The sequence below is a fragment of the Marmota flaviventris genome, chromosome 6, assembly GCF_047511675.1.
Source record: "Marmota flaviventris isolate mMarFla1 chromosome 6, mMarFla1.hap1, whole genome shotgun sequence".
Taxonomy (NCBI): Eukaryota; Metazoa; Chordata; class Mammalia; order Rodentia; family Sciuridae; genus Marmota; species Marmota flaviventris.
Genome location: NC_092503.1, coordinates 2,757,308 through 2,827,755, shown reverse-complemented (window position 1 = coordinate 2,827,755; position 70,448 = coordinate 2,757,308). Strand labels below are relative to the sequence as shown.

The 70,448-nt window shown below is 50.8% G+C and overlaps 2 protein-coding genes across 4 annotated transcripts; both read right to left on the bottom strand.

Moving 5' to 3' along the window:
* Positions 1–6,954: 6,954 nt before the first annotated feature.
* On the bottom strand, positions 6,955–15,181 carry Tbxt (T-box transcription factor T). 3 transcript variants are annotated; one of them, XM_027939544.2, is made up of 8 exons: positions 14,976–15,181; positions 14,308–14,572; positions 13,529–13,663; positions 12,657–12,718; positions 12,485–12,546; positions 10,706–10,882; positions 9,483–9,612; positions 6,955–7,683 (listed from the first exon to the last, which is right to left on the bottom strand). In XM_027939544.2, the coding sequence occupies exons 1-8, from the start codon at positions 15,179–15,181 to the stop codon at positions 7,410–7,412; spliced, it is 1,311 nt and encodes a 436-aa protein (XP_027795345.2). In that variant the 3' UTR covers positions 6,955–7,409. The 3 variants fall into 3 exon arrangements, with proteins under 3 accessions (XP_027795345.2, XP_027795346.2, XP_027795348.2); XM_027939545.2 differs by having other exon boundaries at positions 10,706–10,879; XM_027939547.2 differs by lacking the exon at positions 10,706–10,882.
* Positions 15,182–26,926: 11,745 nt separating this feature from the next.
* On the bottom strand, positions 26,927–68,749 carry LOC139706103 (uncharacterized). Its single transcript, XM_071613782.1, has 13 exons — positions 68,672–68,749; positions 62,895–62,984; positions 61,125–61,263; positions 56,354–56,448; positions 50,269–50,332; positions 40,355–40,431; positions 37,537–37,635; positions 37,092–37,184; positions 36,510–36,613; positions 32,724–32,784; positions 31,946–32,145; positions 27,335–27,434; positions 26,927–26,984 (listed from the first exon to the last, which is right to left on the bottom strand). Exons 1-13 carry the CDS (start codon positions 68,747–68,749, stop codon positions 26,934–26,936), a joined length of 1,251 nt encoding a protein of 416 aa, XP_071469883.1. The 3' UTR covers positions 26,927–26,933.
* Between the last annotated feature and the right edge of the window lie 1,699 nt (positions 68,750–70,448).

Genomic DNA, 70,448 nt, shown 5'->3' with positions numbered 1-70,448 from the left:
GATAGGCTTCTTTATATTTTTTTGCTGACGGAATTGAAATATTTCACTAACATTGTTATTACTTAAGAGCAAATTATAATACCTTACATGATTCTTCTTTATATTCCTCTCAATAAAATATTATCCCTGAGCCAAAGGTCTTGATCTTTATTCTATTAAAATTTGGTGACAGTTTTCTAGTCGACTGGGAGAAGGTTTAATATGAAGTACAACATTATGAATGAGGGTGCATATTCTCCATTGATAGATAGAACAAGATCAAAACCCATGCAGTTGTGCAAATGCATAGTTCTACATCCATTATTTTGTAGGAATGTGCTCAAATGTGTAGGTTGGGTTATTGTTAAACTGTGGTGAACATCAAGTATTTTACTAAAACATTTGGAGGGCATTAATGTGAAAACTATTATGGTTATAATTGTATTTGCCAACACACATCCCAAGTAGCAAATATCATTATTTAAAACAGTTGAGCTACTAGATGAGTACCAGGGGGTAACACTACCGCTGTCCTGGTCACCTCCTGGAGTAATCCGCTTGTGTTGTGGAACAGATGAAAACCTGAGCTAACAGCCTGGTCTTCCCCTCTTTCAAGCTGTGAAGCCACTAAGCTTAATCTTCCCTCTTGTTTTCTTACATAATATCAAGAACACACATTTTTAAAAATTCACAGCTTGCTTGGTTCCACAGTTTAGCTATCTATTGTGAATTGTGCTACTATAAACATTGATGTAGCTGTGTCCTGTAGTATGCTGTTTTGGGGTCCTTTGTGTATAGACCAAGGAGTGGGATAGCTAGATCAAAAGGTGATTCCATTCCCAGATTTCCAAGGAAACTCCATACTGCTTTCCATATTTGCTGCACCAACTTGCAGTCCCACCAGCAGTGTATGAGTGTGCCTTTTCCCCACATCCTCGCCAACACTTGTTTGTCTTCATAATAGCTGCCATTCTGACTGGAGTGAGATGAAATCTTAGAGTAGTTTTAATTTGCATTTCTGTAATTACTAGAGATGTTGAACATTTTTCATATATTTGTTGATTGATTATATATCATCTCTGAGAGGTGTTGGTTCAAGTCCTTGGCCCATTTATTGATTAGGCTATTTGGTTTTTGTTGTTGTTGTTGTTTTGTTTTGTTTGATGTTTAGCTTTTTTAGTTCTTTATACATCCTAGATATTAGTGCTCTATCTTATGTGCAAGTGGTAAAAATGTGCTCCCAAGATGTAGACTCTCTATTCACCTCACTGATTGTTTCTTTTGCTGAGAAGAAGTTTTTAGTTTGAATCCATCCCATTTACCTAGATGCCCTTCAGTAGAAGAATGCATATATACGCAATGGAATATTACTCAGTATGGCACTTGCAGGTAAATGGATGGAGTTGGAGAATATGATGCTAAGTGAAGTCAGCCAATCCCCAAAAACCAAATGCTGAATGTTTTCTCTGATATAAGGAGGCTGACTCATAGTGGGTTTGGGTGGGGAAGCATGGGGGGAGTAGATGAACTCTAGATAGGGCAAAGGGATGGGAGGGAAAGGGAGGGGGCAAGAGGGTAAAAATGATGGTGGCATGAGATGGACATCATTACCCTAGTACATGTATGAAGACGCAAATGTGTGAATACACTTTGTACACAACCAGAGATATGAAAATTGTGCTCTATATGTGTAAAATGGATTGTAATACATTCGCTGACATATATAACAAATTAAGTTAATTAAAAAAAAAAAATATCCCTGCTTGCTCCAGAATATTCTTTGCACCTGCCAGAACTGAACCACCCTAACAGCTCCTCCTGCTACTCGCTCCAGGACCTGCCTTCTCTGCACTCCCTGTTCCAAGGTAGCCTGTCACACACTACCAAGTCCTGGCCCACCCGCCACCTTGTGGGTGCTGAGTCCTGTGACCTGTGCTCGCAAAACCCTCAGAAGCCCTCTGCTCTTCTCCACTGTGCCTCTGTCTGTGTGACGGCCCCCTGTCTGGTGGTCTTTTGGGAACATGGCCCCAAACCACACAACCTCCGCAGCTAAGTGGTACAACAAGTGGCCCCTGTCCCCGTGGTGTACAAGCAATGCAGGTGGAGAACGCACATTGGGCTGTTTGCCATCTTAGGTAATGACCTATTTAGAGGGACTTTTAAGGGAAGTGTAGCCAGGTGCCCTGGTACCTGTAATTGCAGCAACTTGAAAGGTTGAGACAGGAGGATCTCAAGTTGAAGGCCAGCCTCAGTAATTAGCAAGGCCCTACGCGACTTAGCAAGAGTCTGTCTCAAAATGAAAAATTAAAAGGGCTGGAGATGTAACTCAGTGGTAAAACCCTCTGGGTTCAATCCCTGGTACCAAACAGATTAAAGTATAGGAAATTCAACCTTTACAGCCTTTTTGTTTAATGCATAAATCCAGATCTTTCAGTGAATTAAAAGATGTCGCTTCTGTAGTTTCACTTGATTCTGCTGTTACTGCAGCTTGTTACAAAGATAAAACAAATCACATGTAAAGAATACAGTTTATGGAAATGTAATCTACCAATGTTGATATATTTGAATAATAACACCAAAGGAGATCCCAAACAGAGTATTACAATTTGCAGTCTAGCTATATTTTAGTTCTATAATGATTAAATTCCCAATTTAGAATTAGTTTTCGAAAAAATCAGAAGGAAGAGATAATCACTTAGCCTCTTCTTTTTAAATAAAAAGACAAATACTGGAATTATAAGCATATTTAAATATACAAAATAATAGATTTCCAGCTGGGGCACCCATAACCCCAGTGACTCGAGAGGCTGAGGCAGGAGGATCGATTTCAGAGCCAGCCTCAGCAACTTAAGGGCCTGAGCCACTTAGTGAGACTTGTGTCAAAATAAAAAAATAAAAAAGGGTTGGGGATGCGGCTCAGTGGTTAAGTGCTCCTAGATTCAGTCCCTGGAACCAAAAAAGAAAAGAAAGAAAGAAGAGAAAAATAGAAAGGGAGGGAGGGAGGAAGGAAGGAAGGAAGGAAGGAAGGAAGGGATTTCCTTCTCAGAACTAGCTTGGGAACCAGAGAAGGACTCTGATGGCAAGCCATCCTGTTTCTGAGTATATTGCACAGGAAATGCAGCATCTATATTATAAAGCGTCATAATTTCCAGTTTAGAAATTCATAAGTCTTTTAAAAATATAATGTTATAGGAGAAAATGGAAATTTTAGATTTATAGTGGTTAATTTAACTTGCCAAACTTACTGAGCCAAAGGGTGCTCAGAGAGCTGGTGCAGTACTTCTGGGGTGTCTGTGAGGGTGTCTCCAGGAGACCTGCCCCTAATCAGTAGACTGCACGTGGCCTGTGGCCCTCCCCTCCGGCGGGGCGGGCACTGCGAACTCAGGAAGGCCGGGTAGATGAGGACGACGGAGCGAGGCTGAGCCCTCTCTCCCTCTCTTAAGCCCAGACATCCAGCTTTCCTGCCGCCAGTGTTGCACACCGGTTCTCAGGCTTCAACCTTGAACTAGATCATGCCGCCAGCTTTGCAGGGTCTCCAGCTTGCAGGCAGTGGACAGTGGGACCTGCGGGTCTCCATAATGGTGACAGCCATTATGCTCCCATGTACATGAATGTCAACGTCCACACATATGCATATACACGCCACTATTGACTCACCCACATGCCTGGCCAGGAATGCGTCGGTTCAATTTTGATTTCTAAATGCACATTTCACAATTCACCGTCTTATGAGAAAGCACGATCCCTGCCTCCCACTACACCTCCTCCCCGAGGAGAAAGGAGGTAACCAGAACATGGAGCCTTAGTTGCTGAGACGGTCACTGGAAAGTCACTCTCACCTTCCAGCCTGGTCAGTCCCAGGTGTAAGCCCAAAGGTGTGTAACTCAGATTGTGCAGTTCCTTTTTTTTATCCTTTTCATTTCATTAATTTTTAATTATTTATCTATTTTAATTAGGTGTACATGACAGCAGAATGCATTTTGATTCATTGTACACAACTGCAACACAACTTTACATTTCTCTGGTTGTACACGAGGTAGCGTCACACCTATGAGCAATCATAAGTGTACCTGGGGAAATGATGTCCATCTCACGCCACCATCTCTCCTGTCCCCATGCACCCTCCCTCCCCATTGTCCAGCAGAGTTCCTCCGTTTTTCCCACGCCTCCCGCCTCCCCGTTACGGATCAGCATCTACTTATCAGAGAGGACACTTGGCCTTTGTTTGGGGGGAATTGGCTTGTTTCACTTAGCATGGTATTCTCCAACTCCATCCATTTACTTGCAAACACCATAACTTTATTCTCTTAATGTTGAGTAATATTCCATGGTGTTTATATACCACAGTTTCTTTATCCTTTCATCTACTAAAGGGCATCTAGGTTGGTTGCACAGTTTAGCTATTGTGTATATAGTTTCTTTTTAAAAAGTAAAGTAGGTGTGTTTCATTCGTGAACAACTGAGAGTCCACCTGAATTTTTGTAGAGAAATCACTCATGGGGATCACTCAGCAGGCGTGAAGGGGATTTGCATTCCAAACTGGGACAGGTGGCTTGAGCTCCTGCCTGGGCTTCACACTTACAGCAACCACTTCTGAGTCCATAAAGAGCTGGGCTTGCAGTTCACTCCACGGGCTCATGATCTGGCCACAAGGCCTACAGCACACGCCACTGTTTCCGTCTACTTCCCAAGGTCCTTGCCTCTGTTACTTCTCACCCGCATCCCAGTGGATGAGTGTCTTCTTTCTCCAAACTTACAGGTAAGGAAATTGAGATTCTGAAGTCGAGAACCAACTTTCCTAAAGTCCTGCAGCAAGTAAGGCAAGTGACTATAGTAGTCTCCTTCTTATCCACAATATTTCTTTCTGCAAATTCAGTTTGAAAATATTAAATGGAAAATTCCAGAAAGAAAATCCACTTGTAGGTTTTAAATAGTGCACCATTCTGAGAAGCCTATGAAATCTTGTGCCAGCCAGCTCCATTCCACCTGGGGCATGAACCTTCCTGCGGTCCGTCCTACCCGTACCCACTCTGTGCCACCCATTGGAGCCTCAGCCACGTGGGCACCACCGTGATTGTGTTCAGTAATACCTGCTTTACTAACAACAGCCCCAAAGCACAAGAATAGTCATGCTATTCTAACCCCTGAGAGAGAGATTGAACTGGAGATTGAACCCAGGGGTGCCTTACCGCTGAGCCACATCCCCAGCTCTTTTTATTTTTTATTTTGAGACAGGGTCTTGCTAAGTTGCCTACAGCCTTGCTATGTTGCTAAGGCTGGCCTCAAACTTGAGATCCTCCTACCTCAGCCTCCCAAGCTGCTGGGATTATAGGCATTAACCTCTTATTGTGGCTGATTTATAAATTAAACTCCATTGCAGGTATGTTTATATAAATATATGTATAAACATATAAATATAATATATATATATAAAAATATAATATATAAATTATATATATGATGGAGTTTAAGCCCAGATGTAAGCCCAGTCCTTTAAAAAAATTATTGGGTGTTTAATAATAATTATTTAATATATTTAATAACAATTAAATTTATCTTTGGGGGTTTCAGGCATTCACTGAGGTCTTGGAGTATGCCCCATGGATGAGGGGGATTACTGTATTCAAATCCAGGCTTTTATAGAAAATTTCATTTTTCCCATTCTATAGTCACCACTTTATCAGCAGAAAGACACAGGACTTTTAAGATATCAACTCTCTGAATTTGAATTCTGGACCTTTAGAGGCTCAGGCAGTCAAGACCCCATTCATCGTCCACACATGAAATGTCCCTCACAGTGATGGATCTGGCAGTGGGGCAGCCACACGTCCCCAGGGCACCCTCCAGGGACACCTGGGCCATGGGAAAATCCCAAGAGCCAAACCAGAGCCCCAGCCAAGCAGTCGGCGGTGATCACAGGGAAGGAGACACCAGCCACTCTGAGAACACAGAGGCCCTGTCCCTGCCTGGCCTCCTTCCCTAAGTCCCCAGCCCTTGTCCAGCAGGCCCAGCACCTGTCTGGAGAGGACCTATGGTCCAGCCTACTGGGCTGGCTTCGATTCCCACCGGAAGTGGGTTTTCTCAAAACTCATTCCTCTGACAGTGTCCACAAGCCCCTGACAGGGGGCTTTGTGGAGCAGTCACAGGTGGCGCTTCACAAAAGTACCTCCCACCTGGGAAGCAGGCACAAGTCTCACTGAAAATCCAGCAACTCACATTCTGGGCTTGTTCTCAAGAAGGCAAAAAAGTCAGTTCTCATCCTGGAAATGTCAGGCAGAGTCCGGAGAAACCCAGGGACTGAGCAGTCAGGTTGGCAGTTGGCTCTGGGAGGGGCCTTTTCCCACTTGCTCGCACACAGCTGGTATCTGGAATACTAGGCAGGAGGCAGGGCCAGTGCCAAGGCTTCTGCCAGTACATGGAGCAATCAATCGCCCCAGCCCAGCCCAACTGTCCTGGCTGCAGGGGGGAGGTGTCCCAATGCTGCCCCACACTTGACTGCTTAAACAATGATTTTTATCAACCCCTTTACGCACTGGCATCCAGTGGACCTTCCACACTGATCTTTGGTACATCAGTATGTTCCTGTCACTGTCCCTGATCATCTATGTAATTAAAACTCTTGAAAAATCCCTTAATACCACTTGCATTTTGTGACAATCAGCACTAAATATGTCCGAATTTCACTTCCATTTCTGCAATACACCAAGGTCCATAATAGATAAAAATGATTCTTTGGGAGAAAGTCTTTTCCCCCAGCCATAAATAAGAGTAGACTCACCCCAAAAGGAGGGGTTTAAATAATAACTGGAACAACCAAATCTTGTATATTGCCTTTATTTTGCAGAAAATGATTTCTGCCGATTGTCTTTGGCTACTTTTTTTGTCAAAAGGAAAATATAAAAGAGTTGATTTCACAATACAAGAGATTAGCTACATATGTATGATCAAAATCACACCTTCTAGTGGGCGGTGCAGTCAGTTGGCAGCTCAACTGCAATCTGCTGTCCTCACTCTGAATTATTTCTGACCTTAACAGCTCAAAACTAACTACTCAAAAGCAACAAGGAAGAGAATGGAAAGTGTGCTGAGTCTCCCTAAAGTAGGACAGTGGAGCTTACAGACTCTGGTGCGCCAAAGTCACCCTACTTGCTGTGTGAGAAACAAATGCATAGTTTGGGGATGCGGCAAAGGATTTCCAACTATGAATCATGGGGAACCACACCCCACGTCCTCTCCAGACTGAGTCACCTGTAGCGGGCACATCTCTCTTGCAGATGAGGAGCAAGGGGTGTAGGGTGGATACCTCGCAGGTCCTCGTCTGGCTCATTCCTCCCCTGGTCCCACCAGCCTGACACACTATGCCCAGCAGTTCGGTCCAGTCAATGCCAGTTACCACAGCAAAGTCACTGTCCCTGGAGACAGGGCTGGGTTCACATGGAAGGCGGGGATACGGGTGTCCAGGAGGTGATGAGGCGGCCTTGGGCCGAGGCATCATACTGACTCTCAGGAACGTCTGTGACCGTGGCAGCCCCTTCATACAGTGGGGAGCCTGAGGACGAGGCGGCGGACACTGCATGGGTGAGGGGTGCATAGTTTGCGGGGGAGCCGCGAAAGAACTGGGCCCCCAGGCCATTGGACACCCCGGCCGGCTGGGAGCCTGGGGTGATGGTGCCGTTGCTCACAGACCACAGGCTGGGGTACTGGCTGAAACAGAAAAACACAGCAGTCAGGGTCAGGGAAGGGACGGAGATGCAGAGAGCAGGAAGGGAGGGAGACCAGGCTCAGGATCCCATTCCTAAGGATATTACTGATCACATTACTCGGCTTTTCAAGCAGGTCATTTTCTCCATGTTACTAAATGACCATATTCTGAGGAATACAGAAGCTCCTGTCGTATCTATTAACAAGAAGCAAAACGTTAGGAAGAGTGTTTACCAACACCCAGCTCCCGGCAGGGCACTGCTACCAAGGCTGCCAGCACCCTGCCCACTCGGTGCTCTCCAGCAGGACGCAGACTCCTCAGACGCACGGAGGAGCCAGTGTCCGAGGGTCCCCAGAGGAAGCTGCACAACACAGCTGTGGTTCTCAAGGTCAAGGCCAGATGCAGCTGGAAGGCTGGTCGGAAGGCGCTCTGTCAACACTCCAGGAGCCCTACCCCTTCTCATCAGCGTGGGTGATGAGGGACAGACCCTGGAGCTGGACCAGAAGCCAGTCCAGCCCGGCTTTCATTAGCTGTGGCACATGAGCTTGGCCTCCAACTACTTTTCCAGCTGTCTCCAGGTATAAAACAGGGTGTCGCCAGGCCAGTGGTACAACCTGTGATCCCAGTAACTCAGGAGGCTGAGGCCAGAGGACCACAAGTTGGAGGCCAGCCTGAGCAACTTAGCAAGGCTGTTTCAAAATAAAATTAAAAAGGATGTGGGGGGTGCGGTTCAGTGGTAAAGTTCAACCCCTAGTACGTCCCCAAAAGGAGGATATTGAAAATGCTTACTAAATCCTTTCATCTAAGCACATAGCAGTGAACACTACAAAACCATGCTAAAACTCCGCCGAGTCCTACAATTAATGGCAGTGGGCCTTGCAGCAAGCCTGAGCTAATCAGGTAGACTACTGCTCTGTTCTCAGCTGAGCAGGGGCTTGGAAATACCCAGCACTCCACACTGAGCCCTGGGTCGGCCTGGCCGGCGCTCACAGCTTGCAGGTCATGTGACTGGGGACAGCCACCTGGGAGCCCTTGAAAACTGTGCTATCTGCATAAGAACAGACTATTAGATTCCTATTAAAGAACTATTTCCCTGACAAAAGGAATGAAGGTCTCAGGCATATACGAATATTCTACAGACGTCAAATGCCTTGAGCCTGCTATCAGGATCAGTGACTGCAGGCTCCCTCTGCCCTGGGCCTCTTTCCTCTGGAAAAGGAGGGTCCACTGACAGCTTTGCTACTTTTTTGCTACTATGTGATCTACAGAGGCCTGACTTTCAGTGAACCGCAGGCCTGCTGTGTTTGAGCTATTCTCCCCGGACGAAATTTTCAGGTAAATAGAAGCCTTTACCTGACTTAATCTGAAAAAGAAAAAAGACTTTTCTTGACCTGTGCCTGCATGTATGTCCAGGACTGTGATCCTGTGTCCACAGGAAAGCCGAAACACTTGTTCCCTAACTGAATAGCTGGCTCCTGTCAGAAAAGGTTGTAAAAGGTCTCGGCTACACCTAGTGATCCCACCCACCTGGGAGGGACCGCAGAGGCCCGTGATTTAGTGAGCTCTTTCTACATGGGGAGAAGCTGAGGCTCAGGGAAGTGAGGAGAGTACAGGGCAAAGCCAAGACCGGGCCCTGGGTTTCCTTAGGAGCAGAATGTGAGCGGGGACGTGGCAGCCAGCCGAGGAACACATCTGGACACATGTGGCTCACAGCACAACTGCAAGGAGAAGCCCAACTGCCCACAGGTACACGGTCGGACGGGGTCACGGGAGGGTGCGATGGCTCCCCAGACATCCATACCTAGAGCCGGCGGGAGGGCTGGCACTGTGGCTCCCTGGGAGCATGCTGCCGTGGGCAGGCACCCCGAGGCTGGACCAGTTCTCATGGGACGGCAGCATGGACAGGCAGGCAGACGAGTTGTCGGAGTAGGCTGGGGGACAAGGGGCACAGTTACAGGAGGGGGTCTCCCAAGAGCAACAGGTGTGTGCTGCTGACGGCTAGGACCACCCAGCACCGAGGACAATGGTGGACCCAGTGGACACAGAGCACAATCCATCAGCTGCTTCACTGGTCATCAGGTGAACATCTATTGCCAAATACATTTGAAAATACTTTCCAATAAACCCAAGCTTTTTCCTTTATCATGAGATCCTTCTGCTCTGCAGAGACTGACTTCTAGACCCAGTTAGGGATAGTTTAGCCTCTGGTCCTGACTGCTTCTCTGCAGTGCTGGGGATCAAACAGGGCCTCACTCCTGCTGGGAAGCCGGCTACCCCTGAGCCACACCCACAGCCCGATAATTTAACTTTACACGTAAAAATAAGTGTGATTTCAACCTGCCTTTCCCCACGGGCTATTTCATAAGCGATGAATGGCTATGAAAACCATTACTGCAGGCAAATTAAAAATAGGATCTTCCAGCCTCAGGGTCTCCCTCCGGGAAACAAGGCCGAAGACCACTCCTCTCCTTTGAGGTCAGCTGCCATGGCTTGATGGCTTTATGGTGTTCTTTGGCTATTTTCCTGTTTGGAGCACACCAACGTCGGTCTGGGCACACAGAGTGCTTGAGACAATTAGGCCAGGGGTCTTTACAGGCTGTGCCAACCTTCAGGACATGAAAGCAAGCACCAGACCATCGGAGGGCTGTCCCCCACCCAGCTACTGAGCGGGTAGATCTGGGGTGGGCCTGAGACCATGGGTTCTCAGGTGACACCCAGTCTCACTAGGCTAGTCAGGAAGTCCTGGGCAAGGCTGATCCAGCATGATCACTTCAGAGAGAGACATGAACTATCTACGCCTGAGTCCCCTGCTAGAGAGCGACTCGCAGAGCCTGCTGTGCTCAGTCTGAGCAGAACTCTGAGGCACGCAGACAGGAAGAGCCCATGGTCGGCATCTCTGAGGTGGAGCTGGCCCCAGTGCAGATGTGAGAGCAAAGTCTGTTTTGACCCTAAGACCTGGAGTGCCAAAGGAAGGTCTCTGCCTGCAGCCACCCACTGTCCCCTGGTAGAAAGACTATGACCTACTTGGAGAATTGTTCCGATGAGCGTACGGGCTGGGGTAGGGGGCTGAGCGGTGGTTCCTCAGGGCCGGGTACCTTTCGCAGCCGTGGGTAGAAGGGAGAGAGAGGGGGCCTCCAAACTGAGGGTGGGGGCTGGCCGGTGGACAGAGGGTGCTGGTTCCAGGAAGAAGCCACCCCCCTGCTGTGAGAAAAGAATACTGAGAGACTGGCCTTTGTAGCGGCTGTTATTAAAGAGAAACCAGGGAGGGGCCCTGGGGTCCTTTCCCCAGAGTCCTGTGGAGGTGAAGGATCCTGAGCCAGCACTCAGTGCTGCCCACACCTCAAGGCCACCCACACCTCAAGGTGTTGCAGGACATCAGCCCCATACTCTACAGGCTAAAGGTTTCAAACCTATGGGCACCGAGGAAACCTGGGAAACTCTACCCAGTGACCTGAGCCGCGACCACAGCGGATGTGTAGTAACACACCTGAGGACGCCCGCCCCGGCCACGGCAGGGGGCCTTCTGTCAGCTGAGAGGACGCAATGTCAGCAGATGTCTGGAGCCTGGGGCGCAGCTGCCCTGCCCTGCTCCTCTCAGGGACCAGCCACCCCATCATCTGCTTTCTCTTTCTACGTTTTGATCTCTCCAGTCTCCCTACTTCTCCCTGCTATTCAAAACTCTTCTGTCCTCTAAAACTCCAACTTCTTCATTCTTCTTTTTAAGCTTTTTTTTTTTTTAATTCAGAAAAAGCAAACCACAGGGAGACAACTACTCTGCTCCAATCTCCAAACTAAGCAATGCGCAGCCGCCCTGGCCTCAGGACCCCTTCACTCTGCTCCCAACGCACTGCTCCAGGACGCCCCTCGTTAACTCAGCCTAGAAGACAGGTTGAAAACGTCCATTCTGAGTAGAATACGGCGGGACGCTTGTTCCTGCCACCTGTGAAGAGCAGCAAGCACTGGCTCTGTACTCCCCACAGTCAATTCCCCAACATCTCCCGCCCTCCCTGGGTGGACAGGAAAGTTTAGAAGGAGCATTTCTTTCTCTTCATGGAGGTCACTGTTAATACCTGCTCCAGCCTCCAAACCCTGTAACTCCTAAAGAGTGAGACTTAAAGCAGAACTGCCCATCTTACCAACCATAGCTCCAAAACAGCCCGCGGTGTGTGTGTGTGGGTGGGGCGGTGGGGGTAGCTCACAAGCTTCCCACAGCTCCATCCTTCAGTTTGCAACCACTTACAAAAGTAGGATCTTGATCTCTCTTCCTCCCCCCATCTCTCTTCCTCATTTACTTATTTATTTGGTACTGGGATTGAACCCAGGGGTGCTTTACTACTGAGCTATGTCCCAAGCCCTTAGTATATTTCATTTTGAGACAGGAGGTCACTAAGATGCTCAGGCTGGCCTCAAACTTGTGGTCCTTCTGATTCAGCCTCCTGAGTCACTAGGATTAAAGGAATGGGAACCACTCAAAGACAGTATGATGAGCTAGACTCTCTTCTTACCCCAAGTCTACTTCCTACCAAGGTCCCAATAGCCCATCCTAGGCACTGAAGCTGCCTCTGAGCAAAACAAAAGACCCAGATCGGCATCAGTGGTCCCTGGCTATGAGCATCCACCGCCCCAGGGAGCAGGCTCGAGATGAGTTAGCAGCTTCCACACCGGAGGCCATGAGCCTGGCGGCACAAAGGGCAATCCCACTCTCCACCCACACCCACAAACATGTGTGGCTTCATTTCTGGCTTCTAGATTTCAGCAATTCTAGCCCAGAAACATGGAAGAGGCAGAGGCAACAAACCGTACATTGGGAGAACCCCGGCTGCTGGCCGTCCCCCACATCTTCTATCATGTCCTTGTGATCACTTCTGTTGAAAAAAAAAAATTGCAGCAAATTATCAAGAAGGAGAAATATCAGAAAATACTTTGCATTTCCAAATAGTTCTGTGCCCAGGGGGTAGAGTGAGAATTCTCTCACCTTTCCTTGGCATCCAGGAAAGCTTTGGCAAATGGATTGTATTTAATTTTAAGAGCTGTGATCTGAAAAACAAGAAAGTCTATCTCTTAGTGGATTGTTCATTACCAGAGGATTTAGTTTAGCACCAAGAAACTGAGAAACACTAGTGCCACCTAGAAATATTCAAAACCAGTGAGAACTCTTTTCAGATGTATTTTTCTATTTGAGTCTGAAGTAGCTGAGAAATTGCAAAGGAGAATAAATTTATGAAAAGTTTTAAATGCCAATTTCTGAGTGGAATTCATACTAAAATTAGCCTACTCCCCAAAATATCCCATGCATACAAATCAAAAGGGCTCAAAACATAAACTGGGGTTGCCAAGGAAATAGTAATGTACTTGCTAGTTTTAGTTTCTGGTCAACATTGCAACACTGACAACTTAACCAACCAATCACAAATTCTCTATGCTTTGGGGTACACTTAGAATTATTTGCGGGCACCCAGCCAGTACTGGAATGCAGGCTTCACTCTGCAGGCTGGGGGAAGATGCCACCCACTCTTTCAGGAAGATTTCCAAACACAGGAGATGCCCCTCTGCCACCTAAGAGGGTCTCATAGAGCTCAGCCTAAACACTGTAAGCATCTTTTCATTTCAAGAATCTCGTGGATGTTTCCGGATGTTTAGCAATCTTACAGATAGCTAAAAAGGAAAATATGTTGTGTTCACAAAAGGGGGAAGGTGCTTGAATGAACGTTCATTTTAAACTTTTCCCTTGGTGCCTCCACTTGAGTCATGGTAAATTTGAAATGGTACTGAGCGGTGGCCTCTGACACACCGTCAAGCAGGGTCTCCCATCCCCAGACTCCCCAGGGCAGGAGTCAGCCCTCTCACCTCCTCGTTCTGATAGGCTGTCACTGCTATGAACTGGGTCTCCGGGAAGCAGTGGCTGGTGATCATGCGCTGGGGACCCCCGACTCTCACTATGTGAATGCGAGGCTCATACTTATGTAGGGAGTTCAACATGATCTGAAATATTCAAAACCAGTCAGAACTCTTCCAGGGAGACAGACTCAGTAGGAGTGGCAACTCCCATCCCTCTCAAGACAGCAAAACATCCTTCCATCTGCTGTGGAAGAGAATCGCATCCAAGCTTCAGAAAGTCCTCCAGCTCCGGGGAAAGGGCCTCTGCTGTTGGGGGATGTGTTTGGGGAAAAGGATTGTGATTACACGTCAGGGTAACCCCGTCATCAGGAAATCGTTAGGCTGATAGGAAGGCTCTCTAGGCCTCCGGGAGGGCTTCAGCAGCCTTTAAAGGGCTAGTTGTAGCTTTTGAGGTGTCAGGTCTTCCAGGATCAATTCCAGACTGAAGAGCAAGTTTGTCAAGACTTCATTCTTACTGCTCTCACCTCTAGGTGAGGCCAGAACACGACATTCTCCAGGCTCGGGCCTGCAGGAAACCTTCAAGCATGAGGGCTCCCACCCCCTGGACCCCAGAATTGGTGTGACCTTTATCAGATTAATATAAACAGAGCTAAGGTGTAGCTTCTCCAGGACAGAGGTCACCTCCGGTCCAGCAGCGACCCTCCAAGGTCTCCCGCACAGAAGGTGCAGCGCAGGCGTGCCCTCCCGCCCCAGCCCGGCTTGGCCCTTCGCAGCTCCAGCGCGCCTACCTGGCCCCCTCCGTTGAGTTTGTTGGTGAGCTTGACTTTGCTGAAGGAGACGGGCGCCTTCATCCAGTGGGCGCCGAAGTTGGGCGAGTCGGGGTGGATGTAGACGCAGCTGGGCGCCTGCGGCTCCGGCTTGCCCCCGGGCACCCACTCCCCGTTCACGTACTTCCAGCGGTGGTTGTCGGCGGCCACGAAGTCCAGCAGGAAAGAATACATGGCGTTGGGGTCCAGGCCGGACACGTTCACCTTCAGCACCGGGAACATCCTCCTGGAAAACACAGGGCGCGGCAGGAGGACCCGATCGGATCCGTTACGCGGGAGGCTGGAGCCCAGAGACCTGTTTACCTCGGGCCTCCTGGAGAACGTCCACAGGAACTTCCAAGCTCTCCCTGTCCCGGAGCCCTCCCGCGTCCTGGGCCCAGGCGGCCTACAGACTGTCCCTTGGCCTCCTGGAGGCAGCCGAGGAAGAGAACTTTTAGGGAAGGCTTTCAACGCCAGAGGCCAAAACACCTCGAGAATCCAGGCACCTCGAGGACCTGGGGTTCCAAGCTTCCTCAGAGACATTCCCAGGGGGATAATGGTCAGGAATCACCAGGGGGTGTTAACGGGAGGGTAAGAAGTCGTCCTTATGGAGACACCCCAGGCTGCCCGAGCTCCGGACGCGCACCTACCTGCCGTTCTTGGTCACGATCATCTCATTGGTGAGCTCTTTGAAGCGCAGCCACAGCTCGCTCTCCTCCAGGCCCACGCGCAACTCGCGCTCGGTGGGGTCGCCTTTCTCGCTGCCGGCCTGCAGCTCGCTCTCCACCGCGCTCAGCAGGTGGTCCACTCGGCACTGCAGGCTCTTCCCGGCGCTCTCAGTGCCCGGGGCGCTCATCCTCCCTCCCGCCCCACCCCACCTCCCCGGAGCTCCGAATCGCTACCCTAGAGCCACCTTCACGCCTCTCGGCCGCTGTTCTGAGAAAGTGGTCGCCCGGGCCAAGACCCGCCAGGGCGCCCGGGTGGAAACACAGCCGCGGGAGAAGCGCCAGGATCAGGATCAGGATCGGGACGTGGGGGGAGGGGGCGGGGGCGGGGGACTGGGGCTAGGGGAAGAAGAGATTCCACTTGAACTCCCGCAAGGCAAGACTAGAGTAGATCTCTGGGGAGAGAAATTCTGTCCCCTCCCCATAAATAGAGCCGAGGCTGCCGCGGAGGGGGGCGCGGCGGATTGGGCTGTGTAGCCTTTGAAGTGCCGGACGGCTGCCCATTGGCCGGGCGCGGCCATATCAGACCCGGCCGGGCGGGCCTGGGCGGCCCGGGGCCAACAATGGGCTCCCGCGCGCCTGTTTCCTGTAAATCCTGGGCCCCGGCCTCGCGCCCGGCCCAGTCCCTACACCCCCGCCCTCCCCCAAATGTTTGCACCTCCATCAAAGCGGCGGGGCGGGCCCGCGGGCCGCGGAGGGAGGCAGGGAGCCGGCACCGGAGCCCGCCGGCCCGCACCTCGGCCAGGGGCTGTCGGCCGCCCGCGACGCTCCCCAACTCCCTCGCCCGGCACCCTGCGCTCTCCCCGGGCGCACCCCAGATCCCACGGCCGTGCCAGCCCGAGAGTCCGCCTTGCGCTCACTGCGCCCGGGCTAGAGGCTCCGAGTCCGCTCTGGGACCACAGCCCGGCTCGGGGGCGCGCCTGCCCGGGCCCCGGGGTGCTGGTCCTCCATCCGGCAGTTTCCGCACACCGGTCCCGATGCGTCGCTCGCCCACGGCACCTCAGGTGGTGCCACTAACGCCCACCACGGCGACCCACTTCCCCGCGGCCCTCACCTGTTTGGAGAGGGAAGCACCGCGCGCGGAGTGTGCCCAGGTAGCGAAAAAGAAATAAAATGACCCCTTCTAGGAAGTTTCCTCGGCCCCCTTATGAAAACAGGATTTGGGTGACCAGCTCTGCGCTGCGCGTGCACTGAGTGTGGCCCGGGTGCGCCTGGCCGCCGTCGTCCCGGGATTGTTTGTGAGGACGGTGGGCGCGTCTCCCCACCCGCCGCAGCGCCAAGCGGTGTCGGAGCAGCTGGTTCATTACCTCTCGGTGAGAACCTCCGCGGGGAGAGCGAGGGGAAGGTGACAATAAGCAGGAAATCGTTCAATGGGGTCTCTTTAAACAATAACATTCCTCTAAACCCAAGCCCAGGAAGGGGAAAGAGGCAGTCTCCCACCAAAGCTCTGCCTCTGCGCTCTGAACGCCGCGCCATCGTGTTCACAGGAGCCTGTGTCCTGCCTCAGTCTCCCGCTCTTCGCACGCACCCCGCCCCCACGCCCTCTGGAAGAAGCCGACGTCAGGTGGGGCACCCCGTTTTGTCAGTCCTGAGCCCCAGACAGCGGGCTCTCTAGCGGAGCAAACTTCCCGCAGCGAGGCTGGGCTCGCTCTGGGGTGGGACTGCTGGAGAAGCCGCAGGAGGGGTTCTTCCCTGGAACTGGGCTGGACCGCCCGGGACTTTGGAAGAGGGCTTCCCAGCAGCCAGCCCCCAGGAGGGTGCCCGGATCCCCTGGGTGGGATGGGAATGCTTCTAGGGCTTCTTTCTGCGCTGTCCTACTTCCAACTGAAGAGATGTCACCTAGTTAGTGTCCGCCTTGCTCCTCTTTGTTGTCTAGGGTGTATGGAAATTCCCGGGGGCTGCCCCAGAGGAAGTTTCCTTCTGCAGAGACACCAAAAGGGCCTCATTTGCTCCGACACCCGGGCCCTTCTGAGACGCCTAGCCGCAGGCGGTGGTCACCACCGCAGGGGCTCCAAGGAAGCCTCCATGCATGTCACTCTCTTTTGGGGACTGTGACCTGAGACCCCCTGAGCCTGGCACTTAGAATAAAGGGTCAAAGTGGAAGGGAAGTTCAGGCAAAAGGGGGGGGGTGTCCAAAGTGGTTGAAGGTCTCTAAACTCTGGCCCAGAAACAGACCACCTCTGCCACTCCCTGACACCCAGAGGGGAGCTGGCCCCTGGTGGCTTTGGGGTGGACTTCCCAGGGTCCAGGAAGCTCAGGAAGACTACCATGCTTAACAGGTCGATCTAAAACTGTCCTTCCAGGGGGTCCAGCCAAACAAGAATGAAACCAGAAGAGAATGCTACATTTCTAACATGCACAATAAAATTTCCACACTACAGGTGTCCCCAGGAATGAGGACAGAAGAGGTGCAGTTGGAAGTCACTGACTGGTGTCACTGCTGCGGTGCCTCCTAAACATCGCCTCCCCACTTCTGGGGCTGGCTTCAGATCTTCCTCCCTGGGTTTTCAGGCCCAGTCCCATCCTCAGCCTTTTCAATGAAGGCTGCAGTGCATGACAGTTTACAGCCAAAAGCTTCCTCCAGCGGCTGTAAAGGGCTCCCAGTCAATAACAAGGTGCTTCCTTGGGAGGGAGGGACAGGGACTTCCAGCTGTTTCTCCCTCTCCTTGGCTCACCCAGACATTTAGAGGAATATCGGGCCAGGCCTCCTGGCCAGGCCTCCAGTGTAACTGTCCACTGAGAAAAAATGACATAGGAAACCTAAGAAATACATCTGTTTCCAGAGTGGCAGTTTTCCTTGGGGTCAACTCCTCTCAGAAAACAAAACCTAGGACGTAGGAGAAGGTTCCAGTACACCTGCACCTGCGCAGGCTCAAACCCAGCCCGCAGAGGACTACACCCAGGGCCGTGACTCACAATTTCCTACAAGAAAAAAACATATTTTTTTCCTGAGAATATAAGGTGTGTTCATTAAAGAATATGCTGTCGGTCCATACATACATAATACGTGTCATGTATATGAAAACGAAGACCCCAGGCACTGATTGCAGTCACCATCCATATTTTGGCATGTACTCCTCCTCTTTTTTCTGTTTTGTATCCCCCCACTGATTGAACCGACTTAACAAAAAGCACTGGTAAGTCCTAGATTAGCAGTGATCGTAAATATTGCCTAATAGTGCATAATTCTGTCACCTGTTGGTTTGTCACTCCCTTTGAAAGAAACCCAGTGACTCTTGTAATTGTTTTTAAAGTGACAAGACACAAATCTTTATACCCCTTAGCACTGAAAAAAAAAAAAATGAAGGACATTGGGTTGTTTAAGGGGACTGTGGTTTTGAAGAAAAGAATAAATCCACATTTGTTCTCTCTAGTTCCAAGGTACAGTCTGCAGAGTTTACCCATCACGGAAATAGCAGAGGCAGGCCACCAGGCTGTCACTCTGAGCTTCCCAATGTGCTCCTATGAGCTGCAGAGGAGGGAGCGGCCCTCAGGGTGTGGAATGAGATGGGGAGCAGCTGAGGGCTGCACCTCAAAAACCAAACTCCCTCTCTTGTGCCTTGAGAGCCACTGTCCTGAATCACAGGTGACAGTGTTCTGGTTCATTAGTGACAGGAGTTCACACACTAAAAACCAACAAACCAACACAGCAAGCCGAAGGTTAGGGGTCTTGGATCCTAACTGTTCTTAAACTCCAGCACTTCTGCTCCGTTTGGAATTCGAGGTTGCAGAGGAGAAATCTGTGGGCAGCTGGCCTTGGGGACTCTCTGGTGGGTAACTTGGGACCTTTCTGCCTGGATTCTTAATTTTGCAGTTCTGGGAGCTCCCAGGTTCCTTGGTGATGTGTTTAAGAGGAGAATCTCATTTGGTGAAATCCTTTGGGGTGGATGTGGGGAGAGCTCCGTTGCACCAGGGTCCCTTGGGGCAGAGCTGTTTGTACCTGGGGCAGCCGAGCTTCCAGTTCAGCTCCTACCTGTTCTGGCTTCTGCCGCCTTCTCCCCATCTCTTTTCATCTCTGGGGTCTTTCTGCATAATTAAGTGGCCTGTGAAGTCTTTTCCACACCACTCTGTCAACTCCCCTCCATGTCGCTTTGGGGTTTTACTGCCGCCCATGCAGATTTTATTTCTCTCTGCTCAGGTTTCTGGCAGTCCTGATTTCCTCACATCCCTCAGTCATCATGGCATCCGTAGCCTTCCCTCTCGCCTTTGAGCTCCTTGAGTGTTTCTGTTCTCACAGGGAAGGCTTGCTGCCTGGTGCAGGGGGCTGACCTCCCAGGGGGTGTCCCCTACCCTCAGCCTCTGGAATCACCATCCTCCACCTTTGTGGGAGGCTCCCTGTGACTTACTTATCTTCCCCAGGGCCTGCCTGGGAGGTCTCTCACTAGGACGGATGCCCTTCCACAGATCCTTCCTCCCGGCTCCTGGTGGGGCTGGCCACGCAGGTGGCACAGGTGTCTAAAGAAGAGCTGCCCATATGTGTGGCATGGAGCATTTCAACCCAGAGTGTGGGACTGAACGTTGGTGCCTCATAGTTGCTGAGGCACAGACCAGAGCAAGCTTTATTGAAGTCTTTGCCTGGAAGAGACAAAGGAGGGCTCCCTAGGGAAATTGTGTGTGGGGCGGGGGCGGGTGTGTGTGTGTGTGTGTGTGTGTGTGTGTGTGTTTTGTTTGTGGTGCTGGGGATCGAACCCAGGGCCTTGTGCATGCAAGGCAAGTTCTCTACCAACTGAGCTATATCCCCAGCCCAGAAATTGTGTTTTGAGATTTTGAGGATGAATAGAAATGAGCAGAGGTGGTGAGGGAAGGAACACCGTGGAAGGCTTTAAACTGCTCCAAAAATCATGACACACGTGCGCGCACACATGTCCACTAGTGAGTGTTATGGTATCTACATACACATACACATCTTCTCTCTGCCTCTACAACTTATTTTGCAAACTCCTGCTTTGGCACTGGTTAAACATGAAGCCTCAGTCCGTCCCCCTGTGCAAAGACTGCGGGGATACATGCAGGTGAAGTGCACACGGAAAGGTTCTGGCTGGGCAAGCTCCATTTCCCATCATCCCTGACCTGCAGAAAAGGCAGGCACTGAGTCCAGAACACAACCCACTGTGACCCTGGCTGTGGAAGGGGCTGGTACAGGGAGGTCTGAGCTCCTGCTGGGAGCTGACATCCCCTAGAGGAAGCCAGGAGGCAGAGGAAGCCGGGGCTGAGCAGGGGCTGGCTTGGGGACCCGAGGCCTTGGAGCTTGGGAGAGAGCAGAACTTCCTCCTAACTGAAGGGACACGTCCTCTCCGTTGAGGAACCACAGGACACTCAGACCAGCAGGGGAGGCGAGGACCCCCAGAGAACCTGGGTATCTAAGGAAGACAGATAAGAAGGAACAAAATGAGAACCGCAGACTGAGAGACAGCACCTCATTTCAATGACAGTGGAGACTCTCAAGACACAGTGGCCTGTGCGGCAGAGCAGGGGAGGCTCGGTCAGGAGGCGGACCTGGCAGATCTTACCTGGAGACAAACGCCTCGGTGCTAACGGGGGCCAGGAAAGGGCGGGGTGGGGAGGGGCGGGGGAGGGGCGGCCGTGTTTGAAGGGAGAGTGGGAGGACCGCTCCCTGCAGACATCCTGGAAGGGAAGGGGAAGCCTGCTTTCCCAGGCACCTGGCAGAGACTCCTGTGAGCGCTGTGGACCAGGACAGCTGTGAAGGACTGGACCAGGAGCCATGGAGTCTCAGCCCACTGGGGAAGGGCGGTGGGGGGGGGGGCAGGGAAGGGTCCGCGACCAGCAGCGCTGAGCGGAAATCTGCAGAAGGCTTTGGCTGGGGGGTGTGGGGTGGAGGCAGGAGAGGCTGCCGGCCAGGGGAAGGGGGTTCAGGTAATTCTTCCCCACTTATCAGGAACCAGACTGATAATGCAAATGGGACGGAGCGGGGACTTGGGACACCTGGAGAACAGTCTGGGATCGCGGCTCCCCAGGGACTGGGCTGAAGTGAGCCTGCTTCAACCACTCACAGCTCCCAGGGGGCTCGGCCCCTCAGAGCACCACAAGAAGCACCTGAGCTCACTGTCTTGTGCACATCGCCCTTGAGATGGGACAGCGCAGTTGGGTGAACTGCCCCCTCTATCCGAGGCGGCAGAAGCTGGCTGGAGAGTTCAAATGCAGTGCCAATGTGATTTCTGAGTTGTGCTCATTTAAACCCAACCGAACTTCCATCAGATTAAGGTAAACATACAGGAAGTAGAAACAATGTATTTCCCCCTCTCCTGTCCACCCCATTCACACAAGTGTGGAAGGAAACTGACGGGGAGGGTCCGGGAATGGGGAGAGGGTCTGGTTCATTCCTTCGGAACTCTGGGGGAAAGGCCAGTAATCTCATGTTCACCCTAAATGGCTTGCACTGTGCTCTGAGAGAGGCTGGTTGTAACGGCAGATGCGGCCCCTGGAGAGGAAGCCAGCGCACCTGACCCAGCCTGTCTCCAAAGAACCCTGCGCAGCAGTGTTGGCGTCAGCCTGGGTTTAAAATGCCCACTGGGAAGCAAAATGTAGTTCAGAAAGGCCAGCAGCATGCCCAGTGCCACGTGGCCATGGGACTGGAACTCCAAGTCAGCTGGTGGCTGCAGCCATTCCAGACAAAGGCCACTCCGCGGCCATCGCTGGTCTTTGGCAGGCACATCCTCTGCCTTTGAAGCAGCCTTCACTCCAGCGGTGGCTTTAGGATCAAACTATGTCACTACTACAGCTGCAGGGTCCTGGGACAGAGGCGTGGAGAAGCAGGGCACCCGGGCAAGCCTGGGGGTTGTGGAAGCCAAGGACAGCACACACTTGAAACGTGGTGCAGCCTGGCCTGGTGTCCGCGGGAAAATAAATTTACATTACAATTTTAAAACTAGTTAAAACGAAAAGATGTGGGAATTTTGCAAATTTTACATCAGGAAATAATGTGCACCTTCAGTTGGCTAGTTGACTGGCCACCAGGTGAATTCTGGCCTCCCATAGAAAAGTGCTCTGACATACCCAGCCTGTGTTATCAAGCAGACATGTCTATGGAGGTTAATAAGATGTAGCTCTGAGTCAGTGCTGCTTTGGGTTACGCATCAAAGTGAGGAAGGAGTCTCCCAAAATAAGTGGGTCCATGACCCAGCTCAGAGCCACAGTCATTTTGGGGTTGAAAAACAAGCATCCCATGACCAGTCCCACTGAAGACTGAAATCATCAGTATTCCACATTGAGCAAAGTCTTCCTCTTCACTACAGCAAATGTTAGAAGGTCAGGGAGAGTGTGCTGACCATTCTGCTGTCCACCATGACCTTTGGCTCAAGAACTGGACCCAGTCTAGAACATTCTTTATATGCCACTTCCCTACTACTGTTCTTTTCCTACTGGCTGAACATCCCTGATCTGAAAATCTAAATCCCAAGGGCTCCAAAATCTGAAACTTGTTAGGCACCAATACTCAAAAGGTTTGACTTGGAAGCATTTAGGATTTCTGATTTTCAGATTAGAAATACTCAACTGGTAAAGTCTATGTAAATATTCCAAAATCCAAAAAAAACTGAAATCTGAAACACTTCTTGTGGTTAGCATTTTGGATAAGGGCTATGTAACCTGTGTGAACAAGTTTGGCAATTTTTTTCTTCTTTCTGGAGACTATAATGTGTACATATATTTATCTGGAAGTTGAAAACATTGCTAAAGGATTATAATTTACTTAGGCCACTTCTTTTTCTTGAGTTCTTTCTCATTCTTTAGCCAGATAGGAGGAAGAATAGTAGCAACTCTTCCTTCCTTCCTGAAAGATGTGGGAATTTTGCAAATTTCTTTCTTTCCTTCCCCAAAACTAACTTACTAATTTTCCCAAGAGTTCTTACAACTCAGTCCACAGAAATGTGATTTTACAGAAGTACAGTTCTGTTTTCGATGTGACTTGACATTGCACTTTCTTCATTAACTATTTATACAATTGCTCTCCCAACCTCATGATGGCAGCTTCTCCTAACGCCTCCTGGAGTTGCCACAGAATCTCTCCATACCCCCCATGGAGCAGAGGGCAGTGACTGCCCATCCTATTCAGCTGGGTGCTCCCGGTAGCTGGAGGTGTGCACAGCAAGCCCTCAGCAAGTGCTGCCGAGTGGACAAGCAATGGGCATGACTTCCTGTCCCCTCCAGGACTCGTGGGCAGTGCCAGCTCAGAACTGGGGCTGCCTTCTGTCCTGCGAATCTATTGAGAAGAGGCCAGAGCCTCTCCTTGCCAGGATGAGTTCTAAAGTTCTGAATGCAGTTCAGATACCTTTAAAATGAGTTATTCATAAAGTAGAGAGAATGTGTTTGTGTGTAAACTGTAGGATGTTGTAGTTACCCAGCAGATCCCAGTTCTCCCAGCATCTAAATTGTACCATGTGAAAGTTTTGACTTGGACCCTGGTGCAAAGTCCAGAAACTTTTTTTTTTTTTTGGCTAATCATGGTAGCTGAATTCACCTGTTAAATGCCCTGTGGCCTCCTGCTATTGTAATAAACCATCATTTTGGTCAATTTTGCCCCATCCTCTTAGTGAAGAGTAATTATGTTTGGAGATTAGATTCTTGTAAATGATTTTCTGAAGGTGTAGTTATTAGAGGCAACTTATATGTTCAGAAATACTTTTTTCCCCTCATTTTTTTAAACCAAAATGGTTTTGCCTTAATCTGTTGACTCTAAATGTGCAGCCCAGGGGGTCTTGCCACCCAAGTCTTTATCCAGGGTGGACGGAGTGTAGTTAAGCTCAAGTCAAAATAAGAGTAAAATCTTCTTTCCTGGACTGACCCCTCACCAGCTCCCACCCATCCACCTGGGTCTACCTAACACCAACACCCACCTTCCCACTCCTGCTCCTGGCTTCTCCTCCCAGTGTGCCCACTGCTCCTCAGTTGATGGTCACACATGTAACATGTGAGACATGCTACCTGCCAATTCAAACATAGTAAATAAAGCAAACGAGGGCCACATGGCCCCCTTCTCCTCCCCTGAGAGAACTGGCATTCCCTGCACTGGGCCTAGGTGGGTGGTGGGTGGAGGGCAGGAAGACAGCCTGGAGGCAGAGGCTCTCTCCTCGATCCCCACCGGGGGCTGCTGCAGAGCCCACAGACAGGAGCGCCCAGATGGAGTTCAAATTCTCAATCGCTGGTTCAGGGGTGTGTTTCAAACACACAGTAGGAAGGCAAAGAGGTGAACAGGTCAGCACGCAGGAAGGGGGTCTCACTGCCTGGATCCAGGGTGCCCATGTCCACACGTGTCTTTCTTCACCGTAGTCATCCTGGTCAGGGTGGCGACCTGTCCCTGTGGTGATGACCTTCCCTTCTGACCACTAAAGCAGCTGAGCCCACCTTGGTGCTTCCCTGGCCATCTGCTATGGGTCTGAACCTCTGTTCAAACCTCTCCCTTCTCTGTCCGGCTGTCTGCCTTTGGGCTCTGTGTTTGTCGGCGTTCTTCACCTATTTTGTCTGCAAGCCTGTTGCCGGTACCAGTGTTGGAAATATTTTATTCTACCTTGTCTCACCTCTCAATTAGCTCATGGACGTCTTTTGACAACCCCCCCCCCAAAAAAAAAGTGGTTTTTAATTTAATGTAGTCTACTTCATTAACGTTTTTCTCAGTGAAAAATCATTTTTGAACCCTACTTGTGAAAGTCTCCCCTACTTGACAGCATAAAGTTACTTCCTAAGTTATATTTCAGGACTTCACTTGTTGTACTTTTGCCCCTGGGACCTACGATCAATTCAGAACTGATTGGTGTGGTTTTCCCCCATCCAGGGTTGCCCACGTGGCCGAGGGTCACTTGCTGAAAGTGTCCTCTCCCTGCTGCCCTGAAGACCACTCTTGTTGCAAGCTGTGTGCACAGACGTGAGGATCTTTCTCTGCGCTCTGTGCTTGGTGTGTGTGCAAGTGGGTTCACACGGGTCCATTCTATGCCTGTTGCTACAGCATTGTCCGAACTGGTACAGGGTCTTCAAGAGAGGGAATATTTTGCCCTACTTGAAACTTTACATTTCTATATAGGTGTTAACATCAATTTGTTGTATTTAAATTAAAACTGTTGGATAACAGTTGGAATCATATAGAATCTATAACTTGTGTGAAATTGAAATCATTATGGTATCAAGTCTTCCAATCCACAAAACAGGTGTATCCATTTATTTATTTAGATTAAAAAATATTCTGCAAAAATAGCACATGGTTTTCATGGTGCACGATTTCATTAAAATCATCCCTAGATGTTTGCTATTTTTTAAACCATTGTAAATGACATTTCTCTGTTGAATTTTTGCTGGTATATAGAAATATAGTCAATTTTTGTATCTTCACCTTTTTCCAGCCATCTTCCAAATCAAACAATCAAACAAATAATCAATCTGTAGATTTGTTGGAATTTTTCTACTTAAAAGACAAGTTTATATCTTGTTTTATAAACTTTACAGCTTTTATATCTTTTTCTTTCCTATGATATGAGTCAGACTTCCCATACTATATGGAATAAAAATGGGAAAGATGTGAAGTATATTTTTATGTGTTGTGAGTGTGTGTGTGAGTGTGTGCACCTTCAGATTGAAGGATTTCCCTCCGAGTCATGATTTCCTGTTACTTTTATTATAAGCAGAACTTACTGAATCGAGCGGCACCACTAGGCCCCATCTGTTCACATTTTCTTCCAGAGTAAAGCAAGTGTGTCCCTGCCTGAGGTGGCTGTGTTTCCTCCTGGTGACACATGCCTGCTCTGGCTCTGGAATTGCGGTCACCTGCCTTCACATGCTGGCTCCCGTGTTCTGAGAGAGTCATGCATGAACAATGGCATCGTTTCTTCCTCGCGGGTTTGTAGAATTCTGCCATGAAACCACATGGCCTAGAGTTTCCTTATTTTATTGGTGGAAAGCTTTTTAATTTGTTGGTTTTATTTAACATTTGTAGGACTTTTTAGGATTTCTATTACTTATTTATAATTTCTTTTCTTCTTCCTCTTCTTCTGCAGGGCTGGGGAAGGAACCCAGGACGTCACACAAGCTAGGCACGAGCGCTACCACCGAGCCACATCCCCAGCCCTCTCTTCCTTCCTGCTAAAATAACTCTGAGAGAATTTGCCTGTTACTCCTATTGAGGTGCTGTCTGCATTTCTGGGTATTATCCCCTTGTTTTTCTGGGGATCCTTTGACGATCTTCACTTCTTATTGGGTGGTATTCTTTTGACTCACTTTGTTCATGTTTCTTGGGTTTCCTAAATCAGAGGAAATTCTTCTCTCTTCAAATCCTGCTTCTTCCCCCTCCTCTCCATTATTGCTAGTGGAGCTGATTAGACGTGCTGGACTTCTTCCTCCGTCCTCTGTGCCCCGGGCCCTCTCAGGTTCCATCTCTCTCTCCAGTGATGCATGAGGTCGTTCTTCTGACCTGGCTAGTTCAGGGGTTCATCTTCAGGTACACCCAAGCTACTGTTCAACTCACTCACTGAATCTTCTTTTCATTTGTTATATTTTTCCACTTCACAATCTCTATTTCACTCCTTTTCAAATATTTTCTCTCACAGTTTAAAAACTCATGTTGAGGTTTGTTCAGCCATAACGCTCTGGTCAGGCACAGAAAACACAGGCTGACTGTGTACCTGTGCTGACCGTCTCTGTGACCTGGCTTCACTGTGAGTCTGATCCACCGGGGCCTGCTTCTAGGGATTCTCGGTCACCCGGGCTTCCCCGTGGAAACGCCACACGGTGAGGAACAGGCTTGAAGCTGCGTGTTGAGTACATGCTTACCTACTTGGACTGCGGATTAAAGAAAGAGAAAGCTGTCTTTTCCTTACTTCTTGGGGAATTTCAACATTTCTTTCTCCTTCCGTCTTTGCATCTAGTTCTGATAGGGCAGCTTCATTCTTCAACCACATAGTTAATCCAGTACCGACTTCCTGTCTTGGCCTCCTACAATGAAAGAAAAAAAACACACCCATATATATGAAACCTTAAAGGTGAGTGTCCTAGGGACACACCCCCATTGCCTCACCTCATTATCGGCCATTTGCTCTTTCTCACCAGGGAATTAGGAAATGGCTCCTTCCCTCCAGCTCCTACCATGGCTCAGGAATTTCCCTATTTCCACCTCTGACCGCTGGCCCATCTAGTTCCCAGCCCTGAAATCCTCAGAACCTTCCCCTGCTGGGACCCTGCTCCAACCACACCTCCCACCCTTGCAGCTCTCCAGCCCTGGCTCCCACTCTCATTTGCCCTTTGATCTCATGGAGGGCGACATCAGAGGAAGGACAGGAGCTGACCACAACGCGGTGAGTCAGAATCATGTGCTCCAGGGCCAGGGGTGCTGTGGTCATCCCAGGAGGAGCAGGTTCACCCTTCACGTGCTCTGCCAGGTTACGCCTAAGGAAAGAGGGAAGGCTCCTTAGATGGTATTTAAACTGCCTTTCTGTGCATAAACTCAAAATCGTGTTAATACCAACACATAACTTTTTTCTGCAAATATAAGAACTTTTTCTATCCCATTCAATGACATTAACTTCCTTAAGAATCCAATTTTTTAAAAAAAAAATATGAATTCTCTCCCCAAGAATTCATATGTACACAATCAAGTGCAAGTGTCTTAAGGGTTCCGCCTCCCCACTTTGGGTTGGCCAGTCTTAGGTCGGCACCACAGGCTGCTACAAGCTTGCAGACCAAGCCCCCCTCAGTGGCTCTCTGAAGCCTGCTTCCCTTGTGAATTTTGCATTGAGTATGCATCACATTTACTGATATCCTGCCCTCCTTTCCTGACTGTTTGAGTGCATAGCCTATATTAACTCAAATTGGAAATCTTGATCCTTGGGGAAATCATGGAGATGTTCTTCAGGATTTGGGAATCAAGCAGAGAACATTTGGATTAGCATTTTGTGCTCAACAATCCTGCTGTGGAGGATGTTTTGTGAGCCACAGATTCCTGCTAAATGAGACTGCATCTTTTCCACACCCCACCTGATAGAGTACAAGAACCTTGGGTTACTTTCCCCAACATCCCCACCCCTTTCAGCAGAAAATAGTTTGGAGATGTTGTCACCCATGTTTCCACAGAAATGGAATGTAGAGATTGACAGTGGGGAAATGGAACAGTGGTCCACTTTATGCTTTGAGTATAACCCATGCTGCTCTGCCACTGGGGGTGAAAAAAGACTGCATCTTTTTCTGGCAAGACACCTTAGTCCTCACCAAAACTAACTATCAAAGAAATGAAACAAATCACCTTCAACGAGGATCTGTGTGTCCGCATCTATGTGTGTCTGTTGGTTTGTGTGTCTCTGTGTGAGTGTGCATGTTTGTATAGGAAAACATTCACATTATCCCATAACCTCAATGAAAATTGGAACAAACCAATGACATTGGACAAATTATATTATAACACTGTGTGCACACATGGCTATGTGACAAGAGATCACACCGTGATGTACACCTGCAATGCACCAATTAAAAAAATGGGGGAAAGGGAAAATCCAAAGTAGTGACCAGTGAATTTTCACCTGCTCCATAAGTTGGCTTGAAGCTCCTGTCTGAAGACATCACAAGTGGGTAGCACACGGGCTGTCTGGAGATGGGGACTACAGGACAAGCCCTGGACCCAAGTCAGGCAAAGGAGCCAAATGACCCCGTGCTGTCCTGGGCCATGGGCTACATGGGGTGCCCAGAAGGTTGGCATGCATGACACTGCCAAGGGCAGATGTCATGCTCGCCCACAACGGAGAGGAGCCAGTCATTACCACATCTGGTGTCAGGCTTCACCTCCAGGATCAGAGGGTACGACAGCTACATTTGAGACCCAAGGCACTCTGACAGAAACATTCACTCTCTTCACTTCCCTCAATTTGGAAAGGACTCCGAGAAGAAAAGCAATGTCAGTAAGACTACCAAGGTAACAGAAGACTTAACTCTCAGGTCCCGATGGAGGCCTCACCAAGCCTCCTCAGACTGGCTCCTGCTAAGGGCATCTGTCCTGCAAACGCACTTTGAAGACCTCGGGGCCAGGCTGCCAGTGGATTTCTCCCTGGTTGGAGGCAGGCTCACAGATGGCAGAGCTCCTGCGCATCTTTATCACCCACGACCTGAGCAAACCGAGCCTGAAGCTCCACAGGACTTGCTCCTAGGGACCAGGGGCTAATACAGAAGGGCACCGCGATGGTGTCAAGCCTGTCACCACCAGATGCAACTCCAACTCCCCGCAGCCTGGCGCTCCCCCCTTCCCGTGAGGGCGTTGGCCAGAAGTGTGAGGTACCACTGCTGGTACCACTGTCAGTGGACGGAACTGGACACTCGAGCTGGTGCAGGATCCCAACAACCCGATCAGGGTCCCAGCGCCCACTGTGCAACAGGAAGCCAAGGCCAAGCCTGGCTGAGGCCTGAGGGAGCGAGGAAGGGAGGACCTGGTGCCGCCAGGGGCACCGCTGGGCCTGGCCGTGAAGAAACCTGGACCAACAGGAGCCCATCGAGTCATTCGTTCTAGAAACAATAATGGGCTTCTGCTGTGTGCCGGTCACTGTCCTGGAGGCAGGAGACACAGTGGTAGCCACCCGCTGTCCTCACAGGTGCCTTACGAGAGCTGGTAATGGCCCGAGGCAGGAGACTGCTCCCCTGGACGGGGACTCGGGGAGGAAGAGCAGAGGCTGGGGGCTGAGGCTGGGGGAGCGCAGGCCCAGGCCACCCATTCAGGGGGTGCCTGGGGACTCCTGGAGAGGGGTGTCGGCTGGCTGAGACCCAAGCAGGGTCTGCCGCAGAACATCAGGGATCCAGGTGCTTGGCTCTGCATTCTTCTCGCCCTCCACCACACTCGCCAACACCTCCGCCACACACCCCTTCACCTCCACCACATACCCCATCACCTCCACCACACACCCCTTCACCTCCATCACTAACTCCTTCAACCTCCACCACACACCCCTTCACCTCCACCATACACCCCTTCACCTCCACCACACACCCCTTCACTCCACCACACACCCCTTCACCTCCATCACTAACTCCTTCAACCTCCACCACACACCCCTTCCCCTCCACCACACACCCCTTCCCCTCCACCACATACCCCACCACCTCCACCACACACCCCTTCACCTCCATCACTAACTCCTTCAACCTCCACCACACACCCCTTCACCTCCACCACACACCCCTTCACCTCCGCCACACACCCCTTCACCTCCGCCACACACCCCTTCACCTCCGCCACACACCCCATCACCTCCACCACACACCCCTTCCCCTCCACCACACACCCCTTCACCTCCACCACACACCCCTTCACCTCCACCACACACCCCTTCACACACCCCTTCACTCCACCACACACCCCTTCCCCTCCATCACTAACTCCTTCAACCTCCACCACACACCCCTTCACCTCCGCCACACACCCCATCACACACCCCTTCACTCCACCACACACCCCATCACACACCCCTTCACTCCACCACACACCACTTCCCCTCCACCACACACCCATTCACCTCCACCACACACCCCTTCACACACCCCTTCACTCCACCACACACCCCATCACACACCCCTTCACTCCACCACACACCACTTCACCTCCATCACTAACTCCTTCAACCTCCACCACACACCCCTTCACCTCCACCACATACCCCATCACCTCCACCACACACTCCTTCACCTCCATCACACACTCCTTCACCTCCACCACACACCCCTTCACCTCCACCACACACCCCTTCACCTCCACCACATACCCCATCACCTCCACCACACTCCCCATCACCTCCACCACACACCCCTTCACCTCCACCATACACCCCTTCACCTCCACCACATACCCCTTCACCACCACCACACACTCCTTCACCTCCACTACACACCAGATTACCTCCACCACACACCCCTTCACCTCCACCACACACCCCTTCACCTCCACCACATACCCCATCACCTCCACCACATACCCCTTCACCACCACCACATACTCCTTCACTCCACCACACACCCCTTCACCTCCACCACACTCCCCATCACCTCCACCACACACTCCTTCACTCTGCCACACACCCCTTCACCTCCGCCACACACCCCTTCACCTCCGCCACACACCCCTTCACCACCGCCACACACCCCTTCACCACCACCACACACCCTTTCCCCTCCACCACACACCAGATTACCTCCACCACACACCCCTTCACCTCCATCACACACCCCTTCCCCTCCACCACACACTCCTTCACCTCCACCACACACCCCTTCACCTCCACCACATACCACTTCACCACCACCACACACCCTTTCCCCGCCACCACACACCAGATTACCTCCACCACACACCCCTTCACCTCCACCACACACCCCTTCACCTCCACCACATACCCCATCACCTCCACCACACAACCCTTCACCTCCACCACACACCCCTTCACCTCCACCACATACCCCATCACTTCCACCACATACCCCTTCACCACCACCACACACCCCTTCACTCCGCCACACACCCCTTCACTTCCATCACCAACTCCTTCAACCTCCACCACACACCCCTTCACCTCCACCACACACCAGATTACCTCCACCACACACCCCTTCACCTCCACCACACACCCCTTCACCTCCACCACACACCCCTTCACCACCACCACACACTCCTTCAACCTCCACCACACACCCTTTCCCCTCCACCACACACCCCTTCACCTCCACCACATACCCCTTCCCCTCCACCACATACCCCACCACATCCACCACACACCCCTTCACCACCACCACACACTCCTTCACCTCCGCCACACACCAGATCACCTCCACCACAAACTTCATCACTGCAACATGGGTTGCTTGTTAGTTTTTGTCTGTTTGCAAACATTTCTCATTTCTGGGTTTTGTTCGATTGCTTTGCCACTCACTTGCCACACAGGGCCACCTGGCGACCTCCTGTTTTCCGGTGGGGCGTTCTCTGTGCACTCGCTGGGCTCTGGCACTTCAGGAAGCGAAGGGCAGGCCTTGCTCCAGGCTGACGCCCGATGGGTGGTGGGTCCTCTGTCCCCATTTCCCTGGGCTGGACTTCTTCCTGCCCGGTGTCTTCATTCGGGACCATGAAATCCAGCTTTCAGAAGCAAAGAATACTTTGATTTTGTTGTGGCTGCTTTCATTATATTTGTAATACGAGGAACAATGTTTAGAAAAGAGTTTGGGACAGTAGGGCAGCAGTGCTCACTTAAATGGGTATTTATTTATTCATATTTTAAGTTTTCCATTGTCTAATAAGTGCCACTTTAGGAAGTAGTGTCTCGTTGCTGAGTGACGCTGCCTGGACCCCACCAGGCTACGCACTTCTGCCTCCTGCCTGCTGCCAGATCATCACAGGGTGGCAACTGAGGGGGCCCTTGGGGCCAGAGGAAGGTGGGTCTTTGCGTTCTGTTTTTAAGTTGGATTCAACAATAGATTGTTGTCTCATTACAACCCCGACTGGCCCCGGTCCCGTGGTCACCAATGCCCCGAGACACCCCCACACCACCACTCAGGGCAAACGGACTTCTTCACTCCTTACCCTCCAGGGCAGCCACCGCCTGCTGGCCGGTTTCTGCACCCACAAGAATGCCAGCTCCCCCAGAGCCTCCCAGATCTCCGTCCCAGGCAGGACAGAGTGTCACTTGTGCTGCCACTAGACCCAGGGTCACTGACCAGACCTCCAGCTCTGCACTCAGCGTGCTCATCTGCAAAGCGGCCGTCTCTCTCCATCAGTCTGCTCAGGTGGCACCAAACAGAGAAAAGCAAACACAGGGAAGCTGTCAGGCTCAGCACCCCTTGAACACACACAGGCTGCTCTGACAGGTCCTCCCACTGCTCCTGCTGGAAGCCCGGGCCAGGACTGCCCCAGGGGAAGCCCCCAGCCTCCATGCATTGTGTGGCTCTGCTGAGCCCCTGCAAGTCCCCCCAGTGTGGAGCCACATGCAATCTCCTTTTCTGACTTACTATTAAAAGTAAACCTGGCATCAAAATGGGCCCAGGCCCAGGGAGCGTGGGCTGAGGGGGTGCACTCTGCCAGGGGGGCCATGCCCAGGGAGCGTGGGCTGAGGGGTGCACACTGTTGGGGGGCTATGCCCAGGGAACATGGGCTGAGGGGTGCACACTGTCGGGGGGCCATGCCCAGGGAGTGTGGGCTGAGGGGGTGCACACCGTCGGGGAGCCATGCCCAGGGAGCATGGGCTGAGGGGTGCACACTGTCAGGAGGCTATGCCCAGGGAGTGTGGGCTGAGGGGGTGCACACCGTTGGGGGGCCATGCCCAGGGAGCATGGGCTGAAGGGTGCACACTGCTGGGGGGCCATGTCCAGGGAGCATGGGCTGAGGGGTACACACTGTTGGGGGAGCCATGCCCAGGGACCGTGGGCTGAGAGGGTGCACACTGTCAGGGGGCTATGTCCAGGAAACATGGGCTGAGGGGGTGCACACTGTCAGGGGGGCTGGCTCATGGACAGGCTGCTGGCAACACCCTGAGGATGGCTCAGGAATATGCCATCCTCGCTGCTCCGAGTCCCGTGCGCACACCCACAGTGTGCAAGGTCACTCAGTTGTTTACACACTAGGGATGACACATGCACACCTAGGGGCACGCTGGCTCGCCAGAGGGGGACAGTCCCAGGGCTGGAGTGTGGTAAGATATGTTTGGAGCACAGTGCCCCTCACCTGGGGACAGAGGCCATGAGACCGTGCCTGGCAGGGAATCCCTTCAGGCCTTGGCCAGCCTGAGAGTCCAGGGGACCTTGGATTACCCTTGACCTGTCCCCGTCAAAGTGTAGACTCCTGGCGTCAGCACCGGGCTCTAGAGCCAGTGAACAGCCAGCGGCCAGTGTTAGCCAGCGGCCAGGAGGGACTGTGGGCAAGGCCTGCCAGGACATCGTCCCCCTTCTGCGTGGCTTCCCCTGGAGAGACCAGAACACCTGTGACAAAGAAGCACCGTGTGAGCCTCCCACCTCCACACAGGCTCAGCCGACAGCCCTGGGGGGCTCCTGCTGAGCCATGGGGTCACCAGAGCCAAGGTGGGGGAGTCAGGGTGCATTCCTCTCAAGCTGACTAGAGAGTGGCCATTTGTCTCCACACACGCCACACAGCAAACACCAAGGCAGAAGCAAACACGAGGTCTTTTATCAGCCCCGGGGACAGCTGTTGGGTAAACTGCCTTCCCTGGGGAAGGGCTCTAGCCCAGGGGGAGACACACACTAATGAAGGCAGAGTACCTGCCCTCCAGGCGTCCAGCTCTCAAACAGCGGGACCATCCCCCAGGAAGGTGCGGGAAGGCCCCCGCCCCCATGCAGGGTTGGGCGGAGAGAAGGCCATCTGCAGGGGAGGACTCCAGGGGAAGCCGTGGGTGGCCCAAATGAGGGAGAGGAAGAGGAATCAGGGAGTGAGTTGGAGCCAGTCTGAGAGGCAGGGAGCCCTTGGCCCGCAGGGAGCCTGCAGGTAGTTGAGCTGACGGAGCAGACGTCAGGGGGTGCGGTGTACTTGGATGCCTCTGGAAGCGCGCTGTAATGCCACGCACTCACGTCTGAGTGTGCAGGCGCTGGGGTTTGCTGAGCGTGGACACAAGGACGCGAGCAGGCCCCACGAGGTATGCCAGGGCCTCTGGGTGTTTCATAGGCACCTTTCCTCAGAAAGTGTGCCCAGATGGAGCAGGCCAGGGGCTTGGCTCATCTGATCCAGGACCCCGCCCAGAGCAGACTCTGAGCATGGCTGCCAAGAGGTCAAGTTTTCCAAAGACTATTTTTTTCCAAACAGGTTTTTCATAGTCATCTGCATTTTTGGAGTCCTTCATGTCTGTCTGTCTGTGCACAATATAAGAAAACGTAATGCCAGCTACGGGAAAGAGCAAGCGGGCTGAGGAAACTTGGCCTTCAGCCTTTCTAAACTTAAGATTTTACAATTTTTATTAGTTATGCACATGGTTAGACTGTCTCCTTCCCATGTCAATTAAATACCATGAGCTACCTCCAGGAGTTCCCTGTGCTCTTAAGAGGCCGTAGCTCCACTGTGTGACAAGGTTACTTGGATGTTGTCCTTGAACCGGCCACAGATCTCTGCCTTTCGGCTCCTTTTGTGGGTGGGGGGTGAGGAGATATGGCTGAGCCACTGCAAGAGAAGACTGTGACCATGGGGTTGCCATCCCCTCCTGCTGTGTCTCCATAATTATTTGGATTGGTTTAATCCAAACCAAAAAAATATATATTCTGGAGACACTTGAGCAGATTGAGTGTAAGGACGGCAGTTCAGGAGCCGGCCTGGGATCAGGGGCTCACGCTGGGCCTCAGAGGCCAGAACACACTTCTCGGCCCATCTCCATTTCCCCTTTCCCACTGATTAAAGCAGGCCAGAAAATTACTTAAGCCCTTAGATTGCAACAACAAAGGCTTGGCTTCTCTGTTCAATCAAAACTGCTTGGCTGCCTGATTCAAATGCTAATAGCGGAGCCTGAATTGGTCCCTAAACCAGGGAGACACCTCCTCCACCCTCCAAATGACCAGAAACTGGCTCCTTGCTACAAGAATCCACAGCAGTCTCCCAGCTGGACATGTGCAGTGGCCTCGTGGGAAACAGCCCGGGGGGTGGACTCTGGGTTTCTGGGGAGGGAAGGAAGGGGCTTTTCCCCCTCACAAGGCTCTGACCCCTGAAGACTTTGGTCTCCACCTTTAGGACCCATCTCTCTGCTGTGTGTTCAACAGATCTAGAGAGCTCTTGAGCCCTTTGAGGAAGAGAAAGGCCCCAGGTTCAGAATCTCAGAAAAGGTGGCCTTGAAACGCTAGGAGGTCCCAGTGAGTCCTCCAGGCCATCACAGAGCCCTCCGTCCATCTCATTCCAAGATGGCCTGGCTTCTGTGTCCTCTAAAGAAAGGACACAGTTTCCCAGCTCCCTGCCAGTCTCCACTGGGAGTGGGCTTCTGCACGACCGATGGCCAAGAGACATGCGCTTGCTTCACACCCCCCAGCCCACAGAGCAGGATGGGCCACGGATCCAAGTTCAAGTCCTGGCTCTTAGGGAGCAACGGTGAGCCGGGTCCTGAGGTTCACTGTGACCCCACCAGTAGTGCCAGGGACACAGAGAGGCCAACCCCCACATCTCCACACAGCTACAGGAAAGTACTCCCAGGACACATAGGACCTCTGGCAGCAGGCCAGGGACCAGAAGGCCTTCCATGGCTGAGGACCCCCAGCCAGGCTACCTAACGTTCTGGGTCTCCATCTCAGAGGGATGGTAACCGTGCCCTATCTGATGGCCTTCCAGAGCATTTGGTGGCCTCCTGAGTGGCAATTCTCTAACACACTTATGTGCAAAGACGATTGTGGAAAGACATTTAAATTAGGCATTAAGGGCTGGGGTGTAGCTCCAGCATGCACAAGGGCCTGGACTTCGTTCACAGGACCACAAAACAACCAAGAAAAAAAAGGCGTTAAAATATGTTTTAGAAAGGAACTCACCTTCTGGAGAATTCCATGTTTGCAAGAGAGGTTGAATACATCTGATACAAGCGACGAAGATAGATCTTACTTCGGGAATCCTTCTCACCTGTTTTACAAGCGATCTTGCTCTGTAAGAAATATTTTGTTGTGAAAGTATTTGTGCTTGTGTCTCACCTTGGAGATGGAATCTGCAGTGGTCAAGGATGGGGACAGCACGGGAAAGCACGTTATCCCACACAGCAGCCGTACACTGTCATGATTCACCAGGGCTAAACGTAGCAAGTTACTCCCCCTAGTTGGCATGCATAATACTTACGACATGGGTGGAAACCTTCCAGCAGTGTAAATTATCAGCAAGGTAAAGGGTGGACAGCAAGCTGGGCCCTCTGTCCTGCCTCTGGCCAGGCTCATTCCTCTCGCAGTGGGAAAGAATCACGGTGAGTTTCCTCCTTTCTTTCTTCTCCACTATTGATTCTCCTGAGTCTCACTTTGAACTCAGGCCCCTCTGGCTTCTCATGGGCTAGCGGTGCTCTGAAGCCCAGGGTGGGAGGAGAGCTGCAGGAGAGCAGCGGGATCGGATCGCCAAGCCCCAACACTCACCTTGCCCTGTCCTGGGGCTCGTCTTCCCAGTCTTCCTGCATCTTCTCGCTGTTGACACCTTTTCCTCCATTCGGTCACTTGAGAAAGAAGGCCCTTGGGGAAAAGGAGACAGATCTTTCTACACATCCTTCAGTGCCACCGTCAGCCAGTTGTGCTCCTCCTCTTTCACAAGGACTTAAGAAGTGAGAAATACACCTTCTCCTCTGGCAGCTAATGCAGAGAGAAAGGCCCCTGCTGAAAATCGAGGCTTGGACTCGACTCAAGACGCAACAGAACGGTGGCTCAGAACGGGCCTCCTGATTTTAGGACGTGGCGCACGTGCCTCATGATTCAGGTCTGGCTGGATGGCGCTGGAGCTGCCCCTGCGCCCTGACAGCACCTGGCCATGTGCAGCCTGTGCTGGGTTAAGCCCGCACCAAAGGCCATGTGGATGGTTTCTGCTCACTTGTTTCTGCTCCTCTTGCTGCTGGCTTCGCGGGTTTGGGGAATTTCGGTCTGAGCCTGCCTTCAGATTTTTCTCTGTCATTTCTTCTAGAACCATCTCCTGAGGAAAACCAAAAGGGGCCCAGTGCAGTGGGCAGTCGGAGCTCTCTGGGTCAAAGTCCAGCTCTGGCTCCTTTTCCATGACTACAGGTAGGTGGTCTGGCCTGCAGCCTCACTTGACTCCTTTATTTTGCCAGTTTAGACCTCGATACCCATCGATTGTGAGGACAAGAAACGCGGTATGTAAGACTTGCACAGTGTGGGAATCTCATGTGCATTAGCTATTGAGTGGACGGCTGACATCTCTGCCCATGTGGCCCTTTCAGAGAAGGCTGGATGCCTCTCTGACTCCTCCTACCTCCATGATCCCCTGCAACAGCCCTGCCCTCACCGCAAGGTGTCCCACATCATTTCTGTTCTTGGGACACACCAAGCTGACTCCTGCCCACAGCTGTTGAGAGCCACAACCAAGTCAAGATGGCGCCTGGCATTTTGCCAGAAGGAGTGGTTGAGAAGTAACATCAGCGAGCCATTAAGATGATGATAATTAAGTTAAGCTGTGTATAATTATTAAGATAATGACTGATTGCTGTAACTGGATGATGCTAAATTGAAACAGGCTGTGTATTCAGTTGTGTATATAAACCTCTGCTGTCCGGCAATAAGGGGGCTCCTGCTACCTCGGGTGCCTGATACTTTTGAGTTCTCGCAGAGCTCCCGTTGAGTTCCCGTAGGGTTCTGGCAATAAAGTAGTTCCTGTTTCAACCTACAAGTGGCTCGTGACCTCCTGGTTATTTGTGCCCAGCCAGACTGCAGCACACAGCCTTGGGCACCTCTGCTCCCTGGCCTGGAAGGTTCTTCCACATGATGTTGTCATGCTGGGCTCCTGCCAGTCACTGCAGCTCTCCTTGGTGAAAGACCTCAGTCACCCCATCAAAGCAGATAAATATGAGTGAGGGTGGACATGAGGCTGTACCAAAGCACTTGCCTATATGCACCAGGCCCTGGTTCCACCCCAGCGCTGCCCAAAATAAAAAAGATGGAGTGGAGCCGGGTGTGGTGGTGCACGCCTGTAATCCCAGCAGCTGGGGAGGCTGAGTCAGGAGGGTCGGAAGTTCAAAGCCAGCCTCAGCAACTTAGTGAGGCCTTTAAGCAACTCAGTGAGACCCTGTCTCTAAATAAAATACAAAATAGGGCTGGGGGTGTGGCTTATCGGTCAAGTGCCCCTGAGTTCAATCCCCAGTATCCAAAAAAAAAAAAAAAAAAATGGAGTGGAGGCTGCCTCACTCATCCAGGGCACAGGCAGGAGCATCCGGCAAGGTGCAGACAGACGCAGCCGTGCACCAGGTGAGGAAACGAGGACTGGTGTCAATGGGAGCCAGCACCCCACACAGCACCCGCAGCAGATGGCGCGGATGAAAAGGAAGCCTTGGGCAGAGCGGGCAGAGATGCAGCCCCGCCACGGGCATCCCTTGGCCACGCTTAAATCCTCCAAACGACGCGGGTCACCACATGCACTTAGGTCATTAGAAGCTTTATCGAAACATGAAGGATCTTCTGGCTTCTGTGGGAGCACTGTATTCCTCTAGGGAGATCATGGTCCACACAGGTATGTCATCTTTGTGTCACTGTGACAAAAATATCTGACAAGAACAACTTAGAGGAGGGGAAGTTTATTCAGGGTCTGAATAAACTCTGTTTCAGAGGTCTCAGTCCAAAGGTGGACAAGTCCATTGCTCTGCGCCTGAGGGGAGGGGAGGGCATCGGGGCAGCAGACCCCAGGGGAGGACATCGGTGTTCTGGTGAGAAACCTCCATCCTGGAACTGCCTACATCCAGGAACAGTTGAGGAGGTCACCTCTCGCCACTCTGGCTAGACCACACTCTCCTGTCAGGCTGCCTCTTCATGAGGCTGAGCAAGAGGCCCTGGGTCCCACAGTGTCCCTACTGTCACTTTGCTGTGGTGTGCTTGCCGTTCTTGCACATCAACCCCTGCATAAGCCTCCTGTATGAAGGGCAGTTTGTCCCGAGACGCAGAGCACCCCGTCTGGAGGACACGGCTTGCACTGGTGTATTGAACAAGCATGAAGGGCAGGTGCCCAGTCAGAGGGTGGGAGGAGACCTCAGCTCAGAAGAGCCTGGACCTGGTCAAGAGAGGGGAGAGTGTGCATGTGAATGTCCCTCCAGGGACCCGTCTTTGCCCAACAGGCACCTGGGTGGCATGCAGATGGCTGGGTTTGGAGTGTGCTAGCAAGGACAGTGATGAACAGGGGACCGAGTGGTGCCTCAGGGAAGAGGGAGGACGTGTGTCCCTGCTCCCCAGGGCCCGAGGCAGTACGACCCAGTACGTTCGTTGCCAGGGACGAAGGATTACAGGAGCAGTTTCCTCGTGGCAGATTCGTGGCACTCCCGAGGCCTGGGTCTGCTCTGCAGGGAATCCACTCTGCTGCCTGCCGAGCTGGCTCCCGGAGCGCCTGGCTTCCTTGGGTAGAAACCATCACAGGCTGGCATTGCCAGCCACATCCAGGCCGTGGGCCCAAGGTTGCTGCAGACCAGCAGGACTTAGTGACAAGACCCTGGCACGGGAGGAGCTCCAACAACCAGGAGGTAGACAGTGCTTCTCCTAGAAGCTGGAGCAGCGCCTGCAGGACGCGGAGGCGCTGGGGGTGCAGGGAGGGTGCCCGTGGCTCCTTAGGAGGACGTGCAAGGCCCAACCGGAGGCCTGAAAGCCAGAGAGATGGGGGCCAGGGAGACAGGAGTGCTGTGCGGGCTGAGGCCTACCCGCAGGAACACCAGGAAGGTTCCACAGGGTTTGCGGGGGAGGCCAACGCTGTCATAGAGGCACTTGCCACCATTGTCTGGGTAGATACCCAGGTGAAAAGAGCAAGAGTGGACACCAGAAGGCCTTGGGAGGTCAAGAGGCAGACAATGGTGGAGCAGCCCAACGTGGCCATGGTGGAGTGGCAGAGAGAGCTGCCAGCCGAGAACTGCTGGCAGCCTGGGATAGTAGCAGGACATGGTGGGGGGGGGGGGTCGGGGGTCAGCCAGGATTCGCTTTCCCATAGCTCTTCCCATTACCTCACAGTTCAGCCTCACAGCAGCCTGCAGCCCTCGCAAGGGGCGCAGAGGCTGCCCTAGCACCTCACAGCTGGCCACCACGCATGCTCCCCACAAGCTCACTGAGCAAGGCCTCCCGAGGAGCAGGTGGTGTTGGACTCACACACATGTGCACACACAAGCACACACACACACACACACATCCAGGACTTCTTCTGCTAAAGTACCTAGAAGTGACAGATCAACTAAACTCCTGGAGTCTCTTTTTAAACAAAAAGAGAAAATGCTGGAACAAAGTGGGAAAAGAAAGGAGCCACTGGACACTAAGATCAAAAAAAAAAAAGCCACAGCTTTAGTCCGCTCCTCACGTCACGGTTCCTTTATGGTCAGAATCAGGAAGCCCAAGGAAGAAGCCGCTGTCGGCAACGCAGCCTAGAGCACCGTGCAGGTGTGCGTCTGTGCAGATGCCCACTGCACCTCCAGCTCAGCAGCCATTCCCCATTTGCTCATCCTGGTGTCATCTAGGACACAGAGGGCCATCCAGAAATGGTATTAAAATGCTGGGGACCATGCAGACCTGAGTCTCCAGCGCTGGGAGGAAGCGGATCTGTCCTTGTAAAGCTAGCGGTAGCCACTCTCAACATAATACCTGGGAGCAGTTTAAAAAGGGAAGAGGAAGTGGTCAAAGTCATGCTTTTTTGCAAACTTCAAAGGTTGCCCCCTCCCCCCTCTTTACATTTTACTGTCTGGGGAGCTGGCTCGTCTGCAGCTGTTGGCAGAGACTGTGTCCCGGTGTCAAACCTGCCTCCTCACGGCCCATAAAATTACAGGAGGGAAGCGTCGCAGGTGTGGAGAAGGAGCAGTGCCCCTTAATGATCTCCCTGACACCCCAGGCTGAGCCGCCCCGCAGGGAGAAGGGGTGGAAGAGGGTGGCAAGGCGCCCTGCTCACACAGCCAGGGTGCTGGGTCCGCTATTTACAAGTGGAGTGTGCATGGACCACAGCTGGAGAGACACACGGCCCCTGACCCCCACGGATCCCCAGGTCCCATCACCTACCAGAAGAAACCTCGGTGCAATGCAAGTCCTGGGTAGCTCAGACCCTAAAGGAGGGAAGCGGGGGTGGGGGAAGCCAGATTAACTCAGACACTCCACCATCCAAGGTCAGAAAATGTCACACAGCATCAAGCCCCATCATAAAGTGCTTCTGAAAACACAAGGTTGTTCTTCCTCATCAAACTGGGAGAGATGGGTAAAAATCAGACGTGTTTTCAAAGACGTCAGATTTCTGTAGGTATTTATAGGAAACATTTCACCACTTCTCTTCAAGTGACAGAAGAAATTAATAATTACAGAACACCTATGAGCAGATTGTAGTGAGACTTGGCAGATCACTAGCTCATCATGCCTCAGTGTTTTGGGCCAGTATTATGAAACAGAAAGGGGAAAACAGAGAATCTCTGTATCTAAAGCAATCTTAAATGGTTTCTATTGGTACTATTGGGCAGATTGAAAAATGCATGTATTTCTTTAAAGAAATGGAAAAGTGAACACAGCTCTTCTGCAAAAGAAAGCAGGGCAGGACCAGACAGGGGCCACCCTAGTCTAGATCAGTCAGCTCCTCGGCATTTATTAGCTCACTGTGCAGGGAGCAGTGGGTACTTTGCCCCCTGGGGTGGGGAGGCTGAGAGCAGCAAAGAAACCAAGCACAGGAAAGAAACAAGAAGAGCTCTGTTTTCGCCCTGAGGACATTACTTTATACAGGGACACCCAACACCTTAACACAGAATGGACTTCAACACATTTTAAAACTCTCAGCCAAGAATTCACAATGCAGTTCCAACTACCTTCACTCTTTAATGTTGTGTTTGCATCCTACATAACACTCCTTATCGAGGTGATGATTTCAACCAATTTTATCCCTTGGGTTCCAAACTTTAAATTCTACAAAAAAACTGGGGCTAGGGTAGGGTGACCCATGGAAGCATTTCTAGTGTTGGTAAAACACATCATTCAAAATCAAAGCCACCTTTTCAACAATGTAGAATCAGGTGACAATAAGAAAAGCTGTCCTCTGGCAAATGGGCCCTGAAATCTGAACTTCATCAGGCATCCTCGGGCCAGGGTCTCAGCATATAGGCCTTATGCATAGTCCAGCCCTAGTTTGTTCATTTATTTTATTTACTTATTTATTTTTGTTACTGGGATTGAACTCAGGCACTTGACCACTGAGCCAGATCCATCCTCTTTTAATTAGACAGGATCCTACCAAATTGTTTAGGGCCTTGCTAAGTTGCTGAGGCTGGCTTTGAACACGCGACCCTCCTGCCACAGGTGTGCAGCACCACACGGGCCCCAGCCCTAGCCTAAACACTACAGTGCAAGATGGTGAGAGAGATGGCTTTCTTAACTTAGACTCCAAAAGATACACAGCACATTTGGATTTATTCTTCTGTAATTAAAATTCAGAAAGGAGAACCACCAAGTTAGCATCCCAGACTAGAGGGCTGCAGATTCCAGCCAAGGGGCCAGATCTGTGGTTTGACATTTTTCAAGTGTTATTTTAAAAAGGGACAGAAGAGGACGGCCCAAGAGACCAGCTGTGGCCCAGCAGACCTAAAACAATGGCTCCCCCGTCCCTGCCAGGAAGCATTGCCCTCGATCACCAGGACAGCCAGGAAGCCACTCTCCAGCAGGCCGCGCCCACCTCTTCCTGAGCTCTCAGGTGCCGGGTAGGAGCTCCCTATTTCCCGGGAGCCAGTTTTACTCATTTCTGTATTCCTGGTTTAGCTGTTGGAGGCTATGATGGAACATTTTTCTTAATGAAGACATCCGTCCACGGAGATTTCAACAGTATTCCCGGGGGCTTCTGAAGGTCTTCCCAGGATGGGACCAGGCTCCGCCTTCTCACCTGGACACTTTGTGTTGTTGGAAGAAACCACCTGGGGTGATCCAAATCTTAAGCACTAAACCATGGAGATAGGATCCTTCCATCTGGGACAAGACCACATTCCAGACATAGTCCAAGATTCATTTTATTGCTAAAAATGTGATTAAATAAATCATTTCCCACAATAGGATGCCTGTGCTCCCTAGTAAGACACATGGATCAAGCAAAACTCTGTATCCCGTCGTGTCCCATCAGGAGTGAGCACTGTGGCATTTCCATCTGTACTGCCAAATTCCTGTGGCGCCCTTTTTGTCACTTGGGGTAGTAGACCACTCATGTCCTGAGGCTGGAATGTTAGAACTCCCTCTGTGTGTACCTCACATTGTTTTTAGACATATTTACGGTGGATAGAAAATGATACATTTTGAGAAAGTACAAAATTAACATCCTGTATTTATTTATGCATAGGTACAGACTCTAAAAAGAAAGAAAATCACGTAAGAAGGAACTTCATCCAGGATTTTCCTCATTTTATTGATGATACACTCCCTCATTACAAACCCCACAAAAGCATGTTTTCCTAGAACCCAGCAAATTAACGTGTGATCCTGGCTTCTAAGAGGAGGATATAGTTCGTCCCAAGCACCAATGACCCCATTTGGCTTACGTCTTTCGAGGTCATTAGTGCCATTTGTACTGCCCAGGGCTGAGGCCACATTTCCCAGCCGGCAGATCCAATGGCGAGGCCCTGGAGCTCTACGACCACGTGCTCAGCTCGGCAAGGCCAGGGGAGTGCATGTTGTCTGCCACAATTAGGCAAAGCGTGTAAAATTCCCAACCGAAGCTGTAAAGCATTTCTAAATCTGCGTACCTACAGGCAGTCCTGCCAGTGTCGTCTCTGGGTCCTCCCAGTTTGTGTTTCTAATCCCTTTGCATAGAATTTACTAAGTCAGCCCTTTACAGCCCAGTGGGTTCTGCCAAGCTGCAAGGTTTGGGGGAGACAAACAGACCAGAGGGATTGCTCAGGAAAGACTGCCGGAGGAGACTGGAGGAGAGAGGAGGCCCAGACTGCCTTCAGCACTCTGAGAAGTTTGGGGAAAAGAAATATTTCAAAGCATGAATGCAACTCTCGTTGATTAAAAGCGAACCCCTAAGTGGGTGGGACGCCTTCTACCCAGCAGCCGGCAATCGTCTTCACAGGTGGTGTTACAGATACACTGGCCTCTGACATTGGCTGCGCGCTGTCTTGGGATGCAGAACCCCTGTCTGAGCACAGCCAGCCGCGCACGTTCGCTCTTCCAGCCAGGCGCTCTTCACCTGCCTGAGCCAGCAAACACGTGCTGTGTGGAGGAGGGGCAGGCTGCCCAGCACCGGGTCCCCCCCACCCCCACCCCGCCGGAGCCTCTGCAAGTGCAGGATGGACCCAGAACAACAGCTCATAACCCCGCTGCCCGCCCAGCAACCAAGGAGATGCCTCTCAGGCTGGGTCCCAGTGAGACAAGTGTCCCGGGGCCCAGGGAGCTTTGGGTCCCAAAGCAGATATGCTGGCTGATGGTGAAGAGAAAGAGGGAGGATCCTGCTTAGGCAAAGTCGAGTCTGAAATCATGCTGACTAGCGGGCAGAGGCGGATCAATGGGCTCAGGAACAAGACGCTCAGTCCTCACGGAGGAGAGTCCAAGTGCTGCCCCAGGTGGGCCTGGAGCTGTGGGCCCACTCCGCTGAGGAGCTAACACCTGTGCAAGGACCAGATGTGCCCAGGGAAGCTGGAAAGAAGAACAGTGTCCTCCAGCTGAGTCCCCGGGAAGGTCGGCAGAGGTGGTGAGGTGTGAGTGTGGCCCGGGTAGAGGCGGGAACAGTGGGCAGGGGAGGGGACACACTGCTCCAGCCCAGCCTGTGAGACGGGGAACTGCTCAGGCCAGAGGCCTTCCATGCTAGGTCTTAATGGATCTGAGGTCACCCATGTGACAAGTGCCCCACAGGCCCTCCCTCAGTCCTGGGAAGCCTCCTGTGGGAAATCCGCATGCAGGAATTCCATGGGTGGCGAGGGCCCGGGTCCCCCACAGGCTCTCCACCCAGCCAAGCACTCGCCACAAGCCGGCCTCGGGTGGTGGGTTTTCTCCTAAGACAACCTCAAAGCCAAGAGTGCAAAGCCCTGTCATGGCAGAAAGGAGACACCACCCCTGTCCTGCACCAGGACCCAACCTTGGAGTCGAGGGGGAACACTGGGTGGGGCCATCTGGGGGCCACTCCTGGCCACAGGGACCAATGTGGAATTTCAGAGTCCCAAATTCCAGAGCTAGGAGCCACCCACTAAGAGCGGGTCATCAAAGGGACTGGGAAAGGTGACCTCTGCCCACCAGGCCTCAAGTATCTGCAAACTCCCTAAAATTTACACTGCGGCTTTTTACCAAGAAAAGTCAAGTCTGGGTAAGAAAAATGAAGGTTTTCTTTTTTAGGAATGGACTATCTGCCTACAACTGCATTTGGCAAAATGGTATATCACCTTGAAGCCTGGAGTGAAATAAATTGCAGTCTTTACAAGCCAAGGCAAATGTTCAAAGGGGATTCGGGCATAAAGCACAGATGGCGGAGGGAAGGCACAGCCGACACCCACAAAATGCAGATTTTTTAAAGTGCTTGAAGGCTGTTTACGGTCCCAGCACCCAGGGATTGACCCCTCTCAGCTCCGAGTACAGAGGAAGCCGTCCTAAGTGTCACCGCTGCACACTGCAATCCAGGACTAGGGCCCTCCCCCCAGGAGTGGCCTTTCTCATTCACACACCACCCCAGCCTGAAAAGCCCCCTTTTTGAGAGAGAACCTCTCAGAAACATCTGTGCAAAGCCATAACTCTACCCATTTCTTCCACATTTAGTGAAGTGATTAGGGCGAGTATTTTTTTTAGAAGGACACCTATAGTAAGATGAAGCAAGAATAGGAAAAGTGGATTGCTGATGATCAAGTAGGGAGAAAACACGGAGAGGGAAAGTGTTCCTGCTGAAATGGCCTCATTAGCTCTTATTTCTGATCCTTTAGTTATTTTCTCATACCAAGGAGTTTTGTTTTTAAAAAAGTGAAACTTAAACTGCACATACATTGTCACAATTAAAAATTACTCTACACCCCTTCTAATCCCCAAAATCAAATTTCAGTACAAAAGATACTAAAAAAATCACTAAAATGATAGTCATTTGAGAAGTTGGTTCATCTTTCTACCTCTCACAGAATATATTTTGAAACCCACTCCAATGAGTGCTTTTTAATGGATGGACAGATGGGCAGACAGATAGATGTGTGGTGGGTAGATGGATGGATACATAGCTGAGTGGGTGATATTTAGTTTAGAAGCAAGGATCTAGTTTTTAGAGACACACCCACCCCCCCATAAAAATGATATTGCCTTCTGAAAGAAAAGACAATAATAATACACCCCCAGTTTCATCTTCACAGAGAAAACATTTGCTTACACAATCTCATTGTCATATACACAAACATAGATTCTATGGTTAGTGTCCTGAGAATACCATTTCACCCCCACAGTCCTGGTGAACTTAGTTATTAAGTCGACAGTAACTTGGAGATATCAAGGCCACTGAAGAGTCTGTGCCTCTTACCTTCAGAGGTGGTTGCTGAGATTCTTCTTGGGTTCGAGGCAGACAGGGTTCCTGTCCCAGAGTAGAGGCCCTGGTCTGTAAAGAACAATAGCCAGTCTCAATCCTGATGGTTGGCGGGCATCCAGATCCCAGGTGGGACAAGCCATGGGGCCGTTTCAAAAATGAAACACCTCTTATTTAGAAATATTACAATTATTTCAATATTTCTAGAACAAAAAATATATTCTTAACATACATATTTGTTAATCGACATGACTTCCTCCCATTCACATACACACAGTCTTTATATCTGGTCTAGATTCTCAGCATGTAACAAATGCCCAATAATAATAGTTGCCTAAATTATGTTGTTATTTTGTATCATTTTTAGAGGAAAATAATCTTTGGAGCCTGACAATGTCCTTCTATGTGGACACTAGGGATAAACTGACAGAAAAATTGAGCTAGTTGTCTTACAACTTCATATTCATTCAAAACTGGGTAAAGTCTCATTACTTTGTATCTAATGTAATTGGTGTGGTTTTGTTTTTCGTCTCTGAAGGTCAAAGGGTTTTACTTCCTATAGATCAACAGCAAATATTGTGTCACTTACACTGAAGGAAAATGAAGGTTTCTATATGAACTATCTACTAAAAATTAGTTGTAATGTAACCGACTTCAATCAGAACTTCATTGCTAAGCTATAAACGCTTTAAAAGTGTGAAGAATCCATAAAAGTGAAAATTCGAAAGAAGTGAAAACTAGGGTCAGGAGTGGAGAAGGTAAGGCCCTCTCACAGGTTTCAGGGCCTGTCACTGAGCAAAGGAGCCCAGATTCAGCCTCTGAACCACAGCCTGACGCCTGCGGTGAACTGCGCCTGTCCACAGAGCACGTTCCTAACGTCGCATCTGACACTGTCCCCAGAGCCAAGGCCCTAGAGGACAGAATCACCCCTGGAGACCCATCCAGGAGCTGGGGCTGGGTGAAGCTTGGTGGGAGGTTCACGCCTCGCAGGCACGAGGTGGTGGTTCAGCCCGCGCACCACAAAGGGGGAAAGAGCTACAACTATTTCATTCCTGAATTACTTTCAGGATATTCTAATCTTAAAACTAGCGTGTTTTTTCTTACTAGCAAGAAAAAAAGGAGGAATTCCCTGGACAGTGCTTCACAACCCAGCAAGATTCAGGGAACAGGGTCCTCCTGAACAATTCAACACTAGTTTAAAGGAACAGAGGAGCTGCTGCAGTATGGCACACACAAAGGCAGTTACTAAACAGCCCCAGCACGGCATCACCCTAACGACCGTCGGCCACAACGGCCCCCCATGTTCTGTGCTGCGTGTCACACAGCACCTGTTGTCTTGTCCTGGCTGCAACTAAGCCACAGAGACCTGCCAGGGTCAGTGTCAGCCAGACCTGGCTCAGTCACCTGTGGCCTCTCAGCAGCCCACAGCTCCCCTCCAGCAGCCTCCCCAACCCCACAGCTGCAGGACAGTGCTTTCCATCTCACGTCCCACTCCCTGCCCCACCAGGACCAACAGGGTATGCGACACAGTTCTATACCACATCTTTTTTTTTTTTTAATATTTATTTTTTAGTTCTCGGGGGACACGTTTGTATGTGGTGCTGAGGATCGAACCCGGGCCGCACGCATGCCAGGCGAGCGCGCTACCGCTTGAGCCACATCCCCAGCCCTCTATACCACATCTTTCAGCGTCTGTTTATGAGATACAGTCTGGCCACAGAGGGCCAACCTGTGTGTTGAGGGCCACAGCCGAGTCGGGATGGCGCATGGCATTTTTGCCAGAAGTAGTGGTCCAGAGGTGACGCCAGCGAGTTCTCGCGGAGTTCCCGTTGAGTTCCAGTTGAGCTCTCGCGGGGATTCCCGGAGAGTTCCCATTGGTTGGGGAAGTGCCGGAGGAGGGATATTTCCGGTTGCTGGTTCCTGGACGAGCCAAGTGCTGTTCGGGAGAATTCCTGGAGAGCGTACCTGGAGTGTGCTGGTGGAGTTCAGAAATAAAGTTTGTTCCTGCTTCAGTGGCTCATGACTTGTGCCCAGCCAGACTGCGGCACCTGTGGGCTTACCTGTGTGCACCACACTCCCTTACTCAACCTGCACCTGTCTCTGAAGCTCTGCCTACAGGCCAGGCACTCCTTTCAGCATGAAGGACAACAGTGAGCTCGTGTAGAAGCCTTCCTGCCCAAGGAACTCATGTCAGGCCAAGGGAGTACCCAGACCAGTACATCCGAATACATGCAAATCAGCCTGTGGCTTTTACAGCACAGGAGCCAGCTGCAGCCTTGGGCAGAAACCCAGAGATGAGCTGGGCACACAGAAGGCAGTGTCTCCCAGGCCAGGCCAGCACAGCAACCCCTCCTGGGCCTACACCATCAACAGATGAGGGGTGCTTCCCCTCTGCTGGCATCTGACCAGCCCTGTGCCCTGCTGTGACTCAGAGTGTGGCATAAGTGACATCCAGGTATTATGGGGACAGACAGCTGGGGCAGCTTCTTTCTTAGAAGAGGGGATGGGGATATAGCTCAGTGGTAGGTAGCTTCTTAGTATGTGTGAGGCTGTGGGTTCAGTGCTCAGTATTCAAAGAAAGAAAGAAAGGAAACAGAGGGCCACTGTGGAAAAGGCTGGCTGCCCTCACTTGGACTCTCTTGTGGGTGTGGGAGGACAGAGAGGAGGAGAGAGACCCTCAGCTGTCTTGGAGGTCTTAGAGTTCATCAGCTCACAGCTAAGTGCAGCCCCATACCTGAGCCCAGGAGACCAACAGAAGATCCCCCTCTTACCCCAGCCAAACTCAGCCACCATTCCACTAGGCTCCTGGGCATTCTGGTACAGCAGTGGACAACCCCAACCCCACAGCTCTCCTGGACTGCAGCTGTGTGCTGGGCTAAGGGCAGCAGCAGGACAGACTCCACAGGAGGAGGGCCTGGTTGGACCTGGGTGGTCACAGATGTGTAAGAAGGCTCACATTTGGGTGGGGGTATTGCAGTATGGTTCTGTCTAAGCCTGGCTCCGATGAATCCTGAACAAAGGGTCAGCGTGGTTTACTGATGTGGGCAAGTCGAGGGCAAGGTCAGTCTTAGAGCTCGGTAGCTCAACCTGACCTCCTTGCAAGAAGCTGTACAGATCTCTACTCTAGGCACTCACAGTCCTCGGAGGTAGGAGGGCCTTGCTCTGTGGGTGGCTCTGCCTGAGAGGCAGGGTGCTGACTCTGGGAGCAGGCAGAGTGGCGGTGTCACCTGTCACAGAGAATGCATGGCAATCCTTCCACTCCATGCGCAGAGCAGGAGGAGGCTCTTCTTACAGCAGGAAGGGCCATTCTGTATGGTTCTTCCAGAGCCCTGCAGCAGTTGCTTGGAGAGGAACATCAATCTCAGGTTCTTTTTAAAAAGAAAGTGTGGATTGGGTGGATCGGGTGTAATCCCAAGAAGTGAGTTGTCTCTGCCCCTCATGTTCACAGAGAGGGCTCAGCACTAGAGAGAGGAATGTTAAGTCCCTGTAAACAGGAACTTCCACCCGAACAGTCCTCAAGTCTCAGAGTCGCCTCACTTGGACTCTCTTGTACAACTGCGTTGGGCAGCCGGGTATGCTGGTGGCGAGTTGTCAGAGGGAAGGAGACTGATTCTTGCCAGTCCCTGATGCTCCTTCCTGGTCTCTCTGTCAGGCTCTGGGGCCTCAGTCCTACATGCACGTTTCCAGGGAAGCCCACCCACCTCACTGGGAACATCAGTCATTCATTCTCTAAGTCATTTATCCATTCAAGGAATCTTTACTGAGCATCTACCATGTGTCCAACAAACTCCTAGTTATGTTTCTTTTTTCTTGCAGTATTAGGAATTGAACCCAGTACCTCACGCATGCTAAGCAACTACTCTAAAACTGAGCTACATCCTCAGCCCTTTTTATTGTTTTTATTTCAATAAAAAGTTTTATTATATTGTCCAGACTGGCCTTGAGATTGCAAGCCTCCTGCCTCAATCTCCTGAGTACCTGGGATTACAGGCATGCACCACCACACTTGGAAACATTCTGAATATCTGAAAGGAGTTCTTGTTTAAGAGTTGGAAAACTGGGACTGGGGGTACAGCTCAGTGGCAGCCGAGGAGTATGACAGTATGCACCTATAATCCTGGTGTCTCAGGAGGCTGAGGCAGGAGGATCGCAAGTTCAAGGTCAGCCTGGGCAAGTTAACAGGACCCTATCTCAAATAAATAAATAAATAGGGCTAGGGGCATAGCTCAATGGTAGAGCATCCCAGGGTTCAATTCCAGTACCTAAATAAATAAAGTCAGACAGCCTATCATTAACAGGCCCAGAACCACAGCTAATTAAGTCTGGACATCTAAGCCCCCAAGCTGAGGTAGTGCCTAGGGCCCTGGCTTTCAAACTTGGGTCTGTCCCTAAGTCCCTAAGGGCTGGTTAAAACCCAAACTCAAAGTTCTGGATTCAGGAGCTGCACTGGGCCTGAGAGTTTGCATTTCTAGCAAGTTCCCAGGGGCTGATAACCCAAGACCACGTGCCAGGGCTCAAGGTCACACAGGACTGAACTGTCATGGTAATGATGAAGAATGCACCCCAGCACACTGTGCACAGCTCCAGCTGGGGCAGCCCACGCCTACGTGCTCAGCCATCCACTGCATCATCGCCCCTGAGAAAGGCCTCTGCTCCAGGAGGGAGTGCAGCAGGCTCAGGAGCCCTGCAACCTGCCTGGCAGAAAGGGGTTCAGCTGCTGCGAAATGACCCATCTCATCTTACACCACCAGAGTGGTTCCCAGTCGAAAGTGTGACCAGTAGCCTAGCCAGGAACCACCTGGATCCCCGTGGCCAGTTGGCTGCCCACCCACGTAGGAAACAGGCAATCCATGGGCAAAGGAGAAACGGGGTGGGGGGGGAAGCAGCGGGGTGCCTCTTCCCAGAAGGGGCTGCGCTTTACAGAAGCAAAGCCAGTGGTACACACCTGTAGATTAGGCTGGGCTGGCAGGTGCCCTGGCACCCGCTGGCCGGGCAGCCCCCAGCCCCCATTCTCAGAACGAGGAAGTTCTGGGAAGCCAACCTGGGGCTCTTCACTTCAAGGGGTCTGTTTCCCAAGACTCCAGCTGTGAAAGGCAGGCGCCCTGGGCATGCATCACAGGTGCTGCAGGAGCACAGGAAGGGGACAGGGGTGCTCAGGACAATCGGCAGTCCCTCCCCAGGCGATTCCATAGGCACTCAGCATTCCTCCGTGAAGGGGCAGTTCCCACAGTGGACAGAGCTTTGTGGGTGTTTTTATGCCCAATCGAATCTCGCTTTCTCTACTGACCATGCCCCTGACACCACGCCTGTGTCTGCAGGTGAAATGTGGCTGCTCCCAGGGGACAAAGGCTGCTGGGGCGCTGCTCACAGTGTCCTAAGTCAAGCGCCCCTTCTGGGAGTGTGGCAGTTCCAGCCACTCCATAGGTCCAGGGTGCTCCCCACACCTCATCTAGCATCTATCCGGGCATGAGCCAGTCTCTGATGGAAGCCACAGCCCCGTGCCACGAGGTGTCCATGGCGACCTGGACCCGCCCAAGCAAAAACTGTAGAACTGAGGAGCTCAGCTGCAGGTGTGCCTCCAGGCCACGCTGCCTGCATTCCTTGCCCTCTTTTTTCTCTGTGCTTGTCCTCGTTCCCCCAGGCTGGGCTTGCAGGCACTAAGTCTTCCTGCTGTTGACAACTGTCAGGGCGGTCCCCTGGATTCACTTTGGATTTAATTCCGAGTGCCTGCCTCATTCCAGTCGTATTTTTTCCTCACCTCCCTGTGAACAATCTCCTCTGCGCCGCTCTTGACTACACTGCCAAGCTGCCTCCAGCCTTAGATGGACCTGGCTGCAGAGGACCAAACAGGGGCTTGGTGGCCTGCGGGCCAGGCCAGGCCAGATTAAAGGCAGGGGCTTTCTCACAGTTTGGTGTGAGCTGCACCCGCCCCTCTTGGGCTCAAAACTAATTTCAATTCCACCTGAGGGTCCTCTGCAGAGGGGATTCTGGGAAGCCGCCCGTGGGCTGTGGGCAGCAGTGCCTGGAGGGTCTGTCACTCCCAAGTCACTTCAGGCCATCTTCATGATGAAACTCACCGTCACTGGCCACAAGGAGGGCTTCTACAGGCACTGTCCTACATTCCTGGCAATTCTGCCTACTCCCTTCTGGGGCAATGTGACACACGGCCAGCCTGACAGTTTGGAGGCAGGCCGGGTTGGGATCCAGGTCCACACTGTGAAGACTGGGCTACCCTGGGCAAGGGTGTTACCAGACTGTCCTAAGTTTCTTTTTCCCCACCTGTAAAATGGGTTTCTCAAAATCTGCAGACATGTCAGCGCACAGACATTAACTGGGATAGTCCAGGAACGACGCTGGACATCATGTGAGATCGTGATGTTAGTGGAGGCAGCAAAGGTTTCCCCACAGCGTTGTAATATTACAGAGAGATCCTTATAGAATTCTTATCTAACTGTGGCCTTCAGTTTTTCTTTATGTGAAATAATGTCACCATCGCATAAGAAGCTACAGAGCTGGAGCCTAGCGTGATGACCTGTGACCTAGCGTGGTGACCACCTGTGCTGTGTGGGGGCTCTGGTTCTCAAACAGTCATCTTGACAGAGTTTTTCTCTATCATGTATTTTTTACACTGTGTGTTTTTATTCCTCTGGTTGTTTTTTCTCTGTACTTAAATCAGTTTGAATTGGACAGAATATTAGGTTCTACCTAAGGAATCTGCATCCCAGACTCAAACTCCTGTAGGGCTGAGGGAGGCACAATGGGGGGAACTCAGTTAGTATTATATATGTGTCCACATTATTAAAGGTCAGCATAGTCCAGCATGCACACACCCCCATGCTGAACTAAACCTTACTTTTTTGTGACTTCTTCCCATTGGCCCTATTTCTGATCTGTGAAGCTACTTTGGATAAATATGAAATAAACATGAAATACATTTATTGGAATTTTAGCTCAGATTGCCACAACAAACTGCCGCAGACAGGGTTGCTTAAGCAACAGAAATTCACTTTCTCACAACTCAGAGGCAGGAAGTAGGAGACCAGGGAACCAGCACCACTGGGGCCTGGTGAGGGCTCTTCCTGCCACAGAGATGGCAGCCCCCTCAGTGTATCCTCACACACAGAGAGGGACAGCAAGTTCACTGGCGTCTCCTCTCACGAGGACACTGATCCTATGATGGGGGTCCCACCCTCGTCACCTCCCCCAAACTCACCTCCAAACATCGTCACGCTGGGGGTAGGGCTTCAACATGTGACTTGTGGGCATGGGAAGGGCACAGTGCAGCCTGAGGGACAATAGCTGATAAAATGCGAACAAGCGTGGGACACCTGAGAACCCCAGGTGCGGGCCCAGCAGTGCCCACACTGTCTCCCAGGGCTGCTGGGCCGTTCGTCTTCCCGGTGTGAAGTGTCCAGCTCTTCCCAGCCCAACCCATGTTCTTTTTTATAAAGGACAACACTTGGGCTGGGTTTGTAGCTCAGTGGTACAGCGCTTGCCTAGCATGGGCAAGGCCTTGGGTTCCTCCCCAGCACAGACAGACAGACAGAGGACAACATGTCCCTTTGAAACCTCCACCAGGTATCCTGAGTCTAACAACACATTCCACACTCGGGCCAGCTCTCCTCCCCTAAATGTGCATGTTCACGTGGACGAATAAACTGGTTTTAGTTCTCTGAACACAGGGGGAAGCCAGAAATAATTAACACCTAGCCACTTTTAACTACCTCTACTACCTGCAGAGACAATCAGGGTGGTGATCACTTTCAGGGTCAAAAGTCAATCAGGTGCACAAGCCGTGCGTGTCCAACATTATTTGAGAAAACTGCCTTTCCTAGCTCAGAAAGCGAGATTTATTTTGACCCAGGAGAGTCAGATGGAACATCTGTCTCTGCAGTCATGGGATCACATGGTCCTCTTCCCAGAGGACGAGGTACATAAGACAACTCTTTGCTGCAAACCAAAATTTCAGCCGTCTTCAGCCATATGACAGACCTTCCCCCCAAATACTGCTCCTCTAGCAAACTGAGAATGGTGTGCTCCTTACACCCTAGTGTGAGGCCCAGCCCTCCCCAGCCACCCAGGAGGGCACAGCTCATGCACTGTCCACTGGGTTGGGGCGCCAGCCAATGAGAGAACAGAGCTGATCAGAGGACAGCCTGTCCTCCTCCAAGCAGCTCCTGTTACTGCAAGTGTCCCAAACAAATCCCAGACAACGCATTGGGATGTTGGGGGGGGCGGGGGGAATGTTTGCTAAAACCAGGTCCAACATGTCCACAGCACAGGGCCTTCGTATATCTTTAAAACAAATCTGTACCCGGCTCGTTCATGTGGGTTCCTCTGGTCACAAGCTGTAAAACAGGCAGCACACTCACACCTTTGCATGTGAAGAAATGACGCAGGCAGCTTGCGGCCCTGCCCAAGCCCCTTGTTAGGGAGCAGGGTCAAAAATCAAAGCCAGACCTTCCTACTCCAAGGCTGAGCTGTCTCCGTCACACCATGGCAGCTGAGGATGGGTGTGCAGAAAGCCCAGCAGGATGAGATCCAGCTGGAGAGGTGCAGCACTCACCCCACCTCCTACTTCTAGACCTGGCTCTGGCTCCAGGGCAGCTCTCCAGCTTCATGGGGTGGTTCCTCAGTATTGGGGGTCATTTCATCTGGGGGGAATGGAGACCTCCGAGGGGATGAGCAGGACTGGGGAGATGGGAGGCACGTGGTCAACCAGAAGCCTTCCTCCTGCTGCAGGGCTGGGCACCTGGGGGCAGCCCTGGAAACAGAAGAAACCTGCTCCCCTCAGAGTGGGAGCCCTCCCTTCCACAAACGCAGACCCTCCCACCAGAGCTGCGTCTGTAGAATCCTCCCTAACTCCACTGCACCTGGGTTTTTATAATAAAGAACAAGAATCCCTGGTTTTCTTTCTCCCACACATGAGTCTCCAGCTGGTGATCTGGCAGTCCCTGGGAGTCATTTTCACCAGGTTTTCTCTCCCCAGACACACCTGCCTTTACAGCTTCCAAATGAAATTACACGGACGATGCAAAATACTACTTTGTGTGCCATAAGTATTCAAAACCGCCCGTTAGACCATTCACTTCACCACATGAATATTTTTAATGCTAAGTAACAAAAAAGCTTGGGACATAGTAGACATGAAAGAATCCCCTAACAGAAATGAAAACGCAATGTCAGAGAACATTTCTTTCATCCCTAGGAGCAGCCTCACCTGTCTCCACCGGCAAAGCCTGTCCTGGCGATCAGCGTCCACCAGTGGCCTGGCTTCCCTTCTCCTAGGAGCATCCTGAGGCCTGGGATTCAACACTGGGGAGAGATATGCGAGGTATCAAGAAGCTCAATTTGTACTACTGTTCAGTTCTGTATAAGCAGGAAAGAAAGTGAATTCACATTGAGATAAACACTTAATATTGAGGATCCAGCTCAATGTTTGAACAGTAAATTCTTAATCTGTAATAAACCTGGGAATTTACAGTTCTTTCAACTATGAATTTTTTTTTCTTTTTGGAATTTCAGCATTCAGTATTATTTATATACTTAAATGCTGGTGGATAGTTTTGTCATCATCTCCAAGTCAAAAATTTTACTGTAGATTATTAACTCATAATATTCTAGAGAAAGCTAACCTTTTTCATTTTGGTGAAGACCCAAACCATGCTTTACATATTTAAACACTCCAAAATTACAGTGAACAACATTTGCAGTCACCTATTTGGATAAAAGTCCTGTATTTCCTAGAAATTGATGCTATTTTTCTTCTGTGAATATTTATGAGCAGGTCTCTAACCTCTCTAGGCTCAGATTTCTTCCTACTAGACATTTAGGTTCAGTCCTTGACTGTCACAGTTCGATAAGCAAAGGATATGGGGAGCTCCAGGTGCAACTGCACAGATGCCACTTTAATTCATTCATTCATTCCTCTTCTTCTTCTTCTTCTTCTTCTTCTTCTTCTTCTTCTTCTTCTTCTTCTTCTTCTTCTTCTTCTTCTTCTTCTTCTTCTTCTTCTTCTTCTTCTTCTTCTTCTTCTTCTTCTTCTTCTTCTTCTTCTTCTTCTTCTTCTTCTTCTTCTTCTTCTTCTTCTTCTTCTTCTTCTTCTTCTTCTTCTTCTTCTTCTTCTTCTTCTTCTTCTTCTTCTTCTTCTTCTTCTTCTTCTTCTTCTTCTTCTTCTTCTTCTTCTTCGGGATTGAGCCCAGGGGTGCTCTACCACTGACCTCCACCTCCAGCCCTTTTTATTTTTTATTTTGAGACAGAGTCTCACTAAGATGTCCAGCCTGGCCTGGAACTTGCAATCCTCCTGCCTCAGCCTCCCTCAGATTCCCAAGTCACTGAGATTATGGGTGCGTGCCACCATGCCCAGCTCACAGTACTCTTTTTTTTTTTTTTTTTTTATTTTATTTTTTTTTTATTTTTTATTGTTGGCTGTTCAAAACATTACATAGTTCTTGATATATCATATTTCACAATTTGATTCAAGTGGGTTATGAGCTCCCATTTTTACCCCATATACAGATTGCAGAATCTCATCAGTTACACATCCATTGATTTACATATTGCCATACTAGTGTCTGTTGTATTCTGCTGTCTTTCCTATCCTCTACTATCCCCCCTCCCCTCCCCTCCCCTCTTCTCTCTCTGCCCCCTTTACTGACATTCGTTTGTCCCCCTTGTATTATTTTTCCCCTTCCCCTCACTTCCTCTTGTATGTACTTTTGTATACCTCTGAGGGTCTCCTTCCATTTCCATGCATTTTCCCTTCTCTCTCCCTTTCCCTCCCACCTCTCATCCCTGTTTAATGTTAATCTTCTTCTCATGCTCTTCGACCCTACTCTGTTCTTAGCTACTCTCCTTATATCAAAGAAGACATTTGACATTTGTTTTTTAGGGATTGGCTAGCTTCACTTAGCATAATCTGCTCTAATGCCATCCATTTCCCTGTAAATTCTATGATTTTGTCATTTTTTAATGCAGAGTAATACTCCATTGTGTATAAATGCCACATTTTTTTTATCCATTCATCCATTGAAGGGCATCTAGGTTGGTTCCACAGTCTAGCTATTGTGAATTGTGCTGCTATGAACATCGATGTAGCAGTGTCCCTGTAGCATGCTCTTTTTAGGTCTTTAGGGAATAGACCGAGAAGGGGAATAGCTGGGTCAAATGGTGGCTCCATTCCCAGCTTTCCAAGAAATCTCCATACTGCTTTCCAAATTGGCTGCACCAATTTGCAGTCCCACCAGCAATGTACAAGTGTACCCTTTTCCCCACATCCTCGCCAGCACTTGTTGTTGTTTGACTTCATAATGGCTGCCAATCTAACTGGAGTGAGATGGTATCTTAGGGTGGTTTTGATTTGCATTTCTCTGACTGCTAGAGATGGTGAGCATTTTTTCATGTACTTGTTGATTGACTGTATGTCCTCCTCTGAGAAGTGTCTGTTCAGGTCCTTGGCCCATTTGTTGATTGGGTTGTTTGTTCTCTTATTGTCTAATTTTTTGAGCTCTTTGTATACTCTGGATATTAGGGCTCTATCTGAAGTGTGAGGAGTAAAGATTTGTTCCCAGGATGTAGGCTCTCTATTTACCTCTCTTATTGTATCTTTTGCTGAGAAAAAACTTTTTAGTTTGAGTAAGTCCCATTTGTTGATTCTAGTTATTAACTTTTGTGCTATGGGTGTCCTATTGAGGAATTTGGAGCCCGACCCCACCGACTGTAGATCGTAGCCAACTTTTTCTTCTATCAGACGGCGCGTCTCTGATTTGATATCAAGCTCCTTGATCCATTTTGAATTAACTTTTGTGCATGGCGAGAGAAAGGGATTCAGTTTCATTTTGTTGCATATGGATTTCCAGTTTTCCCAGCACCATTTGTTGAAGATTCTATCCTTCCTCCATTGCATGCTTTTAGACCCTTTATCAAATATAAGATAGTTGTAGTTTTGTGGATTGGTTTCTGTGTCCTCTATTCTGTACCATTGGTCCACCCGCCTGTTTTGGTACCAAGTACTCTTGTAAAATGTACAACAATTACTAGTGGCCAAGAGCAACACTGAAGGCAGACGAGCTTCTGAATGGGCAGCGGAAAAGACCTATTTACCTCCAAACGATTATGCTTTCAACATTGAGAATGCTTGAGTTCTCTACCTTCTTCAAGTAATTAAACCCTTTGTTCAGGGGTCCGAGCTTGTGTGTTCATTCAGAAAGATCCACAGGCTCTGAGTTCCCATGGCTTTCCGTCCTGATAGCACCTTCAAATCCGAGGTTCACGGAGAAAACACAAAGCCACCTGCCAGCAGTGACCAGCTCCAAGGCCACTGGCCTTGCTCCAGCTGGCGGGCACTGGTGGCTTTCCGCACGTCACCCAGCAGGAGCAGCTTGGCTCCTTCAGGAATTCCTCACACACACGAAAAGAGCCACTGGCCCTTTTGCTCTAACACGCCACCCCAAAAAATTTCACTTGGATTTTTCCATTCTCAAAAAAAAAAAAAAAAAGTCATTCAACTAACAATGTTCATTTCGATCTTCTCTGGAAGTTAACTTTTCATGCGGTTGCTTAGGACATCTGCACGTTGGCCCAGGTTTCTTTAGACATTTTCGTGGGAGCACGCTAACGCTATGTAGGGGTGAGCACTGCCGTAAACTAGAACCTAGGTGGAGCAGCCCAGTACGAAGGAAAAAGATCATGGTCCCCTGAAAGTATTTTGCTGAGAAGAAGATTGAAATCAGCCTGTGGTCACCTCTGTACCGGCATTGCCCAGCTCTGTGCCTGACCAGAGTGAACAGGTAACAAACCCACGGGGCCTTCACCTCAGAACACTGCAAACCTCAGACAAGGGAGTGCTTACTAACCCAGCTCTACGAAGCTCTAGTGGGCTCTGGTCCAAAGCCACGGCCACAGGGAGACACTGCCCACTCACACCCTGGTCAGTGGGCTGAGAGTCACTGACCCTCAGGCTGTTGACATCTCATAGGCACAAATACTTTAAAACCTATAACAAGCTAAAAAGTATGCTCTCAAAGGGTAACCGATGCGGCTGAGGTGGAACCCACGGCCTGGCTTTCCTGTCTGTTAAACCTCTCGACAAAAGTAAATCTAACCTACGAACTTCCCTGCGGCCACTTTAAAATCTCACATTTTCAATTGCTCAAAGCCTCTTTGGGAATGCTGAGAGCCCTAGCTAAGTAGGTACGACACATGGCAATTTCCTTGTCCGCCTACCCCATGTTGCTTAGAGGAAGGACTCTCCATGGTGGACCCAGGTCATTTGCAGTGACTTTGCATGAAAGGTGACCTTGCTCAAGGACCAGGGCGGATCTGGGTTTAGGGCGGATCGGGGGTTTAGGGCGGTTCCAGGTTTAAGGTGATTCCTGCTGGGAATAGGGCGTATCCTGCTGCCTCAGGCGACTTGAGTTCCCGTTGAGTTCTCCCGGGATTCAGAGAGTATTTGGGATTCAGAGCCCGGTGGAGAGGGTGGATTTTGCCCAGAACGTGCGTGTAGAGTGCCGGTGACAGTTTGGGAATAAAGAATTGCTGTTTGAATCTACAAAGCTGTGAGTGGCTCGTGATTTTGTGCCCAGCCAGACTGAGGCATGGGAACACTTTTTTTTGTCTCCTTTAGGCCATTTATCACCTGTGTTTGTGCACAGTTCTTGGCAAGAAGTAAACACTCCTCATTTATTGAAATGAATTTCTTCACTCTGGTGAGAAGCAGCCCTGGAACCGTCCTGAGGAAAAGGTGCGTGGCCTGTCCCTCTGAGCCCTGGTTGGTGGTGTGGTCGGAGCACTGAAGGCAACCAGCAAACACAGCCACTGTCCCCAGTGCCTATTTTATTATGAAAACCCATAGGGCCTTGAAATCTTTAGAAACCAGCTGTCCTACCATCTTAACCCGACTGTGAGACAGCATCACTGCTTCCCAGAACCAACTGCTAAAAATGTTAAGGCAATTATAAAAATCCACAATAAAAAATAGGAAATATACAAACTTTTAAATTTTATCTTTTGGAGCTTTTCTTTGATTTCTGTTCCGTGACCTTCCTCTTGAACCAGCTTCCAAAACTCTTCATGGTCACTCATGTTCTTCAAGATTCCACATCTGGTCAGTTCATTCTGCAACCCTATAATCTTACATTCAAAGAGAACAAATATATCAGAGTGATATTTTTAATGACAAATGATACATCCATCAGTGGATGATTTAAAACACTGAAGTCCTCTTACTAAGCCCTGGAGTGTAATGTCTGGGTAACCTGCAGCTCATCTGTTCAGAGAAGAGTTACTTTCAATAGCAACTGACACCCACAAAGTTCCACCACACCTTCAACTGTCTCTGTCCCTAAATAATGGGTTTAAAATTAAAGGGGACCATCTGAAGACAGGCAGACTGTTCTTTTCTCGTTGGTAGCTAGAGTTACTCGAGGTTACTATAGGGGACCTTGGGGTGGCAACAAGGAAGCTTTAAGGGAGAAAAGAGGGGCCAACGGGTTTGAGGACATTGGGAGGAAAGAGCAAGACACCTTTCCCTAAAAAGTCATTTTCTAATTGTATCTCCTTTGACCTGGGGAGTCTTGAATTGTCATACTCTAAACTGATTGCCACACAGGGATTTCCTGCTTGTGGTAAAACACGTATTTGCCAGTTTAGCAGAAAACAGACATCAGGACCCTCACCGCTTTCAAATATAAATTCATGTCCTAGACATTGGGGCACGTCTCCAACTGATAAGGCCAGATTTGGGAACCACCTGTGGACATGTCAGGTAGCTTTTTTAAACAGTGAGCCCAGGAGAACCCCTTCAGGCACCCAGGACTTAGAATTTCAGGGTCTCATTTTCCATTCCATTTTCAGTTTGTCAGAAGTCAAAATTACAATGAATTTGTGGATCTAAATGGCTTTTATTTTTTAATTCTAGAATCAAGCAACTGAGCTGGGGAGGCTGTTTCACAGACAGAAAAGGTGAAGAAAGGACAGCCTGGATTGGACGCTCCAAAGTGGGTAGGGACTTCCTGAGGGGCAGGTAAACTGGACCCTCCAGATCCACCTCGGTCAGTCTCCTCTTTTGAGACCTGATTGGATAGAGAGCTCTGAGCGCAGTTTGAGCGCCTGGCCCCCGGCACCCGTGACTCGTGACTCGTTCTGGCCTGGAGCCCCTGGCCAGAAGTTCACTCCTTAACAAAGTCGAGAATAAAACCAGGCATGGCCAAGACTCTAGAAAGCCCGATGGGGGCTGTTTGATGAAGAAAGTAGCCTGCATCAGCACTTGTCTGGCTGCCCCCATCCCGAGAAATGAGACAATTCTAGAGCAGACACGAGAATTTTTTGTGATCTGGTTTTATGTGGCGAGTGGAATCCCTTAGACACCAGGGAGGTGGCCTCTGCAGCCGGACCCTCCCTCCCTCCGCAGGAAGCGCTTTCATCCTTCTCAAACAGTAACGTCTAAACGACAGGAAGGTCTCTGCGAGGCTCAGGACCAACCCAAGCCTTCTGCACAGAAGGCAGTCCCTGGAGGGGTGGCGGACTCGGGGTGGTGGGGTTTGGGGTCTCCCCTTCGGTCCTGGAACTGGGAGGCCGCGGGCCGTGCCCCCACTCCGCCCTGGCAGAGGGGCTCCCGGGAAAGGCCTTCCCAGCTAGGGGCTGGGCTCCCGGTTCCCGGGTCGTCCGAGGTAAAGCGCACGCCCAGTGGGAACAGCGGTGGGACCCGCAGACCCCCGAGGCCGGGAGAACTGTGCGCGGCCCTGCAGCGCCGCCGGTCCTACCAGGTAGACGCTGGCCTGCGGAGGGGACCGCAGGCGCCCGGCCTGGGGCGCGACTTTGCACGGGGTCACTGGCACAGCTCCGGGCACCGGCTTCAAACAAGGACAGAAAAGGTGGTCAGTCTTGGGATCAGTAGCTGGGAACAAGGCTGCAAACAAATGACAAGTAAACATCCAGCCACAGGAAGCCATTAAGGAGAGTGGGCGCTAATGAGCGCGCCGCGGGGACCCCGCCGCCCGCCGCGCGCCCCGCCCGCGCCGGGGAAACGACCGGGGATTGCCGAGCCCGGCAATTTGGAGCCCAGAGCCCCGCTGGCAGGCCATAAACCTGTTTGTAGTCTCCCTCTGTTCCCCTTCAAGTCTGTGTCATTAGAAGCTGCAATGAATGTCATCCCTAGGAGTACTCAGGGGAGAGCGCGGGACTCGGGGTGCTGTGATCTCGTCCCCTCTCACCGTGCAGGCTGCGGGGACGCTGCACCGGCAGGAGCGGGGCCTCCCGCGCGTCTCCCCACCCGCAGACCAGCCACGGGGAGGAAGCCCCGAAGAAGCGCTGGACCCATTTTCCAGGGAGTCTTTTGAGGTTGTTTCTCTTAAAAAGCGACCTTTCGGAATGACCACGAGCTCCCGAGGCGCAGCGCCTCGAGCCTCAAACCACTCCTAAAAACTGTTTTCCTTTAACGAACAGCGGTTTGCCCTGCGAGGATCAACCTCCTCGTACTTTCGGGACTAAACTCTTGTAAGAAAACGGTCTTGCTCGGCACCGGAGGCTGCTCCGCACAGGTTCCACCCCCGGCGCTGTTCGCACAGCAGCGACACCCAGCGGTCAGCCTGCGTCCCTACGGAAGCGACAAGGATGCAGCTCCTGGGCGCTTGGTCCTTGAGCATCCCACCAGCCTTGTGCAGGACCGCTGCGGACCACACACGGAGCAGGGTTAGGCGCGGAGAGACTGCCAACAGAGCTGTGCCTTTTATGCTTGTTGGTCTTGAACATTTTAGGAAGTACGTGGGAAAGTGGCTTAAGGGTACATTTCGTCTACACTAGATATTTGTGGAAGCAGGTATTCCCTAAGCATTACCCAAGACTTGAGAACTGCTTCCTTATGATTGATTTCCTTATATGTGATAAATTCCCTTGGCAGGAAGAAGAGAATACACTCAATCATAAATTTGTTGTAATTGATACATTGGTTAAATGTGAGGCGAGACAACAAGTCGCTTTAACTAAATAACCCTGGGCTGGGGTGAAGCTCAGCACTTCCTAGCATTCAGGAGGCTCTAGGGTCCATCCCCAGCACCACAAAGAAAAGAAAAAGCTCTTAAACTAAATGATCCCAAAAGAAACTGTAGTAAACGTCTGATCTTGTGTGTGTGTTTCTGTCAGTCTGTCTCTCTCAAAATTAGTGAAAATACATTTTCACTTGTATATGTCATGTGTTGTGCCATAAACATTAAAGTTGGAATAGTGTGGTTGAGTTTCTGTAACGGAATTACTCTCTCTGGTCTTAATTGCACTAGAACTCAAATACTCATGAATTTAATATAATATGTGTGTTTTATTTTTAGTTCTAAAGCAACAATTTTGGTCCTGAGGCTAAAACTTCCAATAAAAGTAGTTGGATTAGATGGTCTCTTCTGGAGCTAAAATATTAGATTCCCTAATGATTTTTATTTACAGTATCACATTAATATATGTGCAGGGTTTTGAAAGATCCTTCTGAACTGCCTGGAGAATTCCTCCCGCCTGCTCCCCCCTTACAGAGAGCCCTTAATAGATCCACTCATTCCCTTCTCCTGTTATCTTCCTCTCCCTCTAGCGTTAGTTAAGGTGTGTGAACACATGGCCAGTCACCCTCTCACTTGGATATTCACTCCAACTGTGACTGTAGCCGGAGCTATATAAACTCTGTCCAGTCCCTCAAAATGTGTGTGAGGCAGAGTCTCTCTTCACCCACCACCCACTAAAGTCCTTAGGCTTAGCGCTTGGAAAAGACAGGAAACTGTGGTGGGATGGCCCTCAGGAAGGTAAGACCTGGAGACCACCAGCCACCACTCCCCTTCCCACCCAAATACATCTTCTGAATTGAAACAGGACCTAAAATTTAGGGTACTCAAGTTCAGCTTTCCCCTCCACAGTGCCATAGCATAGACTTTAAACTCTGCATGAAGGTTTTACAAATCAGTGCAGGTGGGGCCTCAATTAGACTAGTCAGCCGGGAAACCAGCTCTTCCTGGGTGTGGTAAACACTGCAAGTGCCTTTGTCTTTGATCCCACTCACCTCTAATTAGCAAGAAAGCAACTTCGTTCATTAAAATTTGTTAAGGAAGTTTACAAAAAAAATAGTGATTTCTGAGGTATCTTGCTCAGACAGACAGCAAAGGGTGGAAGCAAATTTGGAGTTGGGATTGTGCCACCTCACCACGGCTGCCAGACACCACCCCCAAACAGCTCTCCTTTCCTTTGTTGGGAGAATTGAAAATCAGATGAAATGATTTCTAAAGTTAGTTTGATTTTAAAAGTGTACAAAATTTGTATTTTTCATATTTTTGGTCATAAGAAGAATGGAGTCACTAAAAAGTTTAATTATAACCATTAAGATCTTCAATAAATCAGTGACAGAGAAATGTTTTTGCCAAAAAAAAACATTTTGATTTTTTAGAATTATCAAAAACTTATATACCAACATAAATATTTGCTGAATATTATTAAGTCCTTTAAACCTATGCATTAGAGGATGATCTTTTCCTGCTTTTACTTTCAGTAAGGATTGTTTTAAACTTTACTGATAGGATGAAACTTTGAGTAGGAAATCCATTCCTTAGTGCTGTAAACATTTTGTTAAAAGTTTTTTTTTTTAATTTCCTCATAGGAACATGGTTCAACGTTTATTGCATTTTAATTTAATTATTTCTCTGCACAAAAGCACAAGCATTAGCTAGGTATTAGGATAAATTCCATATAAAAATTCAAGTCCTTTGTAGCTTCTAAATCTCCTGAGGATGTTTTCTACAGTCTCACTGCAGCTTTAAAAAGGAGGACAAGAAAAATGCCAGCTGCCACCTTCTCCCCTCTCATTATGGGGTCACTGTCAGAACTGGTTAGGGAGTAGGGAAGAGGGGGTCATTTTCCTTTAAAATGGAGACGAGTTTCTTTTCGGAAGGAAATTCCCTGAGGAAGTTGTTTTAAAACAAATAAATGTTCAGGATGAGGCCAGCAAAAGGTGTGAGGGCCCCTCTTTGATTTCCCAGTTTGTGTATTTGGGCTCAGACAACTTTCTATGCACATACTAATCAAATGCTAATGTGCCTCCTGCGAGGACACCGGTATTTGACACTAGGTTCTACAAACAGAAAAGTTTTGGGTGTATTTTTAATCCCATCAAGGTGCTTTGGGTGGGAGGGAGGCGGTGCTGGGGGAGGTGGGAGATCTGGTGCCTGGGAATGGATTCCCAGTTTGACTTCCAGTAGGTCCAGAGCCCAGTGACTTAGGAATGATCTCCACATCAATTTCTCTGAAAGATGCAGACGTCTCCTTCAAAGTCTTAGGGTGACTATTTAATTACCCCTCCTACTCCCCAGGGCGTTAGTTAGTTTCCAAATTTGAATGTGCATCAGAATCACCTGTGGGGTTCGTGACAACAGCTTGAGGGCCCCACCCCAGTCTGGAGCAGCAGGGCTGTGTGGTACAGAATCTGTTTAGGACAGGCCCCAGCAGGGCGAGGACCCCACAGGAGACCAGAGATCCAAGTGTTATCTTAGGTCTCAGATGCTTAAGACTTCATTGTTCCCACAAAGGGCCGCAGACAGGGGCAGGTCTGTCTGTCTTACTGGATAAAGAAATGGTGCTTCTTCATTGCAACAGGAAGCGGGTTTGGAAAGACCTTGGTGGGGCTGGGGATAAAGACTGGAGCCAAGGAAAGGCGCCCTTTGAAGACCCAGGGTGCTGGGTTTTTTTCCCTACAGCGACTCCCAGGGCAGAGAACCTCCCTTTCAGCATGCATTGTACTCAGCAGTCATTCTGAAAGGTGTGAGGTGACATCTTACTGCGACTAAACTTGCATTTCCCTGGTGGTAAAAGGTGGGAGCAGATTTTCATATCTCTTCCTTTGAGATGTCTGTTCACATCCTTTGCCCATTTTAAAATCGGTTCCTTTGTTTTCTTGTTGAATTCCTTCTCCAGGCTGGATACCGATTCCCCTCTCTGTGGCTGGCTCTGCTGTCCCCCTCACTGTGAGGAAGCCCCTCTGTTTGGTGCCTCCTCCTCCCCTCTCCGGCTCCTGCTGCCTGTGCTGTTGGAGTTCTGCCCAAGGCACTGTCAGAACAGCTGTGGAGCTTCACCCTGGGTTTTCTTCTAGGAGCTGCTGCTTCCCACCTTCTGTTCAACCCTCCAGTCCTTTGGATTGGTTTTGGTAAACTGTGAGATAAGCGCCAATTCCACTCTCTGCACCTGTGGATGGTGGGTTTCCCCAACACTATTTACTGAAGAGACTGTTCTTTCCCCATTGTGTGTCCTAGGCACCTCTGTCTAGAGTCAGTTTGCCACTAAACTTGGGCTTCTTTCTGGACTCCCTATGCTGTTCCATTGCTCGGTGTGTTTTCATACCCGTGCTGGGATTGGACTATAACTAACACTTTTTAATATATTTTGAAATCAAGGTGTGTGATGACTCCATTCTGTTCTTTTTTTCTGGAGATTGCTTTAGCTATTTGGTTTTTTTCTGATTCCATTCAACTTTGATAATTGGTTGTTTTTTTTTCAATTTCTGTGAAAAAATGGCATGGAGATCTTGATAGGGATTGCACTACATTTTAAGGTCGCTGTGGGTCATATGGCTGTTTTGCTGGTATTGATTCTGCCTGTAGACTCTCTTAGAAAAACTCTTGTTGTTTCATATGCACTCACCTGTTCATTCATTTAAAAAGTAGGTGTGGCCAGGCGTGGTTCCCCAATCCAGGAACCCGGGAGGCTGAGCAGGCCAGCCTCAGCAACTTTGGGAAACCCTAAGCAACTAAGCAAGACCCTGTCTCTAAATAAATAATAAAAAGAACTGGGGGGTGTGGCTTAGTGGTTAAGCACCTCTGGGTTCAGTTTGTGGCCCCAAAAAGAAAAAAGAGAGAGAGAGTTGTGAAATGTGCTCTTCTGAGCTTCTAGGAAATGTTGGTGAACACAACTGACTCCTTGCCCCTGGAACTCAGGCGGAGAAGCAGTGAGTTACTTAGTCCTCTAGAAGTGACCAGAGCTGCACAGGAGACAAAGCAGGTGGCAGAGGGCTGGAGCAGGTCACCCAGGGGGGCTGAGAAGAGGAAGGCACAGCCTGAGCCAGCCATGAGCACAGATGTGATCAGGTGAGGAAAGGCTGTCCCTTAGGACAGTGATCCCAGCCCAGGGCCAGCAGGCAACGGCTCTGAGCCAGGGTGGTTCCCACACACTCAGGAGGCAGTGAGGGACCCAGACAGGAGGACAGGAAGGCCCGGAAGGACAGCGAGTGACCACACCAGACTCTGAGGTCAGCTGAGGTGTGCACAGGTGGGGCCGGGAGTGGGCAGGAGAGTGCCAAGTGTGGGGGGAGGAGGCCAGGATGGGGGAGGGGAGGGACAGCAAGACCTCTCACAGTTCAGAGCAGAGCCGGCTCTTCTGGCAAACTGTGGAGAGGAGGGCGACCCCGGTGCTTGTAGGAGTCCCACAGCACACGCACACACGGAAGGCCAATGGAGAGCTGTTTGTGCCCTGGGAGGGGATGGCACTGTGTGGCCCTTGGTTCTGGAGGCCAGAAGTCTGAGACCGAGGCATGGGCAGGGCCAGCCTCCAGCTGCTCTTCCAGCTCCAGCTGTGGCCCGTAGTCCTTGTCTTCCCTCCGCATCACCCATCTGTGCCTTGACGTGGCCTCCTCTGTGTGTGTCCACATCACCCTCTTCTTACAGGGACACAGTCACATTGTGCCAGGCAGGGACCCGTCCTACTCCAACACGAGCTCTTCTGAACTAATCATAGGTGCAGCGACGGGGCTCCCAGAAGGATGCCTGTTGGCTTCACCACGTCTGCTCGAAGGGACGACTCACCCAGGGCGGGAGGGCTGGTTCACACTGCCCAGGTGGAAGGTCCTCGGTGCCCCCAGTGAGTGGCCTCCCACTTCAGGGCAGCGCCTCTGTGGCTCTTTACCACCAGGCTGACCCGTAGCTTCCTGAAGTCCTGGGGGTGTTGAGGTGGAGCTTCTCGGGCAAGCTCTAGACGGGGTAGGCTTCCTGGGAGCAGTGGGCTCAGATCCACGGGAGCATCAGGCGGGAGAGAGGCAGGTGCAGTTATGACCGGCCTGGAGCCCTGCACCAGCTCTTCACCTGCTCAGAGCAGGACATGGCCCTTCCCAGCACCTGCAGATACACTGTCCCACCTGTCCCCTGACCGGGCATCTCTAGTGCTTACCCTGCCCCTCGCTCTTCCCTGTGCTGCCTGCTGACTGTTCCTTGTACACCCTGTGCCCTGGGTCCTGGCACCTGCTCCTGCCTCCTGTCAACCCATTCTCAGAGTTGCCCTCAGGGCAGCCCACCCTCATCTTCCCACTTAAATCCTAAGTCCCTCTTAACCTGCCCTATATTTTCCCACAACACACACAATGCGCCAACCTGATCTACTATTTTTAGTATCCATCTCTCCTTTATACACACTAAGCTGCAGGAAGGCAGGGAGTCTTCTCTTTCTCTGGGGAGACTGTGGAGGACAGGGGGTGTTCCGTCAGTATGTGCTGAGTGAATGAGATGAAGATACCTGCAGTGTGAGGGCCCAGGTCACCGGGGCGGCTTTCCCACCACAGGCGCCCACTAACTGTCACGAGCTAGTTGTTCATTTCTATTCTCCACAGGAGGTTCCGTTCAAGGAGCATCTTAGCCTGGGTGTGCTCAAGCTCCTTAAAGCAAACCACAGAGCACAGCCCACACCCAGCCGGGAGGAGTGGGCTGGACTAGCAGAGACCCTGGGTGGCCCAGGGGACAGGCACATCTGGGAAGACAGCTTCACCCCCTCCTCTGAGATCCTAAATAATGACACGCATCCAAGGGCTTGCCCTCACCTGCCAAATGGACCCAGGAAGATACACACAGTCAATTCTCATTTGCAATCACCTCCTTGCTAAAAGGTATTTGTAACCCAGGCATCGACACTTGGGTATTCTTGCTTTATTCACAGGCAGGCAGAGCGGCCAGAGTCACCCAGCACAGGTTCCTGGCTGAGCGGGGACAAGGCCACACACTCCCCTTGGCTCCCATAGCATCCTGTACAACCTATTTATTGCCACGTTTTCTTGTGCCTTGTATCGATGACCTCACTGTTGTTCACACCGGCCGGGAGTCTGCTCAAGTGCGGGCAAGAGGGCCGTGGTGTGTCCCGTCCTCTCCAGCTTGAGTGCCATCGCTGGGAAGCACACGTGAAACAAGGCCATCAGCAAGTGAAGAGGCTGAGACCGGAGGCTGGCAGGAACCGAAGCCGGGCTCCCCAGGAGCGTTCGCTGTAGAAGGTGACCTGTGGATGAGAACTGGCTGCGTTTTCTCTTAGCACGCAGGTCCTGC

Excerpts from the sequence above, each read along its gene's own strand:
- Tbxt (XM_027939544.2), bottom strand. The coding sequence starts at position 15,181 with ATGAGCGCCCCGGGCACTGAGAGCGCCGGGAAGAGCCTGCAGTGCCGA. Across the intron at positions 13,664-14,307 it reads AACTCAACGGAGGGGGCCAG|ATCATGTTGAACTCCCTACA; the intron begins GTAGGCGCGCTG and ends TGAATATTTCAG. Across the intron at positions 9,613-10,705 it reads TCATCGGAACAATTCTCCAA|CCTACTCCGACAACTCGTCT; the intron begins GTAGGTCATAGT and ends CTTGTCCCCCAG.
- LOC139706103 (XM_071613782.1), bottom strand. The coding sequence starts at position 68,749 with ATGCGGAGGGAAGACAAGGACTACGGGCCACAGCTGGAGCTGGAAGAG. Across the intron at positions 37,185-37,536 it reads AGCAAGAGGAGCAGAAACAA|GGCCTTCTTTCTCAAGTGAC; the intron begins GTGAGCAGAAAC and ends CTTTTCCCCAAG. Across the intron at positions 27,435-31,945 it reads CAGGTGGCCCTGTGTGGCAA|GCGTAACCTGGCAGAGCACG; the intron begins GTGAGTGGCAAA and ends CTCTTTCCTTAG.